The sequence below is a fragment of the Pyrus communis genome, chromosome 2, assembly GCF_963583255.1.
Source record: "Pyrus communis chromosome 2, drPyrComm1.1, whole genome shotgun sequence".
Classification (NCBI taxonomy): domain Eukaryota; kingdom Viridiplantae; phylum Streptophyta; class Magnoliopsida; order Rosales; family Rosaceae; genus Pyrus; species Pyrus communis.
Genome location: NC_084804.1, coordinates 7,815,794 through 7,886,895, shown reverse-complemented (window position 1 = coordinate 7,886,895; position 71,102 = coordinate 7,815,794). Strand labels below are relative to the sequence as shown.

At 35.5% G+C, this 71,102-nt stretch overlaps 8 protein-coding genes across 8 annotated transcripts; 3 read left to right on the top strand and 5 right to left on the bottom strand.

Moving 5' to 3' along the window:
* Positions 1–9,109: 9,109 nt before the first annotated feature.
* On the bottom strand, positions 9,110–10,970 carry LOC137726607 (zinc transporter 1-like). Its single transcript, XM_068465544.1, has 3 exons — positions 10,320–10,970; positions 9,959–10,108; positions 9,110–9,728 (listed from the first exon to the last, which is right to left on the bottom strand). Exons 1-3 carry the CDS (start codon positions 10,887–10,889, stop codon positions 9,414–9,416), a joined length of 1,035 nt encoding a protein of 344 aa, XP_068321645.1. The 5' UTR covers positions 10,890–10,970; the 3' UTR covers positions 9,110–9,413.
* A 9,549-nt stretch (positions 10,971–20,519) lies between these two features.
* LOC137727160 (polygalacturonase QRT3) lies at positions 20,520–22,898 on the top strand. Its single transcript, XM_068466095.1, has 3 exons — positions 20,520–20,968; positions 21,123–21,359; positions 21,609–22,898. Exons 1-3 carry the CDS (start codon positions 20,720–20,722, stop codon positions 22,665–22,667), a joined length of 1,545 nt encoding a protein of 514 aa, XP_068322196.1. The 5' UTR covers positions 20,520–20,719; the 3' UTR covers positions 22,668–22,898.
* A 5,542-nt stretch (positions 22,899–28,440) lies between these two features.
* Positions 28,441–31,168, top strand: LOC137722145 (polygalacturonase QRT3). The gene is made up of 3 exons (XM_068461122.1): positions 28,441–28,622; positions 28,732–28,956; positions 30,076–31,168. Exons 1-3 carry the CDS (start codon positions 28,443–28,445, stop codon positions 31,120–31,122), a joined length of 1,452 nt encoding a protein of 483 aa, XP_068317223.1. The 5' UTR covers positions 28,441–28,442; the 3' UTR covers positions 31,123–31,168.
* Positions 31,169–35,264: 4,096 nt separating this feature from the next.
* LOC137724336 (RING-H2 finger protein ATL74-like) lies at positions 35,265–36,030 on the top strand. The gene has a single exon (XM_068463077.1). It carries the CDS (start codon positions 35,293–35,295, stop codon positions 35,809–35,811), a length of 519 nt encoding a protein of 172 aa, XP_068319178.1. The 5' UTR covers positions 35,265–35,292; the 3' UTR covers positions 35,812–36,030.
* An 844-nt stretch (positions 36,031–36,874) lies between these two features.
* On the bottom strand, positions 36,875–40,169 carry LOC137726564 (choline-phosphate cytidylyltransferase 1-like). The gene is made up of 8 exons (XM_068465499.1): positions 39,952–40,169; positions 39,518–39,631; positions 39,170–39,265; positions 39,040–39,082; positions 38,443–38,598; positions 38,261–38,341; positions 37,363–37,473; positions 36,875–37,233 (listed from the first exon to the last, which is right to left on the bottom strand). Exons 1-8 carry the CDS (start codon positions 40,071–40,073, stop codon positions 37,102–37,104), a joined length of 855 nt encoding a protein of 284 aa, XP_068321600.1. The 5' UTR covers positions 40,074–40,169; the 3' UTR covers positions 36,875–37,101.
* A 3,594-nt stretch (positions 40,170–43,763) lies between these two features.
* LOC137727039 (glycine-rich RNA-binding protein 4, mitochondrial-like) lies at positions 43,764–45,958 on the bottom strand. The gene is made up of 4 exons (XM_068465983.1): positions 45,776–45,958; positions 44,514–44,582; positions 44,269–44,375; positions 43,764–44,185 (listed from the first exon to the last, which is right to left on the bottom strand). The coding sequence occupies exons 1-4, from the start codon at positions 45,918–45,920 to the stop codon at positions 44,048–44,050; spliced, it is 459 nt and encodes a 152-aa protein (XP_068322084.1). The 5' UTR covers positions 45,921–45,958; the 3' UTR covers positions 43,764–44,047.
* A 6,588-nt stretch (positions 45,959–52,546) lies between these two features.
* Positions 52,547–53,584, bottom strand: LOC137727015 (VQ motif-containing protein 22-like). Its single transcript, XM_068465967.1, has one exon. The coding sequence runs from the start codon at positions 53,363–53,365 to the stop codon at positions 52,667–52,669; it is 699 nt and encodes a 232-aa protein (XP_068322068.1). The 5' UTR covers positions 53,366–53,584; the 3' UTR covers positions 52,547–52,666.
* A 6,409-nt stretch (positions 53,585–59,993) lies between these two features.
* On the bottom strand, positions 59,994–66,298 carry LOC137725902 (copper-transporting ATPase RAN1-like). The gene is made up of 9 exons (XM_068464740.1): positions 65,850–66,298; positions 63,904–64,518; positions 63,056–63,485; positions 62,438–62,763; positions 62,144–62,202; positions 61,700–62,042; positions 61,289–61,489; positions 60,946–61,203; positions 59,994–60,625 (listed from the first exon to the last, which is right to left on the bottom strand). Exons 1-9 carry the CDS (start codon positions 66,147–66,149, stop codon positions 60,149–60,151), a joined length of 3,009 nt encoding a protein of 1,002 aa, XP_068320841.1. The 5' UTR covers positions 66,150–66,298; the 3' UTR covers positions 59,994–60,148.
* Between the last annotated feature and the right edge of the window lie 4,804 nt (positions 66,299–71,102).

Here is a 71,102-nt window from a genome sequence, read left to right as displayed (position 1 = left end):
TTTTAGATGATATTGAAGCTCAAAGTTGGTCTTTGTCAAATTATTTTGTAGATTTAATCCCTTTTGTGGTGCAACATATTTTACATCTTCCTTTGCCTTTAAATGTAGAGATGACAAGTTGATTTGGAGATTTCGTCCACTAAGATCTTTTTCTTTTCTTATGGTTATCATCTTATTTGAAGGAAACATAGTGATAGTGGTTGAGCTAAAGTTATTTGGCGACATTTTATTCCACATTGACTATCTATTTTGGCTTGGCGGCTTTTTTCATGATAAGCTTCCCACTGAGGGTGCTCTAAACTGATGTGGTATTTTTTTGGCATCCAATTGTTGTTTATGTCATAATTCTTAGGAATCTACTACTCCTTTTTTTTTTTTTTTGGTTGTCGAATATCTAGGCAGCTTTGGAAGTGATTAGCATGTTAACTTCTTTGCCTATTTCATATTCTTTGGCTTTTTTGGGGATGTCTACGTGCGTAAGCCCCTTTCCCAACCATTGCAAAATTTCAAAATTTTTACGGATTTTTCTACTAATTTGACTATTTAAAAAGCTTGAAATAAGTTTATTCTAGCAAAAAAAACCTACAACATTTAAGGCCGAGTCCACACCAAATATATTTTTGGAAAATAAACAAATTAGACTAGAAAGAGAGATCCAACAGCTTAGGCTTCAATGTTCTAGAGCTTATGCCACTTTTTGTTATGCATATACTTCATGGTGGTTGTTCAGACTCTACTATGTACTACGTACTCTTCATATGTTGGGTGCACAATTTGCCTTCCCTTGCTCTTTGTTTTCCAAAGTAGAACACCATGACTGTTGTAAGGATGGAAAAAATCTCGAATCAGAAGGTTAGGAAATTATTTTTAGGGCTATAAAGAACTGTGTTACTTCCTCTGTTGTTAATTGATTTTTAGATTGAAACATCAAGTTTCTTCATGATTCACTTGCACGCATATAAAGCCTAACAACAAAACGTGTTTTCAAATATTTTACTATTTCAGATTGTTATTTTTGGTATTATATGTTGGAATTTGTATGCACATTGTCACATATCGTTAGTGTACATATTATCAAGATACTTGATATTATATTCTTCATATTAATAGTAATTTGGTGTGAATCTGTTGGTAAAAAGATTGAAAAGGTATTTGGATAAGTCAAATTCAAAATTTCGTACTTATCTCTTCAATTTGAATTTGACTTATGCGGGCAATTTCTTAACTTCCTAATATCTGTTGGGAAATGATACTTAGTATCCTATATAATACCAAAGAGGTCAGACACGAAAAAAATAATAATAATAATATACATCTACTACATATAATATACATATCATTGAAGAGAAAGCCTTCAAAACTTAGCCAGAATTTAAAGCTCCGGTGCTGGAACTTTGAATTACAGATAGTTGGATCCTAAGGGGCGGATGCCCGTTGAACTACAAGCACGGAGTAGGGGCACAATTATGTCTTTAGGACACTACAAAATCTGCAGACCTCTATCTTTTCGATCAAGTCACTTTTCCTACTTTCTTCTTTCTTTTAGTTTACAATATTTCAATTACGAATAGGGTGTAATACAATATTGGATTATAGTTATTTCAGTTGTTTATTATAATTCGTTATCGATAAAGTTGTATTCTGATTGTTTGTTCTAACAATCTAAAGACATAAATTGTGATGGATCAAACATCAGTGAATGCAAGGCATTAAGAATCATCTCCCTGAGAAACTGGAGGAATTCAAAGGTGTGGACTTCAAAAGATGGCAACAAAAGATGTTCTTCTTGACCACTTTGAACCTAACCCATGTTGTGAAGAAGGAGGCTCATGTGGCAACTGAATTGCCAGCGAATAAAGACAAGTTGTCTGCAATAGATGCTTGGACTCACTCTGAGTTTCTTTGCAGAAACTACATTTTGAATGGGCTGGACGATTTTCTGTATGATGTATATTCATCTTGCAAGACTGCCAAGGATATTTGGGATTCACTGACCAAGAAATATATCACTGAAGATGCTAGATCAAAGAAGTTTATCATTGGTAAATTTTTGAAATTCAACATGGTGGATTCCAAACATGTCATGGGCCAAGTTGAAGAACTCCAACGCTTAATCCATGATTTACATGCTGAATGATGCTCTATTAATGAACACTTCCAAGTTGGGACAATCATTGAAAACTGCCTTCATCTTGGAATGACTTTAAAATCTATCTGAAGCATAAGCGCATGGAGATGTCTTTGGAAGATTTAATTCTCAGGCTAAGGGTCGAAGAAGATCACAGGAAGGGCGACAAAGTTGATGCGTCTTCCATGGAAGCCAAGGCCAACTTCATTGAGGCAAGCAATCCAAGGACAAAGCCTTTCCAGAAAAACAAGGAGAAGAATGCTAAAAAGAAAAAAAAAACTCTTCTATGCATGCACCAAAAGCAAAGGACTCCAAAAAAAAAAATCAAAGGAGCACGCTGGTTGTGCGGACAACCCGGGCATAGGGCACAAGATTATCGCTACCGAAAGGATATTGAAATCTACCAATTCAAACACCAAAAATGGCAGGACCAATGAAGCCAATGTGACAAAAGGAGATATGTTGGTTGATATTGTTTCAGAAACCAACATGGTGTTTGATACAAGTGATTGGTGGATTGACACCGGAGCAACGAGGCATATTTGTGGGACAAAAACTTGTTCTCTACTTATGAACCAAATTCAAGTGGTGAAAAGCTTTATATGGGGAATGTTTCCATTGCAGAAGTTGTTGGAAAATGAAGAGTTGTACTAAAGTTCACTTCTGGGAATGAACTTACCTTGCTGAATGTTTTCCATGTTCCTTAAATTAGGAAAACCTTAGTTTCAGTGCCTTTGTTAAGCAATAAGGGCTTCAAGTTAGCGTTCGAATCCGACAAATTCGTGCTTAGCAAGGGAGGAATGTTTGTAGGCAAGGGTTATTTGGCTAAGGGATTATTCAAACTCAATGTAATTGTTGATGTTTCTATTAATAATATAAATAAGGCTTGCATTTATATTGTTGAGTCTATTGAACTTTGGCATGCTAGATTAGGCCATATTAATTATTGATCAATGCATAGAATGGCTAATTTAGGATTAATAATACCAAAACATGTTATAGATTTCAATAAAAAAAATTTGAAATATGCGTTGAATCAAAGTTTTTGCTAGACAAACTTTTAAATCAGTTTTTAATAAGTTCAGTGAGTTGCTTGATTTAATACATAGTGATCTATGTGATTTTAAATCAACACCAATTCGAAGAGGAAAGAATTATTATATTGCTTTCATTGACGACAACAGTAAGTATTGCTATGTTTATCTAGTTCATAGCAAGGGTGAAGCTTTGAATATGTTTAAGACATATAAAGCCGAAGTTGAAAATCAACTTAACAAGAAAATCAAAGCTCTACAATCGGATTGAGGAAGCGAGTATAAATCTTTTGCCTTTGCAGATTTTTGTAATGAACATGGTATTGTACATCAAATGATGGCACTGTATTTGTCTCAACAAAACAGTGTAGCAGAAAGAAAAAATATACCTTTAAAAGATATGATCAATTTCATGCTCAATAGTTTTGGGCTTCCACATAATATGTGGGGTTAAGCTTTACTTACTACAAACAAAATCTTAAATCGAATTCCACATAAGAAGACAAATCAATCTCCTTATGAATTGTGGAAGGGAAGGATACCCACATATAAAATATTAAAAGTGTGGGGTTGTTTAGCTAAAATTTGAGTTCCTTGACTGAAGATTACTAAGCTCGGACCAAAAACTGCCAATTGTGCATTCATTGGTTATGCTAATAATAGTGTAGCGTTCATATTTTTAGTTGTAAAATATGAGATTGTGGATATACATGTGAACACAATTTTGGAATTTATTGATGCGGAGTTCTTTGAGAAGATCTTTCCATATAAAGAGAATAAATTAAGTTCCAGTAAAAAGGGATCACATGAACAAATTCATGATGATGCTCCACCAACATTTGATGTCCAAGTTACAAACTTGGAACCAAGAAGAAGCACTAGAATGAAAATAAAACTTTGGACCTGACTTTATTGCTCTTTTGTCAAAGGCCGAACTGCAAAATTTTAAAGAAGCAATATCCTCTACTGAGGCTCATTTTTGGAAGGAGGCTATACGTAGTGAAATGGAGTTGATAATGCAAAATAACACATGGGAATTGGTTGATTTACCACCCAGTAATAAACCAACAGGTTACAAGTGTATATTCAAAAAGAAATTAAAACTAGACGGCTCTGTAGATAAATATAAAGCACATCTTGTAGCCAAAGGTTATCGCCAAAGAAAAGGGCTGGATTATTTTGATACATAGTCGCCTGTATCAAGAATTACATCAATTAAGATGCTAATTTCTATCGCAGCCATATATAATTTGGAAATACACCAAATGGACATTAAGACAGCTTTCTTAAATGGAGAACTTGAAGAAGAAATATACATGGAACAACCATAAGGTTTCCTAGTGAAAGGACAAGAGAATAAAGTTTGTAAACTTGTTAAGTCCCTATATGGACTAAAACAAGCACAAAAAATGTGGCATGAAAATTTTGATCATACAATAATTACACACGGATTTAAAATAAATGAAAGTGATAAGTGTGTGTATGTAAAGAGCTATAAAAATTTGTGTGACATTGTATGCTTGTATGTAGATGACATGCTCATTTTGGGAATTGATAAGACGTTATTAATTCCATAAAGAAGATGTTGAATTCTAAATTTGACATGAAAGACTTGAGTCTTGCAGATGTCATTTTAGGAATTTGAATTAAAAGAATTGATGAAGATTATATACTGACACAATCTCACTATGTGGAATCACTACTTAAAAAAATTGGTCATTATAATGACAATGTTGCTGTAACTCCATTTGATCCTAGCTACAAATTGAAAAAGCATGTTGGAGATCCAGTCTCTTAATTGGAATATGCACGAGTTATTGGAAGTTTAATGTACTTAATGAACCTTACAAGACCTGATTTGGCATATTCCGTAAGTAGACTTGGCAGATATACAAGTAATTCAGGGAAAGACCATTGGAACGCTTTGATTAGAGTACTACGCTATTTAAAAGGCACAATGAACTTTGGACCGCATTTTTCAAAATATCCACCGGTACTTAAAGGATATAGTGATGCAAACTAGATTTCAGATAGCTCGGAAACTAAATCCACAAGTGGATATGTTTTCACATTTAGAGGAGCAGTAGTGGCATGGAAATCTTCCAAGCAAACATGTATAGCACGTTCGACCATGGAATCAGAGTTCATAGTTTTAGAAATGAGCACAAATGAAGCAGAGTGGCTTCGAAATTTTATGGAAGATATTCCATTGGAACCAAAGCCTGTAACAGCCATTTGTATACATTGTGATTGCATGGCGGCAATTGCAAGAGCAAAAAATAAGATGTACAATGGGACGTCAAGACATATAAGACGTAGACATAATACAATTAGACAATTGCTTAAAATGGAATTATATCCATTGATTACGTGAAGTCAAAGGCAAATATAGCAGATCCTTTGACAAAAGGCCTACCGCATGAGCAAATTAAATTTTCATCAAGGGGAATGGGTCTAAAGCCAATATAATGAGTTGAACCGAATGGAAACCTAACCTAGTTGATTAGAGATCCCATGGTCTAGGTTCAATAGCCAAACTACTTGCGTAAGACTCAATAGTTGAACACACATTTGACCATTCCTAGGATGAATGTGTGTTGTCTACAGTAGGTTTAGGTTACGTATCTTACATTTAATGACACCGATATCTTTGTATAAGAGGAATGTAGCAGAATATTCTTAATTGGTGGTCACCTATATGAGAGTAAATGTGGGGTCATATTTATGAGAATTTATGGCTAAAATCTCTAAGGCTTTCATGAAATCAGGATGTTGTTCAGGACCAAAACGAACACAAATGTATGAACCTAAGTATGTAGAAGTGAAATATGTGTGATACTTATTGTATCGGTTTATCACAAAAAGATGAACAATTCAAGATCAACTATATCCATTAGGTCATCAGGTAAACCCAATAAGTACTCACTAAGAAAGGTTCGAGTCCAAAAGAAACATCTTCTAATGCATATTTTGTTTTGTTTTTCTCTTCCAATGTTGCATGCATTTCATTTATGACAATTTCCATACAAATATGGGGTACTGTTGGAGTTTGTATGCAAATTGTCACATATCGTTAGTGTACATATTATCAAGATACTTGATATTATATTCTTCATATTAATAGTAATTTGGTGTGCATAATATGTTATATAGGTTTGTTGGTAAAAGACTGAACATGTATTTGAATAAGCCAAAATCAAAATTTCAATTTTATCTTTTCAATTTGAATTTAACTTATGTGGGCAGTTTCTTAACTTCCTAATACCAGTTGGGAAAGGATACTCAGTATCCTATATAATACCAAAGAGGTCAGACACGAAAATAATAATATACATATATTGCATATAATATACATATTATTTGGAAGAGAAAGCATTCAAAAGTTCGCCAAAATTCAAAGCTCTGGTGCTGAAACTTTGAATTACAGATAGTTGGATCCTGGGGGACGAACGCTCATTGAACTACAAGCACGGAGTAGGGGCACAATTCTGTCTTTAGGACACTGCAAAATTTGCAAGCCTCTATCTTTTCAATCAAGTCAGTTTTCCTACTTTCTTGTTTCTTTTAGTTTACAGTATTTCAATTACGAATTGGTTGTAATACATTATTGGATTATAGTTATTTCAATTGTTTATTATAATTTGTTATCAACAACGTTGTATTCTCATTGTTTGTTCCAACATTATATTGTTGGCCACGTATCTTTTCGAAAAGTTCTATCACTTTCCTGTTGATCCCATATGCAAAAGACCAATGAGGATGAGGAACTGACGAAATACCGTGTCCATTCGATGTCTGTGGTTCCATGTTGTCCCTGCTCCGTCCCAGTATGCCCATTTTCAGCCTAATCAACGTAGTAAGTTCCAACAAAAAATATAATATAGAAAGCAATAATTTGATTGGTCCAGAACATAATTCCAATATATTAGTTGGTTGGTGGTCACATAATTCCAATATATTAGTTGGTTGGTGGTCCTACATATTACACAATACTATTCCTGAAGAGCAACTGGAATCTTAACTTTTGGACCAGTTCACTGCAGTCTACCACTATCAATCTAAAAGATTTAGAACATATTTTCATGTAATGTGTTAAAAATAAGCTCATAAACAAAAAGAGATTCCCCACTTTGGTTGGACCCTAATAAAGATTACTTTTAGACCTCGTTTGGCACATCGGATAGTACAACCATATAGTGTTAATAATACGAAACGGGTGTTTGGTGAGCTTCGTATGAAATAAGCACTGGACTATTTAATCCGGGCCCATTTATCTTATACCCCTCACACCCGGCTATTTACCTTGTCTAAAACCACGAGACAATTTAGTCAGGCTCGCTCTCTCCTTGCTCTCCGAATGCAGTGTCGGTCTTCCCAGGTTTCGCCCCTCCCTCATTCATCTTCTTGTTCGTCTAAATCTCGGATTATCTTCATTCATCTTCTTCTTCTTCCCAGGTTCCGCCCTTCCCTCTGTTTCATGGAATTTTTCTACAAATTTTGATTTCTGGGTTTTTTCATCAGCCGTTATCTAACACAACAGAGCTTTAAAGTCTGCAACTTTCTGCCATTTTCTAGAGCTTCAAAGCTTGTGAGTAATTTACTAGGTGAAAACCAAATTCAAGTTTTAAATTCAAGTTAAAAATGATAGATTTTATAGGATTAGAGAGGATTAAAGACTCCTACAAAATTCATATGGATTTTAAAGAATTTGAATGGATTGTGGTGGAAGGATTTGAAATCCAAGGGGGTGAGGTTGGATTATTTTTAGTCTTGGTTATAGCTCTCAAATCCCACAAAATCCACAACTTATTGAAATCCTCCAAAATCTTTTTTTTTTTAATACACTTAGATTTGAATGGATTTTAAAATTCTTTAAAAATTTTTAATTGACTACACCTAGATTTGAATGGATTCTAAAATCCTTTAAAATCTTTTAATTGACTACACTAGGATTTTAAAGTCTTTTAAAATCCTCTCAAATCCGAGTTATTTTTCTTGTTTTACGGAAGGATTTCAAGAACCAGAGCAAGCTCCAACGGCAAAATGGCTCTCTTCTCTTTCCCAATGAAAAGCACACAAAACTCACTTCCTCTTTCTTCGCGAATCCAAGATTGTTCACTAGCTTCACCTCAAAAGCCGTCTCTAAATCCGACGGCCGCCATCAGCCCAACCTCTATCCTTGAAACGAAGCCGTTTTTGAGCCTCCAAACCCCTTTTTGTATGAATCAAACATCCCTAGAACCCTAGAAATTTGGGGAGGGAGTGACGGGAGGAAAGGATCGGAAATCTGTGAAGAAGATCGGCAATGTGGGGAGGGAAGAGAGAAAAGTTCATCAAACAAAAAAAAGATTTGTCAAATTTTTTTTTCGTCCCTTTTCTTATCCAGTTCAGTACCAAACACAGTATAAATAATATGATCATCAGTCTGATACTGCACCAAACGCCTGATTAATTTAGTTAGTACTATCCAACAGAAATAGTTAGTACAGTCCGAACTGCCAAACGAGGCCTTTGTGGACTTTGAAATCCTAAATGCTAACAAATAATTACAATTTATTGACCCAAACGGAAGAAGAAGAAAAGGAAAAAAAAAAAAAAAAAAAAAACATATTTTGCATACTGTTTGTCTTTGAACGTCTCTTTGAACTTGTACCCACTCATGCTAAAAAGAACTTGGAACTTGGAGTAATTTAGATCGTGTCAGCATACATATAGAACTTTAGAGCTTAGAGCTATGTTGATAATTTTTTTGTTTTAATTTTCTTTGATTAGAGGTAAATGAGACATGAGGTAAATAAAAAAATGAGGAAGGATGTAAGAAGCATAGTCGAGAGAATCTTGTATACGACAACTGCATGCGTGCTGCTTCTCTCTCAATCGGGTGGGACCATGGGTGGGAAGGTGGGAAGAGGGATATACAGGACTCTCTATTTTCGTGTCGGTAGTTGTACAATCACATAGTTCAATAAGCGAACTTTACAATTTGTGAGCATGGTGGGAGAGAGATGTGGAAGATATGTATAAGAAACGATACACACAAGACTAAAACTAGGTATAAAAAAACTACAACAATTTTAGATTTGTTTCACTTTCAAATTTTTGTGTCATACATTCTCTATCATTTCTCCTCATCCCTTCCAGTCCCACCACTGTCATCTACATTTCTTCACTCATCTTTTCTCTTGAGCACAGAAAGTGAAAAATTAAGACAAAAAGACTATCAAATGAACCATTACTAAATTGAATTGTAATTATGATTCTCCCCATTTTGCCATCAGAGACATAAAACATACTCCAAGAAGAAGCGTGAAACTAGCTCCAAGTTGGAGCTTGGGATTGCTTAGCATTTTAGTATTGTTTATGAAATCAGCAGCAAGAAGATCAACAAGCGCCATGTAAATAAGAATCCCAGCAGATGCTGATAAGAGAAGCCCTTGAACAATTAGTGCAGTTGAGCTGCTCTCATTGTAGGTGTTTGATATTGCTATGCCAACAGCTATCCCAATTGGTGAGGTGAGGGAAAAAAATACCACCATTATTGCCATGGTTTTATGATTGAACTTTGCCTGCCCAAATCATAAATCTTCTAATTAGCTTATAATTAGTATCCCAATTCAATCATGCGTTTTAACATTTTAACATGACAAGAACTAACTAACTTGGATACATCCACAATATGGAATTTCCCGTTACATAAAAACTCTTCTCCTACAATGGTCAAGCTAGCAGGAATTTAGGAGCATTTTTTTCTTCTTTTTTACTTGACAAAGAAATTTGTTAGCTGAGAACCGAGTACCTGGTAGATGCATCCACCAAGTCCCATGCCCTCAAAAAATTGATGGAAACTCAATGCTGCCACCAAAGGCTTGATTGTGAGTTGACTTTGACAAGCACCAAGAGATACCCCAATGATCACTGAATGAACCAGAATGCCCAATTCCAGAACCTGCATTTTGTATTGCATGGCCAATCAATTAATAATTGCGAGTCCATATGTATGTAGTCCGACAACTGGACTAGCATGTTGGTCTGCTCGCCTAATCCTTTATTGCTTTTTTTTTCCGTTTGTATAAGATAAATAAGATGTAGAGTTCGTATATGTGTATATATACAGGAAATTTGGATGCCAAGCTTCAAAGACAATTTATTTGGATTACCTGTGATATGATTCGATGACGGATCAGCTCCGACGAATTTGATGCAGAACCATGAAAATGAACAGCATGATCATTTTCTTCATCACCATCAACTGGCTGAGGTTTCCTGAGCTCAGACCTCTTATGATACCCAGTAGCAATAGCTTCCATCATCAATGTCCCAATAGCTGACACCATGGCAACAAAACCTGTAAAGGGAAACCTTCTCCATGGGTTTTCACTAAGGCATGGGCTTGTCAAGCTGTCGTTAGCATCAGGAAGCACATGAACAAACCCCGTTGCTAAAATCACCCCGGCCGCAAAGGCTTTGATCAAGAGATAAAAGACTTTTTCCGGGTGGAAAAATGGTATGTTCTTCACCAAGAATGGAAGACAAACTCCTAGTGCACCAGAAACTAGGACTGAGGCTATTGCAATTAGTTTATATCTGATCAGCAATTTAGATTCGTTTCGGTGTTCGTCTTTCTTTTCGGATGTACATGCTGAAGATGTCAAGATTGGTAGAAGAAAAATTAGGAAGAGGATGGTGAAGAAACTGTAATTTAAATCAAGTCGTCTGAACTCGATCATTGTATAAAATGGAAAGACAAAAAGAAAGTGATAAAAAAGGTAGAACTGAAGAAACTATGGTGCGAATATTTCCGTGCTCATCGCTCATACATAAAGTGATGAGTCACAAAGACAATAATTGGCGAGCCTAACATATACAGACAGAATAGAGAAAGAGGGGAGGCAGATTCACAACCTTCTTACTTCCCGTGCCCTCCTGTTTTGTATGGTCAAGGTTAAAAAACGTCAACATTTTATATATATTTTTTATAGAGATAATAAGATAAAAAATGAATAGTAATATAAAATGTTGACGTGGTTTAACTGTGACCACATAAATAAAAAAGCACGAGCGGCATGAAAAGTTAAAGGGCAGAATCTGCCTCCAGAAGGAGGCCAAATGTGTTCTTGCTCCTTGTCATGTAATGAGCAAGCAAGGTCATACATTTTTTTCAATCTATCAACCATATAGCCAAATTCCAAATTTTTGGCACTGATTACTAGAGTTATATACGTTAGTGCAACGATTTCGCACTCCTGTATCAATTTGCACTCTAAATTAAATATTCACAAAATCTTTTTCTCATAGGAGTACACGAAAGTAAAAGGGCAGTGTGTTAAATTTGATGTCGCAATATATATTATTGAGAATTTTTTTTCAAGTATAATTTAGAATTAATATTGATTAAAAGTTGTGCATAATCACATTGACTAAACAAAATGTGTTCCCTATGCATCTAAGTACAAATCTTCCTCCTTATAAATTTTGAATAGAATATTAATACAGAACATGATCATTTCTTGCATATGATCCAATATTTTAATGGATAGAATTTTGAGTTTTTACCTATGTGTTCCAAATCCAAATCACCCCCTTCCTCTCTATCGCCAAATTATTGTAATAATTTTAAACATTCTCTTAATAATAATAAATTTTTTAAAAAGAAGAAAAAAGAATATGATCATTTAAATAATACTGCTTGATAACCAGAAGCGACAACTGCTAGCAGCTAGGGTATCTTATCCTCCTCTTTTCCATCAAAATGTCCGGCATGGATTGGATGCCTTCCAATTTCCAACTCTCCGTAGAGAAATTTTTAATTGTGACAGGAACATAAGTGATACACCACATATTTTAATAGAAGTTGTGAGAAATTTCATTTTTTTAAGTTATTAACTTTTTAGCACATATATTCCATAATTTGTACAGTAACATGTGATATACCATTCCTTGTACCTGTCACATTGAAAAATCTCTCCTCGAAGTGGTAGAGAGATCAGTGGATAAGCTTTTGATTGGATGACCATCTAATTCTCAATAATACATTTTGTCTCATCACATTAGGCTTCCGGTGATTTTGTCTGATCTTGACGAGTCTCACCATCTAATTCCATTCCATATAATTAGCAATTTGCTACACATGGCCCTTGATGTTGATATGTAATTCGATGGACTTCTCCTAATATATCAAATCAAAAGCCACATGTTCCATGCATGCTGCATCAAGCTTCATGTGTGTGGGCTAATCCTGATTTATTCGTCCGGAATATATTGTTATTAACGACGTCCTCAATCGCCTAGATTAAAAGTGAGCCTTGGATGCATCTAAATTAGTATCGACATATAAAATGTATTACAATTATGCAGGTAAAAAACCAAAACTCAAGACTTATTATAGGTCATGTTGTCCTTCCACGTTAATTAATTAATGGATACTAGACTTAGCACCCTCTCCCTCGTTCACGTTCTTTGAAATTTCGGGTGGCAGTTGGAGTTTGGTTTGAAATTGGGCAAAAAGGTTGGGTATCCATTTCAAATGGCAGGATCCGTCGACCCCTGTCAAACCCAGAATTACCCAAAAATACTTCCATGCGTCTTTGTGTGTTGTAGAATAATTTTTGTGTGTTATAGAACAATTCACAGCTGGGGTGTTGCATTTTGTAAGTTGGCCCATAAGAAATCTAGTTTTAATCTTCAACAATTCGGCCGAGTCTTTTGATTTGAATACATTTTGAGTAATGTTATTTATACCATGTTTTTATATTATACTTCTATATCACCTTAGGTGGCATTTGATGTGGACAGCTACATCATTTGAAAAATTTGGCATTTGATGTGGACAGCAACATCATTTGAAAAATTTACAAATCCCAAGGAAAGGGAGGAGAAAGACTCCTCGTATACCACAATCATCATTTAATTAACTAGTTTTTCAAAAGGAAAGTGTCATTAGGACTCCAAAAATCTCATTCTACACTCCTCACAAGTGTACTTTTCTTTCTAAATATGGAAAATTTGGAGTGTAAAATGAAAATTTTAGAATGCCAATAACAATTCTCTTCCTTAATTATTAGTTTATTAAATAATGAACTAAATTAAAAAATCTGATTAATTTAAATAATGTGGCTGTCCACATCAAATGTCATATAAGATGGTATGAAAATGTGGTACAAAAACATAGTATGAATAACATTACCCATACATTTTTGCAATGGACATAGTTATTACGTATGCTTCGTTTGTTGACAAGCATTTGACCATATATTCCCCGTATTCGAACGTATATAGAACCAGAACGGTTTGAAAACGATATATTGAACATAGATTCCTCATATTCGACTATATACTAAATACTAAACAACTTCATTCACAGCTGATTACTTTTACAATCCTTCATAAACAGTTTTTCTTCAAAGCCAGAGAAAATCTCATAGCCCTTAATGCTTCCAGATTTTATACCTAAATTTTAGTTTATTGTAAGAATCCCAAATCCATATTAATTAATTATATAGAAAAGGACTAGATTTTTCAATAATCATATGGATTGGTCCTCCATTAATAACACCAAATTCTTAGTAATATATCTACTAAGGGTAATGTTAAGGGGACTATCTATTTAAACCATATTTTGTAAATTATATAATATGGTTGTTGATTATTAGATTATTAGTTAAGTATTGATTAACGTGTTATTTCCTATCAGTGACACGTCACATAATTTATAAATTAATCAAAAAAATTAATCTACTTAAAATTACTCATCAGTCATCAACTAGACAGAAGTAAAATAAGAAAATTTCATGCCACCATAAATTGTGAGGACCAGCGCCCTTAATTAATGGGGATGGATGTTGCATGCACGATAATTCAAATGGAAGTCATGCATGCTATTGATGCACAAGCAAGAGATATAACGTCAGAAAATAATTTATCTTGTCTTTTCAATGTTCGAATATACAATCATATTCTCCACCATTTCAGTAACTAAAACATGAAATTCATGTGATCAGTCTTTTGTTATAGATTAATTCATATGCCGGCCAGCTGAGATACGTGATTACCTGAATCATAAAAGAAAGTTCATGAGATGAATAAAACAATGACGTTCTACTTTTTATCTGAAAGAATATATGATTTCTTCCAATCAGTTTTAACTCAAGTATTATGAGTAATTGAGTTGGGGTTAAGGCCGTAAGGGTAGACATCTTTGGTAACCTCCTTACTTATATGTACAAGCAATTATTATTCTAGTTCAACATAATTAGTTGTTTACCAACCATATATACATGTACATCATGTTATTTTTAACAAAGCAACATTCTAAACTAATGCTTTAATTTATGGAGATGGAATTGATCAAACTCGAGTGTCTAACTCATATATATGTTACATGTACATCATGTTTTAAGTTTTATATTCTATGGACTTACTTATGTCTTAAAAAATAATAAAGACATAGCCTTTTATTGACATTGGCAAATGGTGTGACAAATTTTTCTTCCCCTTCTAGTAACTTGGTTGTTTCAAAATGTAGAAAATTAATAGAAAGCTCATCGTAAATTTTTTTTCATAATAAAAAACTCTCAGACAATTTTGTTTTTCATCAAGAGCACATTTCTTATTATTAAAGAAATTTTCTTTATTATTAAGGAACTTTTTTAATTCAACATAATTAGTTGTTGACAAACTATATATACATGTACATCATGTTATCTTTTACAAAGCAACATTCTAAACTATTATTTTAATTTATGGAGAGGGAATTCAAACAGTGTAAAAATGAGTACACTACCCCTCGTCAACTAGTCTAACTCACATATGTATGCTACACGTACATCATAGCTTAAGTTTTATATTCTATGGGTCACATAGTATTACGGTATAGTGGTACTCTTCTTCACGTGTAAGTAAGAGATTTTAGATTCGATTCTTACCAAAGGCGAATTTGAATCACACATTATTGCTAGCATATTGTGAGACTTATCTCACTCCCCCACCCCTTAATGTAGATAATTTTTTTTTTTATCAAAAAATAAAATAAAAGAGTTCTATATTCTATGGACTTACATACTGCTTAAAAATAATAATAAGGACTTTTAGCCTTTTATTGACATTGGCAAATGGTGTGACAAACATTTTCTTCCCCTTCTAGTAACTTGGTTATTTCAAAATATAGAAAATTAATAAAAAGCTCCTCGTAAATTTTTTTTTAAAAGAAAACTCTCAGAACTTTCTTTATCATTTAGGGAACATTTGTTTATTATTTAAAACATTTTTTTTATCCTTTTAGTATAGATAATATCGTTTGTTAAAAAAAATCACTTTCTTTATTATTAATGACTTTTTTAATTCAAAACTCTTATGAAGTGCAACTTCTTTTTGTTTTTTGTCCTTAATTATAATACAAAAAATCCCTAATAGTAAGAAAAAGTTTCAAAGTGTTTTCTGGCGAAATTTTTGTTCGTAAGGTACTTTTTATTAGTTCTCCTTTCAAAATATATTAACATGTTCAAATAAAATTTTATCAAAAATTATGAACTTCGTGTAAATAGTTATTTATTAGTCTGTCGAGGCATCTGTTCACCAAAACATCATGGTTACTAGCTTTTGTGAATTCAGTTGTCATGCTCCACACATGCCCGTTTCTTTCTTTCCCCGTCACCATATGCATAATTTAGGTGATAACTACTTCGTTTTCAGTTTTTTTTTTTTTTTAAACTGAAATCTTGTTTGGTAACTACTTTTAGTTTAAAGAAAATTTAAAAATTCAAAAGTAAATAGTGAAAACTCAATGCCAATTTTTGAAAACTCAACAAAGTAGTTTTCAATTCTTGGTTTTCAAATTTCAAAAAGGTGAGAAAAACTAAAATTCAAATAGTTATCAAACCGCCCCTCTTCAAGACCATCTCCAACCCTTGGGGATAAAACTTAAAAACTTAAACAAAATTTTTTTAACCCATAACCTAGAAACTGTTTATGGCTTAAAACTATGATTTTAGCCTCTTTTTTTTTGTAATTTTTTTTTTCAAATAGAATTTAAGTAGATTATCTTAAATTATTTTTATGAATATTTTAACCTAAAAATATTTAAATTATGACAAATAATTAAAAAAATACAAATACATATATAGGTATTTATAAATTTTTAAGTGAAATTTGATTTAAATAATTTCTTTAAATTATTTTAGATTTTAGATTTAATTTTGGTCCATCAAATCTCTTTTTTTTTTTTTTTACCATTAGATTTGATTTCATTTTATCACAGTCGTTGGATTATAAGTAAAAACCAAAAAGGAAAAGGTTAGAAATATAATCGTATGGTGGATCTTGAATAATTTAAGCTAGACTTAATTTCTAGGAGAATCTAGCCCAAAAATATATTTTCTCCCCAAAGCTTATTTTAGCTTATGGTTGGAGATGGTTTAGAGGAGTTTTAAAACTTATATTTTAAATTTTATCCCACAAATTGAAGATGGTGTATGAAAACCGAGTTTTCCCCACCCGCCTATAACTTTTTCTTTTTCTTTGTTAGTACATAGACATGACAAATTAGCTTCTATAATGTATGCAACATGCCCTTTAAGGGAAGGGATCCACATGTTTCAAAAAAAATGAGGACACATTCTTGACCATTAGATTGACTTTAATGAAATTATGTGGCTGAGATTAAATCACAGGCCACAAAATCTCAACTATAGAATTTCATTAAAGCCAAATGTAACAGTTAAGAGGACTATTTTTCAAAAAAAATAAGAATCCCTTCTCTTAAAGGCTTCATTGTATGTGATATTTAAATCCATACCAATTCATTCAACTTTGGTCGCTAATCCAACCATGAAAAAGGACTCTCGTCACTATTAATTCTTGAGCCAAATTTGTACCTTTCCAAGATTCTTATATCCAATTGACGACCAAGGAAGCAATTCATTCTTGAAGGTTTTTTATTTTTATTTGTATAATTGTATGGTACATCTCTTTGGCGTTATACATTTTCTTTTACCTTTTTACTGAGCAACATTATCATAGTAATTAAAACCTACAAGTAAAGTGTGAATGGCAATTTCAATTAAACAAATCATATTGAAATTAGAAAATAATCATTGAAAACAGTTGAAATTTCATGATAAAAAATCAATTTGCAATATGAGAAATAATCTAAATCCTTACAAGGACATGCAAAGTTTAGTAAAACTTTTCTCACACCCTATACCATGGAGACACCGATCTTAACAAATAAAGTTAACTGATTTCACCTTTGATGTTATCACGTGAATCATATAAATTTGGCATAAGAACTGTCTTTTAATATTCTCCACACAGGCGTGCAATGAAACTGGAGCTGCATGTGAAATGTTTGGAGAGATGAAATGCATCATATACTGAATACAGTCTTCAAATATATATGATAATAAGTATACGGTTGATATATATTGTACTGTTTCAATACGATCGAACTCATTAAAAAGGGCAAAGCTAGTAGCTAGGTGGGGTAACTGGGTTGGCGTCAGCCACAAGCAAAGCAAGTTTCCAAGTTTCATTTTGCTTTCTATGGTTTCTTCAAAATGAAGAACGAGTTTGAGGTAACCTTACCCAACAGCATCAATGAAGACAGGCACCACCATGGAATTCTTTGTCTTCTCATCTCACCTTCCTCTATCATTCACTCCACTCATTAACTTATATTGTAATTCTATATTATTATTATAATTGTGGAATAACTATCAAACAATGGGTTAGGCCAACTCGCCAGAGTAGTTTCTCTGCCTCTTTACACTAGATTTCGATCTCCCTTTCTATCGATTTGACTAATTTGGAATATCTGACTGTTAAACAAGCATATCATTTTCATTTAGTTATCATGATTGTGTACATGAAAAGATAATTTTTTAGGGTTTGCTTGTCTACTAAAACAACCAAACTTACTTATACATTAAAATTAGAAAAACGAAGTGATGTGTAATAGCAAGGCAAACAAAAACAAAGAATATAATTTGAGGGTTAGGATATCTATAACTACCTAATATTCCCCTACTTGATTGTCGTGATGCAATTGATATTTGGTGACCTTAAGTGACAAAGCAAAGACCAAGCAATTATAGATTCATGTACGTATTGAAACTGACCCACAAGGAGGAAAGTACTCTTTGTTTTGATGCAGCTTGGTGGCCTTTCACACACTGAAAAAGTGTATTCATGCATGCCCGTGACCTTCGGTTTGTCCTTCCATCATATGGTTTGCTGCGCCTTGCATATACACAATGGTAAAGTTTTTCATAAACTAGGGTTGTGATGAAATGGTCGGAACTAAATGTTTGTTTTCTACTTGGCCACTGGTTATCATTAAAGGCAGGGCACGACTAAATACTCCTCAAGTGTAGTACTACTGTAGTAAAACTTATAGTGTATCGATCTTTCTCGTAACTTGTTAAATCGCATGATGAGAAATAGACACAAGTGTATACACCCGACTTTGTCATAGCTGTTTTCTTCGTTTTTGCTAAAAAGAAGGATAAGAAATTTCAAGTCCAATTGGAGAATGTTAACTTTGTTTCCCCTCTTACATGGTATAGAAAAAGGCGCACTATATTATTGCATTAATTAGGTGGTATATATAGTAATGTCATTTGTCCATCCTCAACTTATAGGTTTTTACTATTTTTTTTCATAAGATGTGACCACCGAAAATTTATTCACGAGTAGATGTGACCGAAAGAATTCTAGGGTTTGACCCCCACAACACAATCCCTTATTGATTAGGATGGTAATCTGTATTCAGAAGAATATATAATGGGATGTGATATCCACATACCTCTTTTTACTTCTCTCACACTTCTTGTTAATTTCTGTCTTTTAATCTTCTTCAATTCATCCGATCCGACGACCTAAAATTAAAAGAGTGTGAGAGAAGTAAAAAGAGGTATGTGGATATCACACCACTATATAATTTTAAGGTAAAAAAATGCAAAACAAAACAATTTAACCCAAAAATTTTCAAATCTAGTAAAAGAGTCCTTGATTGCATGGAGTGTGAGCTTGGATCGAGTAAGCATGCATTTCATTATTTGAAAAATATAATCAATGGCCATCGTGTGCTGATTCTATTGAATGTGTAGTTACAGATGACAGATTACAAATTACAACAGGCATTCTTTTCTTTCATAGCCCCAAGAAAAGGAGGAGGATGAACCAAAACCTCATAGGCATTCTTTGTCGTTTTACTTCTCAAATTATGCACCAAAGACATATGATTCTTCTCAAACAATGAACCCACCCCAAGAGCAATTAGATTAAGCACCTTTTCTCATGCCAATAAATTGATTACATATGGGGTAATGTGCATTTCCTTCTTATTTGTAAATTACATTGTGAGTTGCGACGCACAAAAAAACTACAATATAATGAAAATATAACCACATTTACATTCTCTTTGCTTGAACTTATTCTCGAGATCATCCCGTTACATAGAAGTTATTCTCTACAATAAAAAATGACTTATGACATGTAAAGAACAAATATTGTAGTTCTTTTCCACTAACCTGAATCGTTTTATCGTACAAATTTCATAATCAGACTGTTCATTCTCATTATTATCATTTATCATTTCATCTTTAAAAAAATTTATTCGATTTAGAAATCGTTACTTATTCATATAAATCAAAGAAATTGATCATTCATAACTTGTTATCATAATCATTGGTTTGTTTGACACATACATTAACTATCTCTAAAGTGAATGCTTTTTTTATTAAATTGATCTTTAGATGATGGCAAATAGAACGAATGGTTTCCATTATTCTTTTTCGACAGTAAAATGATGCCACATTAGTGGGAAAGTTCTCTTTTTGAGGAAGGACTAAAGTTAGTGTTTCAAGATTTATTGATAAATAATATCCTGGTAGATAAGATATTTCTTGTCAACCAATTGTGCCTCAAGTTCAAACAACACTTTTCTTTCAGTGCAACTTAGATTAGTAATACCGTTCAACATAAATATTGGTTATGAATATATAGTGTGAATTGTGTCATTAAAAGTCAATAAATAGATCAACCAAACCCAATGAGGTGGAACTCCTACACTGGACCCAAATCAAGTACAAGGTTAGCCTGCAGGTAGCAGGTTGGCTTGCTTTGTAAAAATACCTTATAAACTTTGTCAAACTTTTTGGGGTCCCAAAAGTAAGAATCTGGTAACTGCTTACTTTTCTGTTAGAGAAAGATTAATTAAAACAAAAATTAAAATCTCTCATCAGTTATGAAAACAACAAAGACAGGACGCAATTATTTTAAGGGTTTCTCATCATCATTTCATTTGTATAAATACCAGCATTTGAAGGGTGGTGTCCTTTGTATGATACCATAATATTATCTAGGAAAACATTTCGTACCATTTTCTCAGCAAATATTAGTTAGCCCCTTCTCTTTCCATGTCCCCTTACTCCACCTTTCTCTCTTTCTGTTTTCCTTTCTCTCTCTCCCGCACATATAAAGCGATCAAATATATCCCAACTTCTTGCATCTGACATTGCTAGAAACGCAGAGAAAAACAGAGGAAAAACAGAGGAGTTTAGGAATGGAGGCAATAATGCCGAAAACGGCTCTAATATGGTCAATCTTCATGGGATTTTGTAGCTTCATCGTAATACATGCCTACGCAGAAGATTCTCAAATGGGTTATCGTCAGTTTCCCGGTGGCAATTACAACGATCATTTGCGAAAACTGCAAGAGTTCAAGGCATCACTCATCCGCCATGATTCGATTTCTGTTGCACCATCTTCAATCCTACCCTCCCCTAGTCCTAGCCTTATTGCTCCGCCAACGGTAAGTCAATCCCTTTGCGCATAAATTATAGATTTTTATTTTGTAATTTGGTTGTTTAATTCTTGGTTATAACGTTGGGATGAAGTTTTTGTTGTTGAAATTATGTGTAACTTGTTAGTCCATGTTGTTGAAAAATGGGTGATGGTTGGTGCAGGGGAGCACTAATCCACGTGTTTATCACGTGACATCGTACGGTGCCGATCCGACGGGGAGCAGAGACAGCACTGATGCACTTGCTCAAGCAATGTCTGATGCATTTAGAGGCCCAACTGAAGGGTTCTTGATAGAGGGAATTGCCAATCTTGGAGGTGCCCAGATCAATCTTGAGGGTGGCCTTTATCTGATCAGCAGGCCCTTGAGGTTGCCTGGAGCTGGAGTAGGAAACCTTATGGTATGCTCCAATTTACGTTATTTTCTTAAATATTGATAAAAGTCTATCATAAAGTTTCCACGAAATTCTGATACACGTGCGTTATGTCAAATGGTCATCCCATGACTCACCTTGTGGAATTTTCCTAGTCTAATATATGTTTCCTAATTGTTGGTCAAATACATGTTAGCATCATGATTTGAATTAAGTAATGTGATTAGCTTTATGTAATACTTGTTTAACTTGAACATTCTTGTTTTTATGAAATAGATTCATGGAGGAACGTTACGCGCCTCGAATGATTTTCCAGCTGATGGTTACCTAATCGATTTATCGCCAACATCATCCGGTAACATGAAAGAAGAAACCAAAAAAGAGAGCTCAATGTCTGCACAGCTTTCATCATCATCCTACAACTATGAGTACATAACTCTCAAGGACCTATTGTTGGACTCTAACTACAGGGGAGGGGGCATTTCTGTCATAAACTCACTTAGGACCAGCATAGACAATTGTTACATAACACATTTCACCACCAATGGGATCCTAGTCCAAAGTGGCCACGAAACCTACATCCGGAATTCCTTCCTAGGGCAACACATCACCGCCGGTGGTGATCATGGCGAAAGGAACTTTTCAGGGACTGCGATTAACCTAATGGGGAATGACAATGCTGTGACAGATGTAGTAATTTTTTCCGCTGCCGTTGGCATTATGATTTCAGGTCCGGCCAACATACTTTCCGGGGTTCATTGCTACAATAAGGCCACCGGATTTGGTGGCACGGGAATTTATTTGAGATTGCCTGGGTTGACACAAACACGAATCGTGAATTCGTACATGGACTACACCGGCATTGTTGCCGAAGATCCAGTGCAGCTTGATATCTCCAATAGTTTTTTCCTTGGTGATGCATACATTGTCCTAAAATCAATAAAAGGGGTTGCCAATGGGGTCAATATTGTAAACAACATGTTTAGTGGGTTCAATAAGGGGATAGGGATTGTTCAATTGGACCAAACAAATGGGCCTTTCAAAGAGGTTGAACAAGTATATGTGGACAGGAACAATGTGAGGGGTATGAACATAAAGGGCACAGTTGGAAGGAGGTCTGTGCAAGGCAATGGGAGCTCATGGACCGTAGATTTCAATCCAATTCTACTATTTCCTAACCTTATTCGGCACGTTCAATACACGCTAAGTTCCGGTGGCAATGCGTTCCCAAACCATGCCCTGAGAAACATGTCGAATAACCGTATTGTAATCGAGTCGAATGTGGCAGTTCCGGCTTCTCTTTTTGTGACAGTTGATCAAGGAGTGGCAAACTGAAAGCTAGCTGACCTAAATTTGTGTCAAGATTATTGACTGGACAAATTGTGAATAGGTTGGGGAGGATGGCAACATTTTGCCATTTTCTTTTTGATCATTTGCCCTTTTTTTAGTCATGATTTACACTATTAATTATACCACAGAAGATATATAAATATATTCATATACATGTTGTAACTTGTAATAGTAGTTTGAGTTAAAGAAATAAACCAAATACGATACATCTGTAAAACTTAGGCCACAATGTCTTGTTGCTTTGTCAAGGGTCATGTTTTGAATATGATTCATTGCTGAATTTGTGTACTAGAAATTGACGAATCAAATAAAAGGCTTTTCTTGTTACACGTGACAATAACATTTCAACACAAGTCAAAATTTTAAATAATTAAGTAGAGATGACGAGGGTTTGAAAATCATTCGGAAACAATTTTAGAGAATTTATAAAACAAGAGCAACTTATGTGGAATAGAATGTCACGTGAAAGTAAATTCATTCCATACTCTGGCGACGATATTTTACATATAGTTTTGAGAAACATGACAATGTGATATCGTGGGTGTGGACGTGTATACATAATAATAAGGGATTATACAAACAAATGTCAGGTAGAAGTTGCGTGGAGTAGGAAGCCGAGATGACCAAAAGTCCAAGCTTTTGAATAGATAGTGGAACTAATCTTTCTATTCTATATATATGCCGAAGGTGGTTGGCCATTAGTCATGACTCATTCGTCAATGTTTTATTTTTTTCATACATACAAGCTACTTAGGTGCGGAGAGAGTTGAACACAGGACCTCGATGCTTGGGTAAATATTTTTGAAAAATTGATCGTTTTAATGATTCTACAACATCCAAGTGTTGAACTAACCAATTCAAAAAAAAAAAAAAAAAAAAAAAAAAAAGGGAATCTATAAGAGTGAAATAGTGGGTTTACTAAGATGATATGATGAGTCATTAAAAGCGTATATTAGTTGGGCAATCAAGATCTTTAATTTTTTTACCATTTTAGTCAATTATTATTAACTACTGATGGACTTTTCAAATAAGAGAATAGAGACTTAAGGTTACCGTTGAAGATTTATTGAGAGATTATAACTCAAGTAGTTGATGTGTATATTCAAAACCAAAAACTAAGAATAAAATCAAGCATCAAATAAGCCCAATAGAATTGTGACTGATCGCGGAGTTTGTTTTGCATTTATATACTCAGAATTATCGTTGTAGCGTAATATATTTGTATTTTTGTAAGTGATTTTTTAAAGCGAAAATCTCAAAACCTCCTCTAGCATCTTTTAAGGACTCTCGCCTGCTTGCTGGAAGCTTCTGGGAAGAAAAAATAAATAAAAAGAAGATTAGGCCTAGTTGGAGATATGCAAAATTTTCAAACTTTTCTAACCTCTTGTATTCTGTGTAGGATCAACACGTTGAACGGCAAAAACTTTTCTCAAGCTTCATTTTGAAAGTGTGATCTCAGTTCTGATTCATTTGTTTTTTACTCAAAAGATAAATCATTCTCGTTAAATTTTTACACTATAATTGAGATGCAGTAACTTTTACAATTATTGTCTCTGATTGTGAATTGGACAAGAGTAGAGGAGGTATATAATTCTCAACTTTGATATCAATTAAACTTTGCGTGTTTCAATATTTTCCTTCTACGTTCTTTTTTTTCTTGACCTTTTTTGGTACTTTTTATTTTTTATTTTTATCCAAATACCTTCCATACATGTGATCCTGGATTTTAAGGCCCAAAAATGTTTGGGCTAAATCCTAACTAAAGTTGATAAGGTTCTCTAACTTCACAAGAAATTACGCCCAAATAAATAAAGAATTGGGTAATTGTCGGCACATCTAGGAGTATATAATAATTTCACCGTCCAATCTTATTTAACGCTTTATTTATCTGTTATCGGTCCAAGTGCTTATCTTAAACCGAAGAAGAAAAAAAGTCATGTACATAGAGAAAAAGGGAATAGATCCATTTTGGATCCTTTTTGTGGGGATTCAAAGAATTAATCAATTGAGTCCGTTTATTGTACATTGCGTGGCTAGAAATCATTTTGATTTTGAATTTAAAATTGAATATAAATAGTACTTAACAAAAACTGGCCGCATGATGTACGATAAACAGACACAATTGATTGATCTCTGTATCCCCACAAAGAGGATTCAGAGAGGATCCTCGGCCGAGAAAAAGAGAAATGATTGATACACACCATTTATTACTTTCTACACTCTTTTTAATTCTCGTTGTTAAATTTCCGCTCTAATTCTCTTTTGATTTGTTCAATTAAATGATGAAAGCATAAAAGGTTGATATTTACGAGGTGAAAAAAAGTGCAAAATTCATTTCTCTCAAATGAAAAAAAAAAACATATACTTATAGGTAATTTTATTCACATATTTATTTTTACTTCTCATACATCATTCTCAATTTTCAATCATCAAATCGAATGAACTGAAGATGATAAATGACTATAATATAAAAAAGGTGTTTGTGAAGTAAAAATAGGTGTGTGAATAGCACTATCCAACTTAAATCAAGCAAAACTTGGTGCGATTTTGCATGCATACTTATAAGTTAAAACCGACAATATTCACTTATCAAACATTTAATCCTATTATCCTAACCTAACAAATCAATGTTCACCATCTGAACTCTAAACATAATTGTTTGGGCCCAAAATAATATTATTGGGCCAAGCTTAGGTTTGTGTTCGGTCCAATGCTCTTCCAAAAATACTATGGGTCGTCCAAGCTGTTATAAGTGGCCAATTAGGTCGGCCGAGTCCTGTTGCAAGAAGGATTGATTTGGATAAGAGTGAAGAAGTCGAGTCTTGGTACAACAAGGAGGTTTCAGAGTTGAAGGTGTTGGGAATTCGGGAGTGAATCCAATTCATTAGAGAGCTTGGTTCAGAAACCTATTGGAACTAAGATTGGCCGAATCCTAATCAGATTAGATTTGGGAGTTTTAGTTCGGATACATCTCTGGTTTGGCTAGGAGTAGGTTTGCTGCTATATATACACAGGGGAGTGCATCATTCAAACCTTTCTCTAACTCAACACACAAACTGTCCTGCGCAAACTCTCGCTCTATGCGAAACCTCTCAAACACCTTTAGATTTTTATTTTCTTTTTCTGCTAACACATCTTCAGTTTGGATAAACAACACTATTGCCGCAGAATCAGCAGACCCGAAGCACCTTCAGTTTGGATAAATAGCATTACGTCGAGGCAGACTGGTTATTTATCCAAGTCTTGGCCAAGAAGGATTTTCGAGTTCTTGCTGGCAGAGGTCATCTCATTAGCCTTTTTGACAAAGTGAGGTGTTACAGATTACAGGGCTTGGCACATTGAACACCGAGTTGTTTTATGATTGGATATTCACAAGTAAGTTTTAGAGCTCGGCATCTTGACGACCGAACCACATTTACCATCAAGACATACATCTCTTTTGAGTACTTGTGTCCGTATAGTTTGGTATCGGTTCGGCATGCTTATACTTTTACAAATATAATCACCGTGATCGAACCCGACGCCGACAATCTATGAACTTCGCAAGATTAGCAGCCTTGTCTTCAGGCTCTAGAACCCAAAGGTTGAGACGTGTTCCTTTCTCGGCCGCAGTCGCAAGATCAAGAAGTCAGCAGCACGCCCAACGTGATATCAACACATTTTACTCCTTGGCCGAGCTCGGCCGACGAGTTGGCACGCCCCGCACACAACCGAAGGACGTAGTTAGCTTATTAATTATTCGGCCTACGCGCCACGTAGGCTTGGTAGCTTTTAGGGTCAACAATTATATTAGATTGTCTCGTTAAACAATATTGAGAAATTAAAATAAACATTTTGTTCACTAAAGCACCTGCATAACCAAATTATCATAAATTAAAGCACTCAATCATAGACAAGCATCATACATGCTGTACTTAAATGCACATTGAAGAAGATATGGACGAACCAACTTGTGAACAAGGGACTCATAATTGCAAGAGTAGAGTCAGTAGACTAAACCTGAAAATTAACTTAAATGTGAGTTAATTAGTACTGTCACAACACTAAGCTTTTTATGGTATACATCACCAACTCCTCAATGCTCACGAGTAAATTTTTAGTATACTCTCCACGCAGTGTTATAATAGTTTCTAATTATAATTTAAAAGTGGAATATATCAATTTTATCGGTTACTCATATTATAACAAATAAAATAAAAGCACCACGTGATGATTTTTCGGGTATGCACGAAAATTTCTTCATGCCCACAACCGCGCAAGAAATAGCAAATGCATAGAATACAAGTCTCAACCACCCGCTTAGTGGTCCTAAGTGGTCCTAATTAATCGAAAGCCAACTTATTCTGTGTTTTTCTGTGAAATAAAGTGTAAAAGGCCTCTCTTTAGTGCTTTGCTTTCCATGCAGCAAAAAACGAGAAGGAAGGGAAAAGCAGAACTAATAAAACAAAGGGGTTTTTGCAGGATCGGTTCTGATCCTCTCTTTCCTACAGCTAAGCTGGTTGTCAGCACATGCTTTATGCTTATGGAATTTAAGGCTGGAAATTGGAATGTAGGATAAGAAAGAGGATTCGGATGTTGAAACGGCAAAATGTACTTAAAGATTTGTACAGACGCTTTAACTATGATTCTTTGATCAACTAAAATGCTTAATTGGAAGTAATCAACTCTTAGACGAGTGGTATTTAGTTTTAAATTGTTAAAATTGATGTCAAGTTCAAGAACTCCTTGCGTTATTTACAAAAGAAGAAAAAACGCATAGATTTTATGTCTTTGTAATGCCAGATTAATATTATGTCGATTTTCATTGGCGAAGAGACTTACATTCTAATCATGGCATGTTAATTTACTTACAATGTATGAGTATGTTTTTTACTCATGCGTATACTAACACAAAAGGAATATGCATAATTATGTGAGTCCCATCAATTTTGAGTATGTTTATCTCATACTCAATCATTCACATCCATGTTCCTTCTAATACCTCATTCCTTCATATCCTCATACCACGTAAGTAAAACATTAATTAGTGGATGAAAATTCCATCATATCGATCATATCCAATCATTCATAGCCATATTCCTTCTAATACCTCACTCCTTCAAATCCTCGTACCATAACATTAATTAGTGGATAAAATTTTCATCATATCAATACCTAGTCATTTACAGCTCTATTCCTTCAAATACCTCATTCCTTTAGATTCTCATACCATGTAAGAAAAACATTAATTAGTGGATGATATTTTCATCATATCATACGCAATCATCCACAGCTCTATTCCTTCTATTACCTCTTTCATTCATATATATCTTCATTTCATGTAAGTAAAACATTAATTAATGGATGATATTTCATCATTTCTTGCTTGTAAAGGTTGCTAAAAAAATTTCACCAACAAAGCAAATGGTGGTAAATAACATACAAAAAAAAAAAAAAAAAAAGAGAATTTAACAAATATGATGACAGATAATAACAACCATATAACTAAGTAACAACCGAAAGGGCGGGAAAGCAAAAGACTGAAATTTTGTTCCCTTTCTCCTTATTTTTCAACTTAAAATATGCCTAAACCTTTTTCCATTAGGCTCAAAACCCAAAGTTATATATAAATAGGAACAAGTAACGTATTTTTAGCAAGGCTCAAGAGTCCCAAAATTCCAAAGACCAAAAGACCCCAAAAAAACTCACATCTCTCTCTCTCTCTCTCTCTCTCTCTCTCAAGGGAGGCGCATTTCAAAGAGTTGTTCAGAGCAAGGAAAAATGAGACATATGATGATGTCATCAGCAGCATTGTTTTTCTTCTTGTTATTATTGTTGGTAGCAGAAGAAGCTTCATGTTCCTACAGGCCTCAAATGCTATCAGTATTCCAAGCACAAGCAACAAAGCTCCAACAAAAACCATCCACTTTCTCATTTTCTGCAGTTTCAAATGTCACAGGGGTAAGATAATTGCAATGTTCATTCAGTTTTGTTTTATTTTAATTTCATTGTATCTGAATTAAGTTCAGGTTGATTAATTAACTAATTAATGTGGGTGATGTATGATTAGAATGGGAGGGTGTTTTACCCAATCGAGTATGGGGCAGACCCGACTGGAGAGGAGGACAGCACAGCTGCCCTACTCAAAGCAGTGGAGGAAGCTTTTCAGTTGAAATCTGGGCTTGAATTGCTGCCTGGAATCACTGACTTGGGAGGAGTTGCCATTGATCTGCAAGGTGGAAATTACAAAACTAGCCAGCCTTTGATTTTTCCTTCAGGTGGTGGCAATGTTGTGGTCAGTAATTTCGCTTCCTTTATCTCTCTCATCTTGTCTGTGTCATCACGTCGTACAAGTTCAAGAATCTCAACTGCATATCTGTGTCATCGTGTACAAACAAAACATATAAAAACAAGTTCAAGAATATTTTGGTTTTTTTGTTCTTTCTTTTGGTAAAAATTAGACCGTGAAAAAGTAAAATGAAAAATTACCAAAGAGAAATAAAATATTAAATACTCATCGTGGCCGGTAAATAAAGCTATTTACAGAAAAAGAAGAAAACTTTGGCAAATGGGTGACTCCCACGTTGCCATGTTGTTGTTTGTGCACCGGCTTTCGTGCATGGGAGCACAATAACACATAGAACTTTAGTAGGTCAAGTCGTAATAGTCCAGTTTAAGTTTTTTCTCAACTGAAATCTACTCTCCGACCTCTCCGTCCTGAAAATTAAAACCTCGGAGTAATGCATCCACCAAATGCAAACCCCACACAGATTCAATTTTATATTAATTCAACTTCAATTTTCGATGATACATTATTGCAGACGTTGTCGTTGTCACTTGTCAGGAAGAAGCTTCGCTTGATTAAAAATGAACTCCGGTTTATGACTTTGCCCGTGATCCTTGTTTTAGATGTTTGGAGGGTTTTTTTTATTTATTTTTATTTTTATATTTACTGATATCTTTTGTCGTTAGATGTTGATTATTAGATTCTAAATTAAGAATTTAACGGCCAATATTTCAATGTATAAACTACTTCAAAATATATTAAAAAAAAATTCATAACGCACATATGTGACGCAAGATTTTAATGAGTTATTAATTTACCGTTAAAATTCAATCTTATTATTCAACTTGTTACATCTAAAAGTGAAATAAAAGTAAGTTTTCCTCTTTGTTTGACAAATTAAACTCTCTTTTTTTATATGAAAGATTGACAAAGACTCTTCGTCAGTCTTTGGTTAACAAAGGAGATTCTTCTAAATACAGCAAATAGATTTTGCTTTTATAATATATTATCAATAGGGCTGTATGCTTTCATGTGCACCCAATGTCAATTTACTGGAATTATCTTAGATGTTCATATTTTTTTTTTGTGGACATGAAAGTATTTTATATGGTCTCAAACTCTATATAGGTACGAGGAGGAACCCTTCGGGCCTCATCCACATTTCCTGGAGACCGCCATCTCATTGAACTATGGTCACAAAATTCCCAAAAACAGAAACAAAAATCCTCTATTGCTAATAATTATTTCACAAATGAAGCCCAAAACAATGAAGCAATCTACTACGAGGACATCACATTCCAAGACGTTCTCTTCGATTCGGGCTTCCGAGGAGGAGGCATTTTCATCGTCGATTCAGCCCGAATCCGAATAAACAACTGCTTCTTCCTCCACTTCACAACAGAGGGCATTTTGGTTCAAAAGGGCCATGAGACCTACATATCAAACACCTTCCTAGGGCAACACTCAACGGTTGGTGGTGACAGCGGCGAGCGGCAATTTACGGGGACTGCCATTGACCTAGCCAGCAATGACAATGCCATAACTGACGTGGTAGTATTCTCAGCTGCTATTGGTGTTGTTCTGAGGGGCCAGGCTAACATGGTCACTGGTGTACATTGTTACAATAAGGCCACAGGGTTTGGAGGCATAGGCATTTTGGTAAAATTAGCAGGAAATTCACAAACCAGATTGGATAATTGCTACTTGGATTATAATGCAATAGTTATGGAAGATCCGGTGCAAGTACATGTCACAAATGGATTCTTCTTAGGTGGTGCAAATATAGTGTTGAAATCTGTCAATGGAAAAATATTTGGATTAAATATTGTAAACAATATGGTTACAGGGGGAGGCTCACAAGTTCCTATGGTCCAGTTAGAGGGGCAATTCGGGGATATTGATCAGGTGGTGATTGATCAGAACAATGTGAATGGGATGAGCTTGAAATCAACGGTGGGAAGGTTGAATGTGGAGGGCAATGGGACGAAATGGACGGCTGATTTTTCATCTGTGTTGGTCTTTCCCAACAGGATTAGTGATTTTCAGTACTCGTTTTATACAAAAGGGGACACCAAGTTTACAGCACATGCTGTGACAAATATCTCAAACAATGCGGTGGTTGTGGAGAGTGAAAAGGTTGTAAATGCTGTGGTTTCTCTGGTTGTTCACCAGTAGATTAATATATCTAATAAGATCAGAAGTTCGATGCATAAATTGAATCATTTACTGCTTGTAATAATACTTTCCATAAATTTAATCAGTACTCTAAATTTTTTGAAATTTTGTAGTGTTTATCACCTAAGTTTATGGTGTTGAATAGCTCATAATTCAAAGGGTTTTTATCACAAATGGTCCTTGAAATTGACCCTCATTATCAAGATGGTTTTTGAAATTAAAAATCAATCAATATAGTCTTTGAAAATAATTGTCGCAAATCAATGTGGTTCTTCATTCACAATTCTGTTAAAAATTCCATTAAGTGCTAATGTGGCACGTAAATGGGTCCCACAAGATTTACCCGTTTTATCACAAATGATCCTTGAAATTGACCCACACTATCAAGATGGTCGCTGAAATTAACCCACACCATCAATATGGTCCCTGAAATTGAAAATCAATCAATGTAGTCCTTGAAAATAGGTGTCGCAAATCAATATGATCTTTCTGCCACAATTCAGTAAAAAAATTTGTTTTGTGCTGATGTGAGTTTAATAATTAATTAAAAAAGTTATCTAAATACCTTTTTGCACAATGAATTTTTTTATTTTATTTATAGTAGTGCCTACTTCGAAGAGAGATTTCTTCCATAAATTCTCAAAGGCACAAGGGTTAACCAAGGCCTAAGAGGGGGGGTGAGGAAATAGTTTTCAACCAACAATAGACGCCCCTCGGTTATAACCTCATTATCTCCAGGCAGACCTCACCGTTCTTTGCATCACCAGACCACTAGGGAAGCACCGAACAAATTCTCCAAGATTAAGGTTATGAAGATGTTGATCACCTAAATGTTAACAGTAATGTCCCAGAAGTCATTGTCAATGGGCCAAGACGTCGGCAAATGTGATCTTGATCTAGGTTCAATTCGGTGAAGGATATCGAAGTGTGTAAAGATTGGTGTATTGAGATTTTTTTAATAGAGAATAGAGAGCGAATGACGTAGAGAAATGTGGATTGGGATCAGAGGTGATTGCAGAACTAGGTTTTTGGGTTGACAATTTTTTTATTAACTATTAAATTATTAAGCATACTTGTAATTTTTAAAATTTATTTAGACTTATGTGACCCATTTATGTGTCATATTAGCACATAATAGAATTTTTAACAGAATTGTGATGGAATAACTACATTGATTTGAGACACTTACTTGCGGGACTACATTGATCAATTTTCAATTTCAAGGACCATTTTGATGTTGTGGGTTAATTTTAAGGACCATTTGTGAGAAAAATGATTTATGAGGCCTATTTATATGATACATCAGTACTTAACAGAATTTTTAATAAAATTGTAATGGAAAGACCACATTGATTTGCGACACCTATTTTCAAGAACTACATTGATTGATTTTCAATTTTAAGGATCTTCTTGATTATGAGGGTTAATTTCAAAGATCATTCGTGATAAAACCCTAATTCAAATGAAGAAATATACGTCAAAGGTAAAGGGAAGTAGTCATTGCGATACTTCTTCTTGGATTACTCTAGTTCCTTGACCGGTTAATTGTCAAGATTGGCTGAATTACCAAGGCAGCTACCCTAATTAGAATACTATAAACGAAAAAGACATACCAAATCAGAAAAGATAAAAACATTTTTAAATGATACATTTCTAGAAGTTGGGAAAAGGACTTGGGAGAGGAAAGCTTGACTCCTTAAGAATGGAATTGGATCCTCTCCTGAGCAGGGGATCAGGATCATTCTAACTCACTAACACGGATCGTTAGATTTTGATCTAACGGCTATAATTATTATAACTTTTAGAGGAACCCCCTATTTGTAGTTGTTGGATCAAAATCTAACGGTCCATGTTAGTGGATCAGGAGGATCATGATCTCTTGCTCAGGAGAGGATCCAATTCCCTTAAGAATGAGGAGGCGTTCCTCCTCGATATATTTTGTAATAGATTTACAAAACTTCGTGTTTATAATTGGAACTGTTTATACTATAAATTACTCTGTAAAGATCATCTCTGCAAAAGTCAATTTAAAATAAGATCATTTAGTCAATGAATTGTAGGAAATAGATAGACGATTCATAATATTTTTACAATATTAGACTATTTGTTTTTATACAGTTCAATGACTAAACGATCTCATATCTTATCGATTTTGTGCAAATATGGTTTTTCAAAATGAATTATAATATGAAGAGTTTTGATCATAAACACAAAATCATGTTAATTGATAATAATGCATCTTAAGAGGAACTCCTCTCATTCATTCAGGAGCTAAGTTAATTCCGAATTGGGAGCCCCAAACTACAGAAACAAAGATCAGGCATTAATCAGAAAACAACAAAAGTATATTCTTTTCCAATTACACCAAATTGAACATGCTTATTGTGCGATTTCTTTACGCTTAAGATACTGATGACTGTGTTGGTGCTACTCTTTGCACGCGCGCAGCTGTGTTATTTTAGTCACTTCAACCTTTATTTAGGAAATGTCTGTATCTAATATAAGAAATGTTATCATTCAGTACTACGGTCTAATAATATTCTCTTCACTTGGAAGTAAGAGGTTTTAGGTTCGAATATCGTGAATGACGAATTCGACATCAAATTAGGTTGCCCATTGTGTGGCTTATCCGAATTTCCCCTCCTCCTAGTGTAAAAATATTGATATACTAAAAAAAAATATATATATATATATATATATATATATATATATAAGAAATGCTGTCAATAGTGGCTTTTTTCACAATTCATCTAATAATTACAAGAAACACGTTATGCAATCAACTCGGTCGGAAGACTTGGAATTCTACTTCAATTGTGACTCAACTTCAGTCAAGCTCATTCAAAAAGGTCCGGTATCTCCAATCAATTAACATTGATTTAATGGTAGTTATCTTCATTTAGTCAAATGTTGTTTCAAATTTGACTCACGTAATAGCACAAATGCTATTTTTTGTACGGCAAAAAATTCTTTCATAAAAAATATATCTTTTTTAGGTTTATTTGTTTTGAAATGAAAAGCATAGGGGTTTGTCACTTCTCCAACTCTCTCTCTCTCTCTCTCTCTCTCTCTCTCCCCATTATGTAGGGTTTTTGGCAGGAGAATGGAATCCTATACATAAATCAATTAAGAAAAGAAAAGAAAATACTTTTACTGTATCGCTCGAAGTTGTATATGAATTGTTGAAATGAGATTGACGATAATATATGCAACGAGTTTAATACGTCCTATTATAATGACACAACTCGGTATTTTATTGAATTTTCATTTTTACATATCAGATCTTTTATCAAAGAAGAATATTGCATTAATTCAATCAAAGACCACAGGAAAAGATTCATAGGTAGTTCATTCAGATTTTGCCAAGAAGTTAGAAGGAGATTGGTCTAATCATATCCAATTGTTTCGGGTCTTTAGTAGAGTGAATTTACATTTCCAAAATTACGTGTTGTCCACTACTTGCAAGTTGGTGGGAAACAAGCAACCAATAGGAATTGGTACAGTTTGAAGCGCATTAAACAAAAGAGAAGAAGACAGTGGATTGCCAAGCAAGCATATCCAAACATGCCACCGTTTTCCTCATCCATCACCTTACTCTCCCCACGCTCCATTAATTGAGGAGAACAACTTGTATGACACAGATTTACCGTCACAATAATGTATGTACTAATTATAGAAGAAAATATGTAAAAAAGTTAATACATGTTTTTGTGTTATGGGCATGAAAAGCTATGTAACGGTGAACCTATGTCATGCAAGTCCTCTTAATTAAGGGCTATTTTTCTTATAAAACAACGTTTGGCTTCTTTAATATTAGGAGTTATATTTGCTTTAATCGCAAATCACAATCTTATACATATATGTTTTAAGGTCACAACAAAAAACTTTATGTATACATGTCAAATCTAATTTGTCTAATAAAAGAACTTTTTCAACAAGCCAAGTATTTTTCGTATGTCCTAAATCACATTGCTCTCCACACCTACATTAACTAAGCCTTAGCCTCTTCTTTCTATTTTCCCTCAAATTTACGTTCCCTTTCAGCACGTACTATCAAAACTATGTTCATGCCCCTTCTCTCCACTAATTAAACTTGCATCTCTATCTTCCCACTACTACTCTCATAAGTTTACAATTTTCTCCACCACTTCAGTTTTCGTATTTATCTCTATGGCTCAAACACCCCCTCCTCCAATTCCCAGTCCCATCTCAATAAGAACACTTTGTGACCAAGACCCTAATCATGATCAATTCCAACCCACTCATCATCTCAACTTTATGGTCATCTTGGCAGCAATCTTTTGTGCCCTTGTGTGTGCTCTTGGTCTCAATTCCATGTTACACTGTGTTTTTCAATGCACGAATCGCACCCTCACTGAACCGGTCCAATGGGTAGCTTCACGCCGGCTTAATTCAGGCCTAAAGAAGAAGGAAATGGTGGCTTTGCCTACTTCAACTTACGCTGATTCAGGTACTACTTCCCCATCTTCATCGTCTTCAGGCTGCGCTATCTGTTTGGCAGATTTTTGTGATGGGGACAAGTTAAGGGCGCTGCCCAAGTGCAACCATCGGTTTCATGTTGCCTGCATTGACAAGTGGTTGCTCTGCCACTCTTCGTGTCCGACTTGCCGGCATAGGCTCAAGTCCAGTGACTCCATGCCCTCTCTTTCTGAGATTGTCACAACCTAAGAGACTCACTACAGAGAAGTCATGAGCTTAGTTGAGTGGATATGACTGCAGAAACTCATGAGTTTGTATTAGGGTTCGATATTAGTATCTGGTTTTACTAGTTTCTCTTCCTATTTAACCTATTTTATGAGTTCATTCTTTCCTCATGGAGTTGAGAATGGAGGAGTTTTGAGTTTTGTAGCATGCAAACTATATTATTAAATGTTCTAGTTTTGCTATTGCCATATTTCATATGTGTGTGTGTAAACCGTAGAACATGAACTTATTAATTTTTGTTCTTATCGTTAAAACTCAAAATTTTCAAACTCTTTTTATTAGTTTTCCTTATCTTTTTTTTCCTGTTGTGCAACACAGTTAAAAGTTACTCGATTAGATCAATGTTAATTGCTCTTTTGTACAAGTGATATTGAGGAAAAGAAATTTAAATCAGGAGCTCTAGTACAGTGGTTATATGATTTGAATCAACTGAGCTTCAAATTATTTGTGAAAGATAAATTATGTTTGAAATACAATGTCAATGATTACTTGGTTTGTTGACACTCAGTCTCCATCTTATTGGAAGATGTCCTAAGTTCAAATAACATGAACTGACAACAGTTGGTAACTAAAAAAACAATTGATTTTAATATGATTTTATTTTATTAATCATGAATCTTCCAAAGAACTTTAAAGTCATTCCATTTCGTTTAATAACCATGTAGCACATGTATGTCTCTTGATGGTGTTAAAATACTATCTAAAACTTGCTGTAATGGAAGCCACCAGCACTAAAATTTCCTCAGCTCTCAAGGACAAAGCCATTGCACTTTATTCCCCATGTGATAGACTCAACGAGGTGAGAGGAATGCTGAAGAAAGAAAAGAAAAAGGCATGTCCCAGTTTCGTTCTGCTAAACTTGCAAGGAAACCTTTCCAGCTTTTGGTTTTGGTTGGCGGATTCTGTAAAAAGCTTCCTATGTAGTGATGGTGGTAACACCCTCATCTGATGTGAGAGATTCCGAAACAAGAAACCGAAAAATGAAAAGTTGTTAATTTGTGGAAACTCGAACGACTTTGCAGAAATGTGTGATCTTCATAAAGATTTTGTGTCAACTACATCAAACAAGCACCTACCGAAACGAAAATGACAGAATACTATAATTGAATTTGAAAATCCAAGCCTCGATTTTGGCTGTTTCACAAACTGAAGTCATATAATCAAGGAATCTAATGCTATCGACTTCTTACTTAGTTCTACATTAATACAATGGACAAGTATTTCAGCTCCTAATTGACAGCAACAGAAGCCACTTCAGTTCTCGTCTTCATCCTCGTTTTCTTCTTCAGAGTCATCATAGAATTCATCATCTTCTTCTTCATATAAAAGCCCTCTGAACTGCTGCTTCCTTATTCGCTTTTGAATTCGGTCCCTTATGGCTGTTCCCTGATAGAAGACCATGACAAGTTTTCAAGTCAAGAAAATGAGATAAATCTTCCCTGATTATGTTCAAATCAGCTCATGCATACAAACACAAGCGGTGTAACAAACTGAGATAAGGGAAAGAGAGCCCACCATTTTATGGAAACCTTCTTCAAACCTCTCAAGAAATCCAGCAACCAGCCGGTCAGCATTCTCCACCCATTCATTACGACGCATTGTGGCAGTTTGTGTTACTATTTGTATCTGCACATTCACATCAGAGTAAAATATCAATCAACTTATGACTAGAAAATCCTAAGCCAAACACGTTTACTGCTGCTGTAGGTTTACTGCAGCTCTAAGTGCTCTTACTAGTGCATGAAAAATAAGGGCCCAGCAAAACCAAGATTGTCAATATTATCAGGGAACTAAAGTCCGCAGGTTGAGTCTCGTTGGTATTTCTAAGCCTAAAGGTTTTCTAAAATGCAGGTTCACTCTAGCTGAGTGCAAACATAAGGAACTAATCAACAAATATGTGAAAACAAAAAATGATGCCAGAAACAAATAAGATTAGAGATGTCAAAGTCCAATAGTCCGTTAAGAAGATAAAAACATGTTCTAATTGCAAAAGTATGCAGCATAAATTGCAAACAGAGTGAGGCCATAAGTATAAGTGCAGGAAGGTACCCTCGGAGAGGCTAGACCAAAAAGGCAATACATGTATCCGATTCTTTTTGGACTTAACAAATGGTTGGTCTCTCTCATGCATTGTTTTCAAAATATATGCAACCCAATCTATTTAGTATATGAAACACCGATGATGCAGTTATGAAAGGAAATTCCAAACTGATAGCAAGACAAAAAGTACAGGGTATTGAAGCGTGTTACTACATATATGGTGTAAGTTGTGGTTTTGCAACCATGTAACGCGTACATTATGTAATGGAACTGTATAGGGTACTGAAGCCTGCTGGATTACAATCTCAGACACTCCAGTCAATGATGCAAATGAAAAGGTAAGAAATATTATTAAGCATCATGGAATAAATACCTTCTCTCCTACTTTTTCTTGGTGCTCCTTGACCCTTTCACGCAATCTTTTCAGTCCCATGTTCACTCTCAGTCGCTTTTCCTAATAGTAAGAAATAAGGATGACGGATATCACTTTTCGCACCAGAACAAAAAAGCAAGCCATCACATGAACATGAGATATTCATATAAACAAGAACTCACCCTCACATAGCTAACACCTAGATCCTTTCTCGTGTACCCGCGGTCCAAATTACGCATCACATACTGGTTGTAATCTTTAACTATCCTCATTATGAGATCTGATGTAGAGATCCCATCAGTTCGCTTTGTTTCCTTAAACTTACCAACGGACTTAACCTGTGTGGCAGTTTATGTCAATTACAAAATAAAACATGCCATTTATGAAAATCAAGAATGATGAATAACCATATCGACAGAATAAGAACTACTACAAAAGTTAACACGCTGGAAGCATCCACACTAGTCAACTACTGATAAACAACTGTATAAGTAGCTGAAACAAAGCAAGATGACAGATAAGACTAGGAATTAGAAGAAGAGGATATAAATGAATAGCAAAAACCTAACAGCAAGAATTAGAAGCAAACAGGGCATATAAGACTGTAAGTGTTATTCCTATCGCCACCCAGAATTTAATCTACTCGACATTAAGTGGTTATATCATGACAGTCTACAGAGAACAATTAAAACCTTGACAGATACAAAAAGGAAAAAGAGAAGGCCACAATGTTCTGAATGGGAAATAAACACGTAGGTTCGGTTATCAACAGAACTTACAAACTCATAGACATCCTTTCCAGAGCCACTGGCATCAGCATAGCTACACATTTAGGACAGAGAAGAAGCATCAGATTGATGATACAGAAATATTGCAAATCGTAATTAATTTGGGGTTGGTTAACTTTACGGAAGAGAGTCATGTGCCACAAAGTCAATCTTGTGCTTGTCAAGAAACTCTTGCGAGAGCACCCATGGTGCGTCGGGGATAACTTCATCCACCCATCTGTAGCATATATATTACAACACCATGCTTCAGAAACAACAATTGAGAAATGTAAAGTAGGTAACTGAGAGTGACGATGCAAAGTACGGTTTTCAACAATACGAATTTACGTTTTTGGTTAGATGCAAAGCAATCATAAAAAGGTTTTAACAGCAATAAGCAGAAGATTAACAAGTACTTTCCATCTGACCCTTCGCTGTGTTTAGCTTAACCTAACAAAGTGAAAAACTTTAGGCAAATTGATAAACTAACCTGCAATGGCGGAGCGATTCATAGCGCTCCTTCTCAGTCATAACAGTTTTTCCCTTATAACTGTGGGTAATTTCATCACCACAGCAGCCAACAAGCAGGTACGTGTTCGGAAACCTAGATTTTAGACATAAACGAAACAATCCAAACCCAAATCACACTTCATCCAACTTATCAAATTTAGAAATTTACTACTAACAGTAACAAAAGAACAAAGAAAGAAACTTTTTGGCCTCGAATTCGAATTCCAAGGCAGACATAAGCAAAGAGAGAATTAATTCAAAAATGTTCCTTAACCAATCTTCAAGACGGTAAACATCCAGTTAAACCCAGAAATAATTTCAAGTCTTGACAGGGAAATTGCTTGAGATCCAAGAAAAAGCATGTAATTTCACTGAAAATATGAAACCAATTCAATTCTGGAGAGAGAGAGTTACAGCTTCTTGGCTTGCTCGAGAGAACGGGCATGGCCGAAGTGAAAGAGATCATAAATGCCGTCTGCATAGACTCTCACTGGACGCTCCTCCTCCTCAACACTCTGCTGCTTCTCTTCCTCCATCACTCTTTGTCTCTCTCAACTGCAAATTCTTTGGGTTTTTTGCTAAATTGGTTCTCTCACAGAAATAGAGAGCTTCACAGCCTCTCTCTCTCTCTCTCTCTCTCTCTCTCTCTCTCTCTCTCTCTCTCAAGGACCACACCACTTGGAGTTTTGTAGTTAACGTACAAATACCCTTGTACGCTGGTTTCTCTTCAAGAGTCCGCTAACGTTGTTGTCGTCTTGACGGTTATCCCTACATCCAAAAATCAGTTAGTACTGTTTATCGGCCGTTAGTCTATTCATAAGAGGAGATAATATATCATAACTTAATAGTTAGAGAAATGTTAAGGAGATTCAGAGCCTCACTTTTGAGAGGGTGTATTTAGGATTTCTCTAATATTTAATATGTAAAAAAGTGAAGACGCTAACAAGAGAATTTTCAGTGTGATTGGAACACAGAGTGATACACATGTAACTATACAAATGATGAGATACGTGTACTAAAATGTTAATAACTTAAAAAGTAAAATTCCCACCACTTATATAAAAACACGTGATGTACCACCCATATTCCAATCACAATAAAAAATTTCTGCTGCTAGACCAATTGGTCATATGAAATAGAGAGCTTCACAGCCTCTCCCTCTCGTATTCTCTCTCTCTCTCTCTCTTTCTTTCTCTCTCTCTCTATCCATGTTTCAATCACAATAAAAAATTTCTGTTGCTAGACCAATTGGTCATATGAAATAGAGAGCTTCACAGCCTCTCCCTCTCGCATTCTCTCTCTCTCTCTCGCTCTCCCTACCCATGTTTCAATCACAATAAAAAATTTATGCTGCTAGACCAATTGGTCATATGAAATAGAGAGCTTCACAGCCTCTCCCTCTCGCATTCTCTCTCTCTCTCTCTCTCAAGGACCACACCACTTGGGAGTTTTGTAGTTAACGTACAAATACCCTTATACGCTGGTTTCTTTCCAAGGGTTCGGGCTTAACTATGATAGTTGGTTATCTGTATCCGTCCGCTAACGTTGTTGACATGTTGTTGTCTTAATGGTTATTCCTGCATCCAAAAATTAGTTAATACTATTTTTTTTGGCTGTTAATCACTTAATCCACTCAAAAGAGGAGATAATATGTCACAACTTAATATTTAGAGAAATGTTAAGGAGAGTCACAGCCTCACTTTTGAGAGAGTGTCTTTAGGATTTCTCTAATATTTAATATGTAAAAAAGTGAAGATGCTAACAAGAGAATTTTCAGTGTGATTGGAACACTGAGTGATACACATGTAACTATACAAATGATGAGATATGCGTACTAAAATGTTAATAACTTAAAAAGTAAAATTCTCACCACTTATATAAAAACACGTGGTGTACCACCCATGTTCCAATCACAATAAAAAATTTCTGCTGCTAGACCAATTGGTCATATGAAATAGAGAGCTTCACAGCCTCTCCCTCTCGCATTCTCTCTCTCTCTCTCTCTCTCTCTCTCTCTCTCTCTCTCTCTCTCTCTCTCTCTCTCTCTCTCTCTCTCTCTCTCTCTCTCTCTCTCTCTCAAAGACCACACCACTTGGGAGTTTTGTAGTTAACGAACAAATACCCTTATACGCTGGTTTCTCTTCAAGAGTTCGGGCTTAACTATGATAGTTGGTTATCTGTATCCGTCCGCTAACGTTGTTGACATGTTGTTGTCTTAATGGTTATTCCTTCATCCAATTGTTTTTTTGGCTGTTAATCACTTAATCCACTCAAAAGAGGAGATAATATGTCACAACTTAATATTTAGAGAAATGTTAAGGAGAGTCACAGCCTCACTTTTGAGAGTGTCTTTAGGATTTCTCTAATATTTAATATGTAAAAAAGTGAAGACGCTAACAAGAGAATTTTCAGTGTGATTGGAACACAGAGTGATACACATGTAACTATACAAATGATGAGATATGTGTACTAAAATGTTAATAACTTAAAAAGTAAAATTCCCACCACTTATATAAAAACACGTGGTGTACCACCCGTGTTCTAATCACAATGAAAAATTTCTGCTGCTAGACCAATTGGTCATATGACATAGAGAGCTTCACAGCCTCTCCCTCTCGCATTCTCTCTCTCTCTCTCTCTCTCTCTCTGTCAAGGACCACACCACTTGTGAGTTTTGTAGTTAACGTACAAATACCCTTGTATGCTAGTTTCTCTTCAAGAGTTCAGGCTTAACTATGATAGTTGGTTATCTGTATCCGTCCGCTAACGTTGTTGACATGTTGTTGTCTTAACGGTTATCCCTGCATCCAAAAATCAGTTAATACTGTTTTTTTGGCCTTTAATCGCTTAATCCACTCAAAAGAGGAGATAATATGTCACAACTTAATATTTAGAGAAATGTTAAGGAGAGTCACAGCCTCACTTTTGAGTGAGTGTCTTTAGAATTTCTCTAATATTTAATCTATATCTATACTATTAAGAGAACCCTCTTTGTCAATATTTTTTTTTTCTTCTTATTTTGCTCTTACTTTTGATACTCACCATTGACAAAAAGGAGGGCAAATAGTAATTTTGTACCTTTTGACAAAATGACAATCATATCCCTATTTTTCCTAGTTTTCCTTTTTTTTTTTTTTTTTTTTTTTTTTCAGGAAATGACAACCATATGCTTATTTTTCCAATTTTACCTTCACCTTTGATACACAATATTGATATAAGGAGGATAAAATAGAAATTGTACATGCACACAAAGTGTGTGCTCTCTGCTAGTATGTAATAAAGTGAAGACTCAATGCTGCTAGAAGAGATTTTTCAATGTAACCGAAACACAGAGTGGTACACCACATGTAATTATACAAATGCTGGATATGTGTGCTACAAATTTAATAACTTAAAAAGTAAAATTCCCACAATTAATATAAAAACATGTGGTATACCATCAATGTTTTGGTCACAATAAAAAAAATTTGCTGCTAGACCAATTGGTCATGTGAAATTTTCTTTTTCTTGTTCCTTTTTTTTTTTAAAAAAAGGGAGACAACTAATGGTGAACCACAATTATCCATCCCTTCTGAACTCGAAGGAGATTAGTTGGGAATTGTATCCTACTCGCGTCGCATCGACAATCAAGCAGATTCACATCTTACAAAGTATCAAAACTGGGACCTCCCGGTTTTTCTTTTTATATTAAATACTATTTTAAATAAATTTTTTGTGCATGTGTCTAATATCCTTGCAGATAGAATGATGGGCTTCTACTCATCGATTTCGTTTTGAGACTTCCCCTTTCTTGAACTATTATAATAGTTTTGAACCTTCCTTTCCTTTAATAATAATGCAATTAAAAAATTAAAAAAATTAAAAAAATTAAAAAAAAGCCATTTCTTCTCTATATTATGTTTGATACCAATTGACTTAAAATTATGGACAAAATGCAGAAAAAATAATGGTGTCCAGTACAACTTCCACCTGCTAGTGGGTTGGTAACTGAATAAAATATTATTCATGTTCAAAATGGCTAAATTTGATGGGAAATTCAACACGAAGAAAACTCAAAATTCTTCCCCAACCCAATAGAATACGTTTAAACCAGTCAAGCATTTTCTTGAGTTCGAAGTTGTGTTAGAGTTACGTTAACCGCAACCAGTTTATAGAAAATGCTAACGTCAATTGTTTACATGAGCATGTTTGTGACAAACAACGGTTAATTGGGTTTGGATCCTTAATAGATCATCACTTGACCAGCGATGAGAAATTCGACATACAGTGGACAATCTCAGTCTATGTACAAGAAGTTATTGAAATAAGATTCATTGTCGTTTATATCGTAACAATACAATATCTCATTCGTATTGAAAAGACATTCTAGACTTTCAAATTACAAATGCTCTAACCAGACACTACTTACACATACACAGTGATGACACTCGGCCGGGCTGCTAATAGTTGCAGGAGCAAAATCTACCTCTGCATCCAATATTCACATTCTAGTGTATAGTGCTGTTTTCTATCAGTACCAGCAGTCCGAAACTTCCTCCTGCTGCGGCAAATTCTGCTTCTTTGGGGGACCAGAGGTTCTCAGGGATTCTCCATAAGCATCTTTCCCGGGTCTAGCAAGCTCTACGTAGATGATCCTGCGGTCAAGATTCTGATAGTTACAAAACAGCGAATGAGTCACCAGGAGTAAAATTTCGTGGGAAAAAGGCATGGGAAAAATGGTGAGGTTAGAACCTGGCGATCCATATTTTCCAGGGCATGCATGGCATCGTCTTGACTGGTATATTGAATAAATGCAAACCCCTTGGATTTCCTTGAGGATTCATCCTTGACTAGTTTAACTGGCAGACATAGTAAATACCAAATACAGTTACATGACGTTGATAAATGTATGGCAAAAAATAATGGATCGGACCTAATGAAATGACTAATGCCTTTTCGATAATCATCTAGAATTGTCAAGACTACAAGACATGTACCTTCAGCTATCTGGCTGAAACTGGAAAACTTCCGCTGCAAACTATTTTCACTGGTGGAATATGGTATATCTGCAGCTCAAAACAGTACAGTTAGAACTTGGACAGTTAAAGACAAATTGCAAAGTATCTTTATATTTTTTGGGATCTTCGGTATCTGGTATTATCTTTGTGAAGTGCTAACTCGCTATAGCTGTTGCTACAAACCTATACTATGGTACATAAAAAGGCTATAAACTTAGAATATATGATAAAATTCAAGGATCTGAGGCCTCAGTGAAGAAATTGCTACAGCTGCTACCAACTCCTTGCTCTTAAAATTGTTGACTACAACTGCAAATAGTAAAATTTCATTCCAAGCCATGATTGCAAAAAACACAAGTGAGATATTTAGTTAGTGCCAAGCCAATCTCTGCTTGTAGTGAGCTTACTTTGGATGGAGAATCAAGTAATTCCGCACCTAGAAGCAGCTTAAGTAAACCTAATCATATTCTACAGATCCACGGCTTAGGCATTAACAATGTTCCAAAGATTGTCCATCCATTACTCTCAATGCTACCTTGTTAACTATCAGCCTAGCTAGTGTTGCTATTGTCTGAATCTGAAACACAGATGAACAACCTCTGTTAGCCGTATCATTTTACTTTTGCGGCTTTGCCGGTGCCTACTTAACTTCACATGTACAGGAATAGGCAAAATGGACCACCACCTCACTTCCTCTTTTAAACAATAAACTCTTCTCATCCCATTTGCTCTTAAAAAATATTGAACCACGACAATGAAATTAGTCACCCTGGAATTTCTCTTTGTATCAGTCTTAAACTACTCCCTTATATAATCTTCACACTCATCTTAAACTCGAGTTGTGCTAACTGCTAACCTACACTCATTCCATTTGAATCATTGAATCGAATTCGAGTGTGTGCTGCTAACCTCAATCCAAATAAACTGTACTCAATGTATGTTCACAAGCTAATACATTTCCAATCAAATGATAACAATACAAAACCGCCCAAACACAATTGAGTAGAGAAATTATGTCAAAAATTAAATGATAAATCAATAAAATACAGCATAAACTACATAAAAAATTAAACTTTAAGAAAACCCAGATGATAAAACAGTAAAAACTCAGAACAAGAGCTACACCAAAATTCACCGATAAATCAATCAAAATTTACCACAATTCACAGAATGAAGAAAACCCAAATGGAAAATCAACCGAATTCACAGTAATTGTATGAAGTAAACATAAAAATCCATACTTTTAACCAAGATTTTGCTTGCGAGAGGATAATCGAAGAACGAAGCTCTGACTCCGAGGTTCAATGGTTTGGCGACCGTACGATTTGAGAGAGAAGTTCGTTTCGGGTATGCATAACATGGGAAGGAGACCGTTGCCGCCCACATACCTCCTCAGTTCTCAATCTTCTTCTTCGAGTGTTGAGTTTTCTGCTAACTTCATCTGTTCTTCGCGGCTTCGTATTTTCAGTTTGCAGCGAAAAGCCCGCGACCAGCATTGCATAATGGGTCTTAATCCGAGCCCCAGCCCAACAGCTTCCCTCAACCCTATTACCCTTCTTTTAGCCCATCTCATTTCCCTTTTTTTTCGATTTTTTTCTTAGATGTTTTTTTTATGCATCTCATCTTCACACAGTTTAATTTCTCGTGAATTTTTAACATCAAAATTTGTCCGGCCTTTTATCTAAAATGATCTATGAGATTAGCATAACTCCTCACTTTGGTTTATAAGATTTGAAATTAATAGAAGTACTTATTGAGTTTGTCCACCATCAATCATTTTTGTCGTTCAGTTGAAAAAACACAGTTAAATAAGAAACCAAAATGACAAAAATACCCTCAATTTAATTAACAATAGGCTAAAATAAGTTGACAAAAATTAAGGGTATTTTTGTTATTTTCTCTTTATTTAATGAAGATTTTTCACGAAACGATCAAAATGATCGATGGTAGACAAACTAAGAGACAAGTGCTATCGATTTTAAATCTCAGGAATCAAAGTGAGAAGTTATACTAATCTCAGAGACCATTTTAGTTTAAAAGCCAAAGTTGTCGCTAACCTATATTTTGAACTACAATTTTTTTATACAATGATATTGGGAGATGGATATATGGGCCAGACAATTAGACATAATTGAACGTCAAAATTCGTCATTCGTACAAGTCGAACTTAAAATCTCATGCTGCTTACAATAAATACATTGTCCTAACAAATTAGACTAGTAATTATTCAAACTACTATATCAAGAAATAGACTTAAAATTTAATATAAAGAAACGAACACAACGTCTTAATCAACTTTTGTTGTATGAATGAATAACCAATACAGTAGTTTAAAGGCTAAAACTTAGGTTACTTCTAAGAGCAGCTAAGTCAAATAACAATTAGGATAAATTAGAATTAGATGCCTCATTTTATATTTTTCTAAATTAAACATCTATTACTTTTCAACTTTTGATTAAAGTGCTTTTACTTCTAATTAAACTTTATATTCCAGGTATATTCTTAATTTAAGTATTTTATAAATTCTTTTAGATCCATTTCTATGTAAAAAAAAATGCACTCAATAATATTCATTAATTTATTGCTATTTTTATGGAATCTCATCCCTCCCTCAATTTAAGGATTCAATTATATATACTGGGGTTCAAGATTAATTGGATGAAATATAGTTTTTCCAATTTTCAACTCAACATTTTATATAGATTATAAAAAAACAAGAGTCGTTTATAATTAAAATTGAGAAGTAGACTAGACTGCCTAATTTCATGCAACTGAAAATAAATTTGAATTTTTTAACAACTACTTATAGTAGAAACGTGAACTAAGAGTTTTCACATTTTTATTTTTATTAATAATGAGTCCTTATTCCAATAATTAATTATTAAGAGTTGACAAAATATTTTTTTAGTGCAATGTTTTAATGTGAAAAGTTATCTTTTTTTTGCGTTACATAACTTACACATAACGTACCATAAGTTTTGTACGTATCAAAATAAGGATAATACAACGTACTAATAACTTGATACGTACTAAATAAAGAATTGCATAACGTACCAAAAGCAAAATTTTATAACGTACCAAAATTGTAACATCCCACATCGCACAGGGGAGTGATCCTTATATGTATATTCCCATCCCTACCTAGTACGAGGCCTTTTGGGAGCTCACTGGCTTTAGGTTCCATGGGAACTCCGAAGTTAAGCGAGAAGGGGGCTAGAGCAATCCCATGATAGGTGACCCACTGGGAAGTTGCTCGTGAGTTCCCAAAAATAAAACTGTGAGGGAATGGTAAGCCCAAAGCGGACAATATTGTGCTACGGTGGTGGAGCGAGTCCGGGAAATGATCCGCCCCGGGCTGGGATGTGACAAAAATACTAATACGTACCCGGATTAAATTTACATAACGTAACAATAACATACCAAATGATCGGTACATTATATTTAATATATCTGTTTGGTACATTATATTTAATATATGTGCATGTTATATTTCATAATTGTATGTTAATAAGATGTTTATGTGTTTTTAGAATTTAAAACAACAAATTATTTGAATAAGAAAAATTCATTTTGAACAAATTATGATAAGATAAGATAGGATGTTTGTGGTGATTTTAGAATATTTATGATATTATTTTCTGAATTAGTTGGTTAATTAAATACGATAAAAATCATAATTTTTAATTAAAAATTAGTAGAAGAATATTTGATCAAAAGTCTAAAAGTTATAGATGTTTGATTAAAAAAATTCAAATTTGAAACATCTATATCAAAATGCCCCCCTAACAATTACGGAAGACCTCAAGGGAGACTTCCGATTATTTCTCATGAACCACCTTGTCAATCTCACAAATATATTACCATGAATTTTAGTGTTTAATTAGTGATGCTTGGAAATTTCAAAAAGCATGCATGTTGAAATATGTCAAATGTGCACAGATCAGTTTAGAATTATAAGACAAAGACCCGTGACCATCAAGTCTTTGAACCTCATTATGGCAACCTATTTGAGAAGGAAAGGAACTTGGAAATCTGATCTGATCAGTCCAATTTGGTTGACGGCTTTTGGATAGAATTTCCCTCCACCGCTTCGGAAAGAGCAGATTGACTGGAACCAGTCCAAGTAAACAAGGCTACAGCGTACATATTCCTTAAATGGCAAAGAAACAAGAAATTGAATTACACTTGGCGCATATAGACCAACTACCGAGTCGATCAGCAAGCTCAGATTCTTGGTCAACCAAATGAGAGTCGATCGACCTTTTATTATGGATAAACCCAAATTGCAGAATAATAATATTTCTTACAATAAAATGGTCCCTTAACAAAACGGCAGCCCACCTTCTTGTACAGATCCCTCGCCCTTTTCTCACTCTCTACTCTCTTACAAGTCAGTCAATGCTCGTGACTAAATAGATTATTGCAGCAGCATTAGCACACCACTACTGCAGCACACCATCAACAGTGGAACATTGGAATGCGGAACCTCCAAGATTAGACTAGTTATGTTGAAGCTGAACGATCATCAAATCCAATTTTTTTAAAAGTTAATTAGGTATTATTTCTTTATCTCAAAGTTTCAGTGCTTACATTGCTGTGACTTGCTATTAAGGAAAATGAAATATTGTAATTAACATGCATTAACTAGAGCATTTACTTGCTTGAACCCTTCTAAAAAAATATTATATAGGCTTATTAATTAATTTACCGTATGAAACTGCCATTTAATCTCATTTTAAGTCTAAACACTAGTTTTGTCTCACCTTGTCACTTGAAATTGTCATTTTCGTCTCATTTAGTCTTAGATCACCCCATTTTTTGCCGATTCTGTCAAATATTTGTTTTATTAAAACGTAGTTCGGACATTTTATTTTTCACACAAGCAGAATAAGCCCCATGCTTGGTGATGTGTCACTTAAATGGGAATTTTGGTAAATCACCACATATTTGTCAGACCGCATGTGAATTGTGACAAGAAAAGTTGAGAAAAAAAATTAAGGTTAAGTGAAAGAGGAGAAAGGTATTTAGGCTTGCGAAACCAATCCTTGAGTTCAGTTGACGACTAATCTTCTTAGTGACAATGGCAATTCATCGTAAAGCTAGAGAAGAGCAACCATTTTATTGTAAGTTTTCAGGAGCAAAGTAAATAATAGTTTTAAGGGGTAATAAATTAATAAGCCGTATATATTGTAAAACTTTATACAAATTAAAACACACACAAATATATAATATATATTCAATAAATTAGGTTCTCCTTGCTGAGGAGAATGCATGGGATTCCTCCACACCAAAATAATGGTTTAAAGTCCCCTAAGCTTAGCTTAGTTCGAAACTTTCTCTCTCTTCGGTGAGAGTCTTTCTCTCAAATTGAGAGTGTTTCTCATCCTTGTGTGAGTGACCAGAACTTTCTTCTCTGTTCAGCCGCCGGCCCTAGCAAGGCCTGGGTCGGTGGCAGGCCTTCATTTTTATTTTTATTTTTTCTCTTCTTTTTCTTCATTTTTCCTTGTTGCTGCCTGTTTTCGGCCTTTCCTTCTTCCTTCTCTTGCCTCGGATCTCGCGGAACTTTCACCTTCGTCGGAAATTCCTTCATCACGACCATATTCTTTCTCTTATCCTGCATCTATCTAACATCCATGTCACCTTTCAACCGTTTCTCTATCTACCCCCAATGGTTTTGGCCTCTTATCAATCCTACTACTTCTCAGATCTGCAACCAATTTCTCTAACCGCATCTCGCGGCTATCCTGGAAGGTGTGTAGAGCTCTTGCTCGGGTGGTCACACCACCACCTTCCATTTGTGTGCCTTCGTTGGCACGATTCCTTGTGGGAGGTTTTTCCCGCAAGTTTCATTCTTTGGATGGCTGCAGATTTGAGTGTTGTGGCATGATGGAGGCGGGTGGAACCTTCCTTGATTTTTGATTTGGAGGCTTCTTTTGGGTGGATTTTGGTGCCTGCAAGAGGCGGTGGCTCGTGGTCGGTAGTGTTGGCGGCGACTAAATACTTAGGCATCTCAAACCGAAAGCTGGTCAGATAGTTCGTTTTAACCCTCTGGTCCACCAAGAAATTAATATTTTAATGAACAATGTAGGATCATATTTCTTACCATCTCCAACCGAGGGCCAAATGGTCATATGGCCAAACATAATTTATTATTTAAATTTAAAAACTACAACAACTTATATTTAAAAGCTACAACTTAAATTTAAAAACTACAAATTAAATTTAAAAATTACATTAACTTAAATTTAAAAACTACAACAACTTAAATTTAATATCCATAATCAACATCATCTTCATCATCCGCCATTGTAGGAGTATAGTCAGAGGTAAACAACTACCGCCGGGTCATAATATCTTTTTTTTCCTATCAAAATAGGCCTTACTCATTGGAGTGTAATTAGAAGTGTTCCTTTCCATATTTTTATCATTCATCTCTTCTTGTATTTGTTTGGCCCGTTCTTCATGCCTATGGTTCCTTTCTTCCACGACAATGGCATTTTGCTTTGCCATTAATCGCAATGAGGCTGCCACTTCCTGTTGAGCGGCATAATCATCATTTGCCTTGCCCTTTTCCTTCAACCTTCGGGCCTTGTTTCATCCCATAACCCTAGGTATGAAACCTTCACCTGAAGACGGATTTTCTACCCTTGTTTGTTGAATGGTAGGAGATCCATCTTTATCCACTTCTACAGCTGAGGATGTAGTTCCAAACATCGGCGTATGACCTACTCTATGTTGAGGTGGATCTTCAAATAACACCCACTCTTTACAAATTTCCTAACAACCGTGAAACTGAAAGGGTTTCGAGCTGCCTTCCATATACAACTCCTCCGCTTGGCATACCTAGAAAATATAATTACAAAAATTAAAGGAAATTAAATGTAATATAATTAAATATAATTACAAAAAATTAAAGGAAATTAATTTATGAAATTAAATATAATATAATTAAATATTTAAAATAAATTGTGAAAACACTTACTTCGTCGTAGTAGTTAGCGCCGTTTTCATGTCTATTTGCAGCTGCTAATAGTGCTTGATGCCATTTGCTTGGCTGAAGATGTTTCTTCCATCTTGAAGAACAACTCTCGTGGTTTCGGGTATTCGGTAGAGTGGTACCTTTGTAGAACTCTAAGTATTTTTTAGACACACGAGTCCAAACACCTTCACTTGTTTGAGAACTACCCCTCACACTATCTTCCAACACCCATCTATAAGCCCTGCAAAGAGTTTCATCTTCTTTTCGGGTCCAAGCCCTACCGTTCATTGTAGACGAGGACATTTGAAAATTATTGAAAAAAATGAAGGAAATATCTTTGGAAGAGGTAAGAAAATATGAGAATTGAAATGGTGTAGGAATGGTGAAAATTTTGTGAGGAATGGTTTAGGTATTTATAGGAAAAAAATGAGAATTTTTTAGAATTTTTAAAAATAATTTTGGCCCAAAAAAAAAAAATTTCAAAAACCAATGGTAACTGACGTCAGCTAGCCATTGCTAGCTGGTGTTCGCTAGCCGTTGGGGTTTGAATTGGAGCCCGACTCGGGGCCGGCTGGCTGGCTGGTTGGCCCTTTGGCCTTTTTTTGTCCAATGGAGCTCACGAGCTCTTTGGCCTAGCCCTTAGTTGGAGACCGTTTTCGGGCTATTTTCAGTCCTTTGGCCATTGAGACCCTTCAGTTGGAGATGGCCTTGAGGTTTTCGGCTTTTGTTTTGTTTTGCTTTGGCTCATCCGTTTGGTTGGGCCTGTTGTGGGATTCAAATTTTAGTATTGAGCTTTATTTGTAATTGGATCCCAGTTTGTAAATGTCTTTTTTGTTGTGGTAATGAATGGTTACCTTTGGACCACAAAAAAGAAAAATGGACATAACATGCAAAGAATTTGTAGCTAGAGTTAAGAGTATTTATTTACGCAAGCACATTATACAAGTGTCTGATCCCCTTCTTTTTCCCCTACCGCTTGTATTATAAAAATGAAAATAAAGTAATAGTATATCGTGCATATATGAGCAAAATCTGAAAATAATGGCTTGATTATTCTAATATTACAGCATAAAACATTAACGAATAATCAAAGAGAAATTTCCATTGCTTTTGTTTTTTATTTGACCTAGTCATGAATATGTAGTACTTTACTCTAACTGGAGAAAAATTCCCTCGAATATTCATGCAAAGCTATATCTTCCTGATCCATGACAAAACCATCCACAACCTCCCCACTTTGCATAGGATTATAATTAACACTACTCGACGAATATTGAAACACATCGTTACCACTACCGCTAACATTGTCAATCGGATACATTTGTTGTTCCCCTTGATGTAAGTGTTGGTTTTCTTGCAACTGTAGCAGCGGTTGTCGTTGTTGTTGCTGTACTTGTAGCGGCGGCTGCGCCAACCGCTGCAATTGTTGATGATACTGGTAGTTATAGTTATGATTGTCAAAAGGTGCCACTACAGAGCTAGTCACGTTATTATTGGATCCAAAACTCAAGTTGATCGGACCCCTTTGGCTCCCAAAGGAAAGGGGTGTGCTAGAAGCAGCACAACCTGTGAATTGTTGCACCAAATCTCGAAAGTTGTTGGCGTTGGCATTGAGGAGGGTGATGGGCGTCTTCTTTGAAACCCTAGACCTCCTTCTGATGGGTTTTGACACACTTCCTGATGGCGTGAGCTGGCCCCCACTAGGGCTGCTGGGGCTGATTTCTGTCACAGTAGGACTACTTGTTGTGACAATAGTGGAATCAGAAAACCCTCCACTAATGGGTGTTGTTTTCTGCCCATTATCCATGAGGGCTTGTTGGTAGTATTGCCCCCACTCACTAGAACTTGGCATATTTGTACTTTTGATGCCTGCAATTGAATTGCCTGTAAAATAACTTACAACAGAGAAACTGGTTGAATGTTTACTTACATAAGAGTGACTGGATGCCGATGAATCCTAAAGAGGATGAGTTCCGAAGAAGTACCGATCTTAAGATAATAGAGAAGCACCGCCAGAGTTTCAACGGTGCTTTTTAGTGGTGGGCGATTTATGTCACTCTATTGTGTTGTGAAAGGAATTATTAAGAAACCTTACATCTCTATTGTATTTATAGGGACTTTTGGTCAATATTAAGACAAGTCTTTAGTTGACCTTTCAATTCAAAGAGAGAAAGATGCTGATGGCCAAAGCAAGCAGTGCTTCCTGGAAATTACTTGTGTTAGTATCAAATGAGATCATCATAGCCACATCACTATTGGTCTCCAATCAATTGGTGGAGCGAATTTTGAGATGGTATACGCTTCTTTGGTCAGAAAATTGTTATAAAGAAGCTAACCACGGTTAGAAAAAACTTAATTAATTAAAGGGTATTCCTGCTTTATCAAATTAAGTTTCAGATTAGGAGATTTGCAACTTAGCAACTTTGCATGTGTGAGTTGATTTGATATGAGACATGCTAATTAATTTCTGACTTTACTTGAATATATATTAGAGTTTAATTTCCTCGGTAAACTATGAGATTAGGGATTTTATATGGAAATTGATATTAGTACTCCAAAAATCTCATTCTACACTCCAAACTTTCTATATTATGAAAAAATATACATTTGTGAGGAGTGTAGAATGAGATTTTTGGAATGTCAGTAACACTTCCCTTTCTATATTTTTAGTATATAAATTCACATCAAATAATATTTGCTGTTTATTACAAATAAACAACATAAATAAATATTAAATACATTTGTAAAAAGACATGATCTGGTTTGCTAAGAATGTTAACGCTTGCAAGTCACCGTATAATATATATACATATACATATATATATATATATATATATATATATATATATATATATATTATATCAGTAATTTTCAATAAATATGAGACATGCTGATTAAAGTGGATGTTGCCATTGCAATTAACCAATTAATATTGGGAAAGGGATTGTAACAACCCGTCCCGGAATTTAGGGAACGAAAAGGGTATTTTGGTAATTTCACTTTTGTTGTAGGATATTTGTTTGAAATGTGACTTTGTGGCCTTAAATGGTGTGCCATGTCGTCCCCCCCCCCCTCTGATTTTGTCCTCGGCCCCATTTCCGTTTTCTTTCTCTCCCTCTTCCTCTCACTGCACCCAACCCTCCCCGAGGGTAGCTTGCACACCCACACACATACCAACTGTCTCTCTCTGATTTCCCTCACCTCTCTTGTCCCTCTCCCTCATCTGTGTGTGACAACTCCAGAACCTGGACGCCATGAGATCCAGTGCAAAGGTACAAAGGAAAAACCGGCGAGTCTTCACCACCTCTAATCATGGTAAGCTATTAGAACCTTTTTGATCGTGTTTAGGAGTGATTTTGAGATGTCTTTGAGAAGTTTTGTGGTTTTTGGAAGAAGAACACCTTGGGAAGACTTTCCCCAGTTTCCTGTGAGAACCCGTGGGTTTCAAAGCGTTTTCCGGCCACCTCATGTCTTGAAATTGGTACGAATCTCTTCCTTATTCCTTGGGCTTCAATTTGGTATATTGGACGACTTGTTTTAGTTAGATTTGGGGGTTGAATGGAGCTTGGAAAGCTCTGGTTTCCTTCTTCGTGAATCCGGCTTGAAAACCGGATCAACCCAACCCAGAATTTTGAACCCAGGCCCAAACCATAACCAAATTTGGGCTCAAAACCTAACCCAAGGCCTTCGGCCCACTAAGCCCAACCCAAGCCTTTAGGCCATGTAAGCCTGGCCCGAACCCAAATGGCCTTAGCCCAGGAACGAAGCTTAACCCAGAACTGAATTGGCCCAAAACCCAGAACAGGACTGGCCCAAACACAGAACCTAGTTGGCGAGTGGACCTGGGCGTAGGCGCACGTGGGTGTCTGCCTTGGCCGGCACGTGGAGCACACGCGCTTCCACCAAAGGTACTGTGCTCTGCCGCTGTCCACGGCGGCGCCGGCGACCCAAAATGGCTTGTAGTGGCGTGTGACCGTCGAGGCCGCCATCCCGCGATGGCACGTGGTGGTACCCGAGGTCCCCCTTATGTTTTTGGATGTCCTGAATTCGTTTATGACGTTCGTTTCTCAAAATTCAATCGTTATGATTGAGTTTTATTAATTGGAACTGTTATGTGTTTAGGTGTAATTGTTTATGGAATTTTCGTCCTCTTTTGTTTGCACGGCTCTTTGCCAATGGTGTAAGGTGAGTGGACACCTTCCAAAATGCATATTTTACTATAAGAAATGCGTACATGAAAAACATGATTTTATGACTACCTCGGCCCAAAACCCAGAACCGGACTAGCCCAAACACAGAACCCAGTCCACACGTGGGTGCCTGCCTTGGCTAGCGCGTGAAGCACATGCGCCTCCACCAGAGGTACTGTGCTCCGCTGCCGTCGCCGCCAGCGACTTTTTCGGTAACCCAAAATGGCACATAGCTGTCAGGGCCACCACTCCGTGGCGGCACGTAAGGGTACCCTAGGTCCACCTTATGTTTTTCATTGTACTGAATCCGTTTATGACGTTCGTTTCTGAAAATCGATCTTTATGATAAAGTTTTATTAATTGGTACTGTCATGTGTTTAGGTGCAATTGTTTATGGCGCTTCTGTCCTCTCTTGTTTGCACGGTTCTTCACCAACGGTGTAAGGTGAGTGAACCCCTTCCAAAATGCATATTTTACTATTAGAAATGCATACATGAAAAGCATGATTTTATGACTACGTTTTATGCAACGTTTATGAGTGAATTGGTTACCATGCTTTATCAATATCATGCTTTATCGACTTTACGTCCCTTGTGGTATATATGATTGATGACTATATACATACTTGTGAACGTGGTTTTACAATATGACGTTTTAGCTACTGAACTCTTATTAAGATAGTTACACACACACACACACATACATATATTAAAAATATTATGTTAATGTTCTTATGTACTTACTTGGTGGTTATTCAAATGATCTGGCTACGAGCGAATGGTCCTGCATACAGGCGAATGATACATTTATATTGGCTTCGGCTGTGGGTTGTGCCTACAGGCGGAAAATACTTATATTGGCTTCGGCTGGGGATTATAATGCCTACAGGCGGAATATACTTATATTGGCTTCGGCCAGGGGTTGTAGTGTCTACGGGCGGAAGATATTTATATGGCTTTGGTTAAGCGTAGGTTGTTGGCTTCGGCCGGGAGATACTTATATATGGCTACGACCGGGTGTGGGTTGGTGACTTCGGCCGATTATGATAACATTGTTAAGCACTATATATGATATATGTTTTATGAAGCTTTATGGCATGCTAGGATTTTCGGAAAACCTATTACATATTATGCTATACAAGTTTTCTAAACATGGGGGTTAGTATGTTAAAGATTAACTGTTTTATTACTACGTATATATCAACTTGGTCTATTTATGTTTTGATTTGCGCCCCCTCAGGACTTAGAATCGAGGCGTACAATCCCGGCATCAAGGTACTCCCGCATCAGCATCTTCGAGTCCTCTCGATGTAGGACCCATCCTTTTGTTCATTCAATTTTATATTATTCTTTTTTAGTGTCTCGGTTTAGTTGTATACTCTGAACACGTTCCATAAATGCACATTCATTATAATTAAATTTACAAGTTTTATTTATGTCGGTTAATTGTTTCTAGTTCTCATGCATCCTAATATGGCTTCGTCACCTTCAGGTGTCAGCTAGCATGTGTCTTCCCTGGTGTTTGGAGAATATTAGGGTCAAGCATGTCAATTTTGGATCCTTTCCGGATCCCTTCCACCTAATCTTCTTCATCAAATCATCCAGACCCTTGAAATTTGATCCAACGGTTAAAAATACAGGCCCACTTTAAAAGTTATAATAATTTTAGATGTTGAATCAAATTTTAATGGCCTGAATTATTTGATGAGAATGATTAGGTAGAAGAGATCCGGAAAGGATCCCTATCCTTAATTTGAACTCGGCAACCTACTACTCGGTCAATTGTCATTATCAAAGTTGATGTCAGATATGATCTGTTAGCAAATGACATCGATTATGTTATTTGCAGCGATCTTTAATCCTTTTGTTTATAGTTAATAAATCAACACGAACTTTTAGCGACAAAGTCTCACTCTTTGCGTTTCAGTACTGTTTCATGTCTGAAAAGGCTTGGAAGTTGATGCTATCCAAGTCTGAACGCAATTCTGATTTTTCTTTACTTGCTGATGAAGTTTTTGAAGCTTTCCACAACAGCAGAAATGATTTAGATAGCTTCTGGAATTCAATTAATATATCACTGATGTAAGACATTACGGTTTTTTATTTACTTTTTTCTTTGTATATGTAGAAAATTTGTTATCCAGAGATTCATAAACTAAGTTACTTCGGGGAAATTATATATTATCTGGAAAACTAGTGGACCCCATCCACTAGGATTGGCTTGTAGGGCAAATTTTCTTACATTTGTGTTTGACCAATATATACAATCCAGATCCTTTGAACATGTCGTATGTCTTTTAGTTTGTTGAAAAGAAATACATCATGTCACCTTCCCATGGATGTTGAAGATAGCCATTTTTGTAATATGGACTGCGATATGATGTTCCAGTGACCATTTGTTCAGTCTTTTTTTTTAATTGATTTTCACACTATTTCAGCCTTTTGCACAATTTTTTTTGTGCCTCACATTTTTTTTAATTTTTTTTATCGTTAAATTAAATAAATCAAACGAAAATAACGTACGAACTTAAACAGTGGTGTGTGAGAAGAAAAAAAAAAGTGTAGTTATAATTTCTTTTGGTTTGGTACTGGAGGTGATTCACTTAGACTAAACTAAGACAACTAGCTACCAACTATTATTGGTCATTAGCATAGTGGATAAAAACTCATAGTTAATGAAAAAACATACATTCAAGGTTACATAAACTCTTCGTTTAGAAAAGAATTACCCATGTACGTTCTAAATCAGATATTTTACAATTGTTTAGGTTGAGAAAGTTGAAAAAGATTTTATTTTTATTATTATCTGTTGTATATATATGTATATGTTGCTAATTACGAAAGGTAGATGTGCGAATCCTCCGTTGTTTTAAAATGTTTCTTTTTGCTTAATCTTTCACTTATTTGATGTTCCTAATTGGATGTGTGTGAACGAGCATCGGCTGCTCACTGAGAAGTACCTAACCTACCGTACAAATTAAGGTTGGTCATATAAATTTATGTCAAATAATTAACCTAAAGAAAAACATAATTAATGATATAATCTTTTATTCTTTCAAGAACAAAACCCCATGCTTATCAAGGATTGTTTTGACCAGCAACCACATCTGATTTTTTTTTTCTTAGTTTTGACTTGGTCTAGGACTGCTAGAGCCTAGAAGCCAAGACTGACATGAACACTTGCCACAACCTCTTTCGCTCCATGACCTCGAGGTCTGACAGATTACGAACCACACACGTCCAAGACTTTTGTGTAAGGTGTAAACCTTTAAGGATCATGGGGAGCAGGGTTCAATTTTCTAACCACGTTGTCGTTCCTTGATATTGAAAAGGAAGGATAATGCAATCTGACGCAAAGACAAATAACGCTCTTTAGGAGATTCACCGGGAAGAAAAATGTAGAGGAAAAGTCTTACCTCCTCACATTTAAGGATTTTTCTCCATTTAAATAATGTTATCTCAACAAATTACAGATTAACATATATGCATACATTTTTTCTTTTTATAATTTTATAAGTCGTACCATAGGGATTGGATGTGAAAAACAAAATGTCGGCCGTCGACTACTTAACATGCTCCATGTCATTCACCTGGGCTTGGGATCAGCAGCGTAATTAAACTTACGCAAGCGGAGTTAAATTTGTGGTTAATTTGTGCAAGGTGCATGATTTAGGATTCATACAGTCAACCTCATTTAGTGAGATAAATCTTCTTGTTGTTGTCATTTTGGTAAATCACTTCATTATAGGTGTTAATTTGTTGTTTGTAAGAAGTTTTTCCTCTTTACAGATGGTGATCTCGCTACAAATAAATTGTAGTTTGACACGTCCACAAATTTTTTATTTTTTATTTTGAGAAGTCACTTCATTATAAATTTCCAAGTGCTAATTTGTGATTTGCAAGCAACCTCCTCTTTACAAACAACTATCTCTTTACATATAAATAACAATCTAACACAAGCATAAAAATTTCTTTTGTATATTTTAGTATGTCACTTCATTACAAATGTTAATTTGTGATTTTCCAAAATCAATTAGCTGCTTCTCTCTCATTTTCACAAACCATAAAAAAACTTGCAAATCTTCCCCTTCCTTTCGGTGTTTATGTTGCCAACAAGGTACTGGATGGTGGAGCATGGTAAACCAATAATTCCTGGAGTTGGTTCTCCTTCTCCAAAACCTACCATTTACCAAGTATCTTCATACATAACGTCCCTCTTTGGAAAAACTCAGGTAAACACAGAACCTCTAATTCTTTCCAATGAATGTTAAAAATCAAATCGACGAGAAACGAAACAAGAAAGAAATGGAACTTATTATACAAGTAGAGGGGCATTTACAACGAATGAGGCATAAAATTACACCCCATCACAAGCACACAAGGAGAAGACGTAATGCACAAAATTGGGATAAAGTCGAATTCGAACTATTTATCCCGTTTTACTTCCTACTCTACAACTATTTCCAGTATGGCGGTAAGTCTGGGTTTTCTGTACCTCCTAAGGAGCAAAGAAGAGCATACAACACTAACAGATGACATGGCCATGCATGCACCGGCTGCCCATGGCGGCAACATGATCCCCAGCGATGGGAAGAAGACCCCTGCGGCAATAGGTATTGCGATCACATTGTACGCCATGGCAAACACATAATTCAATCGAATACGAGTAAAGGTTTTCCTTGAGAGATCAATGGCTGTGATTACGTCTTCCAAGTTATTTCTCATCAGCACGTAGTCAGCTGCTTCAATTGCAATATCCGTCCCTGCCCCGATTGCCATACCAACATCAGAAGCAGCTAGGGCAGGAGAGTCATTGATTCCGTCACCAACCATGGCAACTATACTTCCATCTTTTTGGAATGAACAAACCACATCAGCTTTTCCAGCCGGCATTACCTCTGCCCTCACGTCTTGAATGCCAACCTACCCAGCAATGTATTCACATGAATGTCAAACGTCTACGCAACTAAAACATAGAAATCATATGGCTAAACGTTACCAAATCATTATTAAATCCCTTTTTTTTTTCAGAAAAGGAAATAACCGTACCCGCTTGAAGTCCAAAAATAATCTCCGACTTTCAGTTTATACGAGACACTCTTTAGTTCATATAAGGTCAAACATGATTGCATCCAAAACCAAATGAAAAATGTAACTCGAAATAAAAGCCAAAGTTGCACATTTTTTCCTGTCAAAATTATCAGATCTTAACTTGACTAATGGATAAACAGATATATACTAACCTCCTTAGCAACAGCTTGTGCTGTCCTCCGATTATCCCCAGTCACCATGACTGGTATGACACCCATCTTACGTAGTCCTTCTATCACTATGGCAGCTTCTCTTTTTAGAGGGTCCGCAACCCCCAAAACACCAATTAAATTGCCTTCATATGCAACAAGTATGCCTGTCTTTGCACTTTCTTCCAGCTCTACTACAAAGTTCTCTACATGTGTAGGAATGTCAATTCCACTTTCACTCATCAGCTTCCTATTACCGACCTGTTTAGGATACAATACTTCCAATAAGCAACCATGGATGGTGAAGCATATCAGGATGGAAGCCATATGGAAATTTAGAACTCACCAGAACAAGTTTTCCATCTATAAAGCACTGTATACCTCTTCCGGGCAAAGCAGAGAACTCTGAGGCATCAAAAAGCCATCCAGAAAGTGTGGTGTCTTTGCTCTTGTTTGGGGCATCGTTAGTTACGGAAGGCTCATCAAAAAAGTGAAAATGGCGTGCATATTCCACTATTGCTTTTGCCAATGGGTGTTCACTGCTAGCCTGAGCCAACAAAAGGAAAATATAAAAAAAATATATTAGCGGACATAAAATAGCTGTCAACTTTCTGCAGTTGAATGTTTAGAACTTTATATTGAAGCATGTAACAATATTAGATGTCATATTTCCAAGGGCTACCAGAGAAAACATTTGAATTAAAAAAACATAATGATATAGAAAGAAGGTTTCTCTGGAGAGGTAATAGAAAGTTACCTCTGCAGAAGCCACCAATTTAAGAAATTCTCCACGATCCATTCCCGTGAAAACTTTTACAGTAGTAACTGTCGCTTTTCCCTGGGTCAGCGTACCAGTTTTATCAAATATCACATACTTGATCTTCTGAGCTCTTTCCAAAGCATCTCCTCCTTTTATCAGCACACCATTATTAGCCCCAACCCCCGTTGCAACCATGACAGCAGTTGGTGTTGCCAAGCCCAGTGCACAAGGACATGCAATTACCACAACCGATATGGAAAACATAAGGGCAAATACAAAGTGATTTCCGTTTTCAGGGAGCCACTTTTCTGGGTAAGCTCCAAAGGCTCCAGCAATATACCTAAAGCGAGAACATACAAGTTATCGATAGCTGGCCTAAACATTCTCAACTTACAAATTCACTAATTATGCGAAAGATCATAATAAATACGGTGAACTTACCAACCCAACAATGTCAACAATGCCAAGGAAACTACAGTAGGGACGAAAATGCTAGCAATCTGCAGTTATGGAGAGATGGAAGACATTAGTTGCACTTTACCTTAAACTTTACAGAAGTTAATGAATTAGCTTTTGTGGAAATAAAGAAGGGCTAAAAACTATAGGGGGACTTGGCAACTTCTCACAAGCAACTTTATAAGAAATAATTCCATAATACCCTTGAAAATGATATTCATATATAGCATAAGTATCACATAGAAAAACTAATTCAAAAACTACATTTCCAGCACTTACAAAATCAGCAAATTTCTGAATAGGAGCTTTGGACATCTGAGCAGTCTCGACCAAATTAATTATCTGACTTAAAACTGTATCGGATCCAACTTTTGTAACTTGTATGTGAAGAGCTCCATGTAAATTTATCGTTCCTCCGATAACTAATGAATTTACTTCCTTTGAAACAGGTATAGCTTCACCAGTCACCATACTCTCATTGACATAACTTGAACCCCACACAACCATACCATCAGCAGGAACTTTGGTACCAGGAAGAACTTTTAACACATCCCTGGGCTGAATCAGCAAGGCATCAATTTCCCTTTCTCCAATGACTTTCCCACCTAATAAACAATTTAATCAAATTAGCCACTCATCTAGAATTTTATATTCAATTCCACCATAAACTTTGATTTGGTTAAAGAATGATAACAATATCAAAACATAGGGACATGAATTATCAATTGGTAATGGAGGAAGAAAAATGAAAAACAAAACAAACAAACAGAATGATTGGTTAAATTATGATAACAATATCAAATATTAAAACACAGGGACATGGAATATCAATTGGTAATGGAGGAAGAAAAATAAAATATGAAAAACAAAACAAACAAACGGAACGGAACAATGTACCTTTATCTTTGACAATTAACAATGCTGTAGCTGGAGCAAGTTCTATCAACTTCTTGATGGCATCTGATGTTTTTCCTTTTGCAAGGCACTCCAGATATTTCCCCAAAAGTACAAATGTTATTAGCATGGCACTTGTTTCAAAGTATGTTGGAGACCAGAAGCCAGTGACTGCACCATATAGAAGTGCGCATACAGAATAGAAGTAAGAGGCCGAAGTTCCCAATGCGACCAAAACATCCATGTTAGTTGAACCATTTCGTAAGGCTCTGGCAGCTGCAATGTAGAAGCGCTTCCCAATAACAAACTGAACAACACTGACCAATGCCCACTTCAACCAATCACCCATTTCAAAGGGCCCACATTTCCAGAGCAGTAACGAATAAAGAAGCGGGATATGAGGACAAACTACTCGAATGAAAAAGATAGGAATCTGGAGACAATTTATTTATGTCAGTTAACAGATTTTAAAAGTAATATATACATATCTATACTTAGTACTTATGCATGCATACATAAAAAACATAAGAAAATATTAGGACTAAGTGTCTAAAGGAGCTCCCAATAACCAGTGTCTCGATGCATTCTGAATGAACTACTTAAGAAACAATATGCTTCTGTTTAGAAAATTGAACTTTAAAATTAATTAACTTAATTTCTCTTATGATAGAAGTGGTCTGTTCAATACTGTACTGCTATCAGGCAAATTAGGCAAATTAGGCAAACAGAATTGAACAAGAATGAAGGGAAGAGGAAAAAACTAAGGGTATGACATATAGCATAATCATGGGTCATTTTTTCTATTGATAAAGCATATAACCATGTGCATGTTAAGAAATAAATATACTCACACTGAGAAGCAAACTGCAAAGAAACAGCCGAAACATATTTGAGGCTTCATTGATATCTTTAGAAGTCATTCTTGTATAAGGGTTTGCCACTTGTAGTTTAAATTTCTCATTGCTTGATTCCTGAATCTCATCCACCAAGGATCTAGAAGTGACAACTTCAGGATCAAAGAGGATTTCAAGTTCTCTTGAAATCCTGTCAACATGAAAATGTCTAACCCCTTTCAAATTGCTAATTATGGCTTCTAAAGTCTCTGCATCCATCTCGCTGAATACGCCAGCAACTCCAAGTACGATTTTATCCTGTTGACTACTCTGTACAAGTGATGCATCAAAACCAGCATCTTCAATGGCATTCACTATCTCATCTTTACTAATTACCAGAGGATCATACTCCACTTCCCCTAGTGAAGTTGCCAGGGCTACTACAGCTCTTTTGACCCCAGGAAGCCCTTTTAGAATACCTTCAACAGAGTTCACACAGGCAGCACAGGTCATACCTCCTATTGAGAACTGACCAGACAGGGTACCATGTGGCTTTGTTCCACTTGCACTGGGCTCAGGTATAACCTCTGCCTCAAACCCAGCATCTTCAATTGCATTCTTGATGTCTTCATCCTGAATGAACAGCGCTAAAGTAGTCTCAGTAACTAAAAACCTCCGTACTTCTCAAAAACAAGTTGGTAAGCAGTATACAATCATGATTATCCCCTCAAGCAATCAACTGAAGAACACACAAGGAAGATCAAGGATTAAGAAAGTTGGCCAGAACTTTACTCGAGAAATTTCCAAGGAAGGGCAACAAAATATTTAGAATTAAATTGGCAACCTACCAATCATATAAATCGTTTGAACGCTTCTGTGTAGTTCATAGGAACATCACCCATTACAACGGTAAAAAATAACCAATTCAGCCAACAAGTGCAGATACGATGCAGGAAAATAGCAAGCAAAGCCTAGTATCCAACTTTTTGGAGCAAGTACTAGTGAAAGTAAAAATGTGAAAGAGGCCTGATTTATTGAAGTACAAATTACATAAGAGCAAGGAGAGTTTCAGAGAGAAAGTTTGCACATTTATAGTACTAATGGCATGTAATCAGCAGCTTCACTGATTTCAACACTTGCTGATTCAAATGCAGGTTTCTTACATTATCCGGATTAATAACAACCTTACATTATCTTAATTTTTAAAACTAGTAGTACCCATATCTACATAAGCTATCTGATCCAGTTGGGTATGGCTGCCTCCCGGAATCGGGCATATGTTATATCTGAGTCATCCTCACGCAAAATTTACAAGAAAAGTGTACCACCGAACCAATCACAATTTTTTTTTTCAAAATGCACCATATAAGACATAATTTGAGTCCAACAAAAAGTAAATGTGTGTGTGTGAGAGAGAGAGAGAGAGAGAGAGAGCCCATCATTAAAGAGGGGATGCGGAAGAATAATCTGTGACTTTAGACTAATTCTTATCATGATTGCAGCTCCAAGTATATAAAGTAAAACCACATAATAACTGAAGTACCAAATAATTAACCCTTAATCATGATCCAGTCCAACATAAAGCATAAACAAAAAACAAGCATGATCAACCAAAACTCGATCCTAGGATTATTCGAAAACCACACTAATCCTCAGTGTTTTCGAACACTAAGGAACACCAAAACAACTACCAAAGCTCAAAATTCACTAACCCATGATACCATCCGCCTTAAGATCAACACTCAAATACAATTTAAAAAGAAAAAAAAACCAAACTTTTTAAAAATTAAGCAAGCAGGACTAAACCATACTTCAAAACGCCCAAAACCAACTAACAAAAGCTCAAAAAATTTCGAAAACGGACACGAACCCAATTGCCCAATTCAGCCAGAAACACCGAAAAACCCAGCAAAACCCACCAGCATTCAAAAACCACATCCGATCAAAAGCTAAATTTGACTAACCTTGACCAATCTCGGATCAAAAACCACATCGGCCCTGTTCTGGAGCAACGCCACGGAGGCCGTGAGAACCCCATTGACGCTCTGCAGAGCACCTTCGACAGAATTCGAGCAAGCAGCACACGTCATACCAGAGACTCTGACTTGAACCCTCTTCATCCCCGCTTCAACTCCCTCCGAATTCTCATACGAATCCAGGAGCCTCACGTCCTCCAAATCGCCGAAGTCGCCGGCGGCAACCATCGACGTCGGAGCTCGGGCGGAGACTTGGGTAAGCTGGAGGTCTCTGGGACTCGGCGCCATTGTAAGGTACCGAGCCGATAGAAAAAAAAGACAGAGAAATTTATACAAAAAAAAAATGGAGCGAATTGTAGAGAGAGAGAGAAAATGGAGATTGTTTTTGTAGAGAGAGAAGGGGAGGATGGAGGAGACTTTTCCGAGGGAGATGGTTGAGACAGCAATTTTCTAACCAAAGTCTTGGGAGAGCTGGTGGGGAGGGAGGGTGGCGTTTTTACGGTTTTGCCCTTGTGTATTTCTGGTAATTTGGTAATTACAAATATGAGGAGTTGGTACTGCCCTTCTGGGAGTTGTACTTCCCACTTGGGTGGTCTTTGTACCGCACGAAGGAGATGGCTTCAAGGCCAATGTGGCGTGTGTATTCGTAAATACAATAAAACGTGTCTTGGTTAAGTTTGTAGGGAAACTTCAACTTGTCTACGTCCTAATTGGACTTGAATTGTTTGCGTATGTTTCTCTTCTCCCGTAACAGATTACACAAACAACACAACTTCGAAAACAAAAATTTTAAATCCTGTTGTTAGGATGTGTAAATGTAATTATTAATGGGGCAGGATTCGAAACTATTATAATAATTTTAGAGATGATGAGTTTCAAACTCAGGCCGCACAAGTAGAAACTCAACATTATATCCACCAAGATATTGGACATCTTGCTACCTCCTCTTATTACACCGATAATTTTGCTGTCAGACTATAAATTAGTAGCACAATGAGATTATGTATCAAAATTGTTTGACATATTTCATAGTGAAAAAAGAATCACTTGATTAATTACAACTTATTCAAAAATAAATTTTCATGATGATCTATCTTTTCTATTAGACTAATGTGATGGTATCTTATTGGCCAAAGAAAGTTGTGATACCCATTCAAAAAAAAGTTTATGATTATATCTTGTTTACTTTAAGGGTAACAAATTAGACTTTGACCAAATGCATTCACATCAAGTTTGTTTGCTTTCTTTTCCTTGGTATATTCTAAACCTTATTATTAGTAATTATGCAACTTTTATTTGCAAAAAACATTAATTATTTGACCTTTATGACTTTTATGAAGGGAAAAGTTTAATGAAACTTCTTAAGAGTCATCAAAAAAATTAATACAAAGAATAAAGAAATTGGAATGAAAATTAGTTTCATAACAATTATACCAAACATACAGCTTACGGATTCCAGATCATGAGGAGCGGAGGGTCAAAACAACTCAAATTGCTTGCAAGAAATATAAAATGCATTTCTTATACCTTTTGAGTTAATCTGACCTTCTTTCCATTGCATTTTTTTAGAATGAGGATTCTCTTCTAATCCTCTTTGTGAGGATCACGGGAATCCTCCATTCGCATCCATTCATTACACATTGTACGGTTAAATTTTCTTTTTAGGTATAGTTTATATTCAATTTTAAATTAAAAAATTACAATAATTTTTAACCGCACAATATATAATAAACAGACGTGATTGAATGATCATCATTCCATTTTTTAGGCCTTTCGAGTATGCCATGTCACATTCCAGATTATTATATTACTGTTAGTGTCAACTTGTGGACATAAGTTCACGAGGAATGCTAAGGAGACATTCTCAAACTAGGGCTAACATTGATTCATGTGTCAACAGTATAAATTATTGTACAAAAAACATGAAATGATATAGACTCTATGAAAATTCTTATTTTTAAAAGAGTCTCCTTAGCGTATCTCAATTAATTATGGGTTTTATAACTAGTTGGGCTACAATTGTCTTTTCGCGCACCTCGTTAAAATAGGCATCGCAGATTTGTTAATACCAGGTGCACCCACAGTTTTTGCTTTGGTCACCTCACCTGGCCATGTGCTTTTCTCCCTTCAAGGTCTATTGTTTTTCTCGTTTATTCTTTCTTTTTGTCCATAAAATCCGAAATTAAAATTGGAATTTGTCGGAAAAAAAAAAACCACGTTTATTTTGCTAGGAGTCGTCGAAAACGTGTAATTTACGGCCAACCTGGTCCGGAGCTACCTACCTCAGTTTTCAGAGGGAAAGGAAAAGAAGAGCGAACTTGTGAGAGGGTAGTTTGGGAACTACGAAGTGAATTTGCTTAGAGTGACGGAGTCTTTGTTGGATACAACGAAAAAGCGTGACGATAGTTTGCCGGCATATTGCAGCGGAGACGGCAGCCGTCGGATGCTTTGACCGGTATTGAAACCCATGGTAAGTTGGTGGTTTCGCAGATCGCTTTCTCACCTTGGCTTAAGTAATTGCGGATGAGAATTTCTTTAGGGTTAGCCTGTTAGGGTTTAGGATATTTACTTCATATAGTAACAACTTTTCAGATTGGTGAATGCAATGTTCTATTCTAGGTGATAAGTTAACAAACTTTTGATTTTGCTTTTAAACGAACGGCACTACAAAAATGTATAGGTTTTTTTTTATTCAAAATGATTTGTGAAATTGGCACTATTTATTGGGTCTCTGACAATGAAAATCGATATAAGTGATCTTTGAGTTTATCCATCGATCATAAATCATTTTAGTCATTTCGTGAAAAATTTGTCAATATCCTAGCTAAGTGGAGTGGTTGGTTTGACAAAAATACCCTTAAAAAAAGTGGTCACGTGGTCGTTCATGCGACAAAAGATATTGATAAATTATTCACGGAATGACCAAAATGATTTACGGTGGACAAATTCAGAGATCACTTCTATCGGTTTTCACTGATAGAAACTAACCTGAGGAATTATGCTAATCTCGGAAACTATTTTGACTAGGGAACTGTAATTAGCACTCCAAAAATCTCATTCTACACTCCTCACAAGTGTTATTTTCTTTCTAATTATAGAAAGTTTGGAATGCGAAATGAGATTTTTGGAGTGCTAATAACAATTTCCTTTTGACTAAAAAGTTTAAATATATATTATCGTCATAGTTGTATAATCAACCACAATGAGATATTGAACTCGCCACCAACATTTCTCACATTCTCGTACATGAAAATCGAATTTGAGATCTTTTTAACTTAGTAAAGACAACCATCATTTGGAAAAAGACTAGGTTTTTTTATTTATTTTTTGTCAAATTTAAAGACTAGTGGATTAACTATACATTCATCTTGTTTTTTCTCTACTTTCCAGCATCATTCTTCATTCATCTTTACTCTTATACACTTCACCTTTTCTCAAGCATAAAATTGATGTACACTTTGTGTAATCTATTAGTTTTTTTTTTCCTCTCTCCACCATCATTCTTTATTCCATGTATCATTATGCAAATGCAAATCATTTTCGGTCCTTAATTATCAAAGGATTAAGTATCCGTACAATAACTATTTCATTTTTAGTTGTTATCTTTTATGCTTGAGATAAATCAAAGTATATAAGAGAAAAGATGAATGAAAAATGGTGGAGAGAGTGAAAAAAAAAAAAAACAAGATAGATGAATAAAAACAAAATAATTTAAAGAAAAAACAACTTAAATCATTTTTGTTTTGTGTACTTTTTTTTTTTTGTTAATTTCTTCCACAGCTCTCTAATTCTGCTAATACTCCCTTAGGTAGCGATTACCTCATTTTTATTTTCACGTACTTCTGTTTTATCTCCGACACAAAAACAAAACTTAAAAGAAATAAATGAAATAATTATCAAGCAGACTCCATAAGTTCCTATGAATAAAAATCATTTGTCTTTCACTTCGGCAGGCATGCCATATTGCCATGCAAACTCGCAACAAACGAGAGCCATTCATTTTGGAAAGATGACCTGCTTCCACTTACTTGATACTTGATAGAGAAGAAAAGGTAGTGTAAAATACAGAGAAATTAAGGGGATGAATAACGATCCACTACTACTACAACGCATGCATGCTCGAATTTGGCAAGATAAGAAGACAGCTCATCCTTCCACCAAAACACAGCTCTGTCGACCTCCAAATGGCACAGTTGACTGACGTGGCACCCACTTCTTCTCTGCCCATCCGACGTGGAAAATTTGGAATACAAGCTGTACTTTACGGTAACGTATGATCGAGAGAGGGCAATATGGTAATTTTGCACAGTAGAATTAGGTGATATCCCTAGGTTTAGATGAACAACTAAATCCATCAAAATCTAACCCAGTAGAATTGCTTTAAGTCTGTGCCATCCTCCATGGATGATTGGGACATACAAACTGGGGATGTCCTTATCGAAGGGTTTTAATATATGTTAGTGTTCTTGGTGAATAGCAGGTGATCTGAAACAGGCATATATAGTTGGTGCAACGTCGTCCATGACCAACACCCCATATTAGTTATGGACAATTGTGACTTGTGACTAGACTAGCTAATTGGTCTCCTACCAAATCTAACCTAGGGTTTGTCAAATAATAATATCATGATATCAAATCATCTAGAAAACTAGCTAGTTTGTCATCCTCGAAATTGATTTCTTTCTCATGTTTTTTTACAAGAAGCGATAGCAATTTTTCATTAAAATACAATAGCAAATACAATGTTGTAACATGAGTTCATATTCTTCGGTAACCAAATTACTTATCTAGAGATAAACAAATAAACATAATGAGTAATATCTTAACTGGCTACAACAACCACGAACGTCACCGAAACTAACACAAGCACCAATAGAACAAATTTGTCACAAAACGGAAGACGAGACAGACCTATACTAAGGCATATATAATGTCATACTAGCAATTTAGACCACATTAAACCATCGTTAACAAAGACTAAATCACGATAATATAATGCTAGGTTAGATTTTAACTTTGGTCATTTGTGGGTACCTTCAGTATATAATATTGCAAGTGCAAGTGCATGATAATATAATTAATAAAAGGACCAAAATCGGAATTTAACATAACACCTAGATTCACTGTTAGCAACTTAACCAAACACACTAGCTAATCTAACTAATTTTAAATCGAAATCAAAGAGCATCACCAACAACTTCTCTAAAAGAGGTTATTTTGGCTACTTTAACTTAAAAGGCA

Coding starts and splice junctions, on each gene's coding strand:
- LOC137726607 (XM_068465544.1), bottom strand. CDS start 10,889: ATGATCGAGTTCAGACGACTTGATTTAAATTACAGTTTCTTCACCATC. Junction 10,109..10,319: donor GTCATCGAATCATATCACAG/GTAATCCAAATA, acceptor TACAAAATGCAG/GTTCTGGAATTGGGCATTCT. Junction 9,729..9,958: donor TTGGTGGATGCATCTACCAG/GTACTCGGTTCT, acceptor TGATTTGGGCAG/GCAAAGTTCAATCATAAAAC.
- LOC137727160 (XM_068466095.1), top strand. CDS start 20,720: ATGGAGGCAATAATGCCGAAAACGGCTCTAATATGGTCAATCTTCATG. Junction 20,969..21,122: donor GCCTTATTGCTCCGCCAACG/GTAAGTCAATCC, acceptor TGGTTGGTGCAG/GGGAGCACTAATCCACGTGT. Junction 21,360..21,608: donor CTGGAGTAGGAAACCTTATG/GTATGCTCCAAT, acceptor TTTATGAAATAG/ATTCATGGAGGAACGTTACG.
- LOC137722145 (XM_068461122.1), top strand. CDS start 28,443: ATGAGACATATGATGATGTCATCAGCAGCATTGTTTTTCTTCTTGTTA. Junction 28,623..28,731: donor CAGTTTCAAATGTCACAGGG/GTAAGATAATTG, acceptor ATGTATGATTAG/AATGGGAGGGTGTTTTACCC. Junction 28,957..30,075: donor CAGGTGGTGGCAATGTTGTG/GTCAGTAATTTC, acceptor AACTCTATATAG/GTACGAGGAGGAACCCTTCG.
- LOC137724336 (XM_068463077.1), top strand. CDS start 35,293: ATGGCTCAAACACCCCCTCCTCCAATTCCCAGTCCCATCTCAATAAGA.
- LOC137726564 (XM_068465499.1), bottom strand. CDS start 40,073: ATGGAGGAAGAGAAGCAGCAGAGTGTTGAGGAGGAGGAGCGTCCAGTG. Junction 39,266..39,517: donor GAATCGCTCCGCCATTGCAG/GTTAGTTTATCA, acceptor TATATGCTACAG/ATGGGTGGATGAAGTTATCC. Junction 37,474..38,260: donor AAGAAAAAGTAGGAGAGAAG/GTATTTATTCCA, acceptor GTGAATGTGCAG/ATACAAATAGTAACACAAAC.
- LOC137727039 (XM_068465983.1), bottom strand. CDS start 45,920: ATGTGGGCGGCAACGGTCTCCTTCCCATGTTATGCATACCCGAAACGA. Junction 44,376..44,513: donor TTTCAGCCAGATAGCTGAAG/GTACATGTCTTG, acceptor TATGTCTGCCAG/TTAAACTAGTCAAGGATGAA. Junction 44,186..44,268: donor TGGAAAATATGGATCGCCAG/GTTCTAACCTCA, acceptor TGTAACTATCAG/AATCTTGACCGCAGGATCAT.
- LOC137727015 (XM_068465967.1), bottom strand. CDS start 53,365: ATGCCAAGTTCTAGTGAGTGGGGGCAATACTACCAACAAGCCCTCATG.
- LOC137725902 (XM_068464740.1), bottom strand. CDS start 66,149: ATGGCGCCGAGTCCCAGAGACCTCCAGCTTACCCAAGTCTCCGCCCGA. Junction 64,519..65,849: donor TTGATCCGAGATTGGTCAAG/GTTAGTCAAATT, acceptor CTGTTCATTCAG/GATGAAGACATCAAGAATGC. Junction 62,043..62,143: donor TTGTTGACATTGTTGGGTTG/GTAAGTTCACCG, acceptor TTCTCGCTTTAG/GTATATTGCTGGAGCCTTTG.